Here is a 72089-nt window from a genome sequence, read left to right as displayed (position 1 = left end):
ATGGATTTCATGTTAGATTCCAAGAATCCAATAAAGTAGTCTAGTATATTGTCTCTCAAAATCCTACGACCATGTTCAGATGCAGGTTCCGAAAAGGAATTAAATTAGTAATTCATGAATTCCACATAAATTATGTTTAGTTGCAAAAATATAAAAATCAGACTTCTTTTTAGTCCAAATTATGAAATGAATGATATTTTCTAAACTTGTGAAATTTATTACAAGTTTTATTTTAATAACTTCAACAGTTTAATAACATGATATGAGACTATGGCTTTGTTTGGCAAAAAAGTTGAAGTTAAATTAGTTACTAAAAGACAAAATAAGTTGAAAAATTAATAAAATAAAATGTCACATTCAAATCATAATTATTTTATATTTTTCTCTCCCAAACATAAAAAAGTCAACTCAAACAATTTTTTTAATTCCAAACTAAAATAGTCAAAAAAAAAAAAAAAAAATTAATGAGTTAATTACCTAAAAGTCCTATTTACAAATGTTATACTAGCTCAGGCTCTATCTAAGATTTTTTTGAATCAGTAAATCCTATTTAGTAAAACTGAGAATATTATCAAATTTTTTCAATTTTTAAAACTAGGAACATTATTAATTTTGCATAATAATGTTTCAGATAATTATTTCACTAACTGATAAAAAAACAGAGTATGAGATTAAACGTTTTTGCCCTTCTACTTATTGGTTTGATTCAACTATCCAATAAAACTGATAATATTATCAGTTTTTTTTATTTTTAAAGTTTTTATTTTTTTTTCCAATTTTGAACATCAATGTTCCATCATCATACTCCTTTATAAAATCTTCAATTTTACACACAAAAAATAATTTAATTTTTCCAGTTTTTAAAAAAGTTAGTTTTTTTTTTTTTGCACATAATTTTTTTTTTAGTTTTTTCAATTTTAAATTTAACATTTCAAAATTTTAAAAATCAAAATAAATATCAAATTATCATGTGTTCTTTATAAATAATCATAAATGATGAACCAACATTGTTTGAAAGATAATTCCTATTATTAAAAATTTAATGAGATTTGAAAGTTTAAAAAATCTTACTTTAAAACTTAATAGAATATAAATTTATAAATTAAGATATACATATAAATACACAAAAATTAATTTAAAAAAAACTATTACCAAATCCACAACTTTGAATTTGTCCAAAGTGAAATTAGCATTCGTGTGCTTGTGAAATTGTGATGGGATTAGCTTTGGTACGCGACGCAGTGGAATACGCGGGGATTAGCTATCGTTCTAGTAGATAAAAGGGGTTCTCGAATCCACGAGAAAAATAGAACCTTGAATCCACAAGGAAGAGAAATATTATTGAATGAATGAATAAAAGTTGTCTTTGCCATGAGGCTTACATAGTTATTTATAATAAACTAAACCTAATACTTGTAGGAAAAATAATTCTAAAAGTAGGAAACTTAAATCATCACAAATTAGGAAACCTAAGAGAATAGGAAACTAAAATTCTAAACTATTTAAAATCCTAGTCAAAATCTAATTCTAACATAATAAAATTAAAAAACCTAATAATTCTAAAATATTTATACTAAATTACAAAAATCGTAATAATATATCAAAAATATTAAAACTTAAAAAATATAAAAATTCTTAAAATCTTGTCCTGAAAATCTTGTCCTAATATTAGATATCTACCATCTTCCTTGCCAAATAAAGAGATATTTTGAATATTTCAGTTGCTTGCCCCTTTTCCAAAAGTTGTATGTAGAAAAGCTTTCTTTCTGAAGGTTTTTTTCTATATGCTTCAACTGGTTAACAAGATTAATTTGACAAGTATTGAAAATCAAATTAACTTGCTCTACACCAAGAAAATCAACCAAATTTACTTTGGGTAGAACTTGCATGCTCTCTTGATGTTGCACCATCTCAGATTCAATTGATCCTTCAACTATCAACCTTGGAATATCAAGTGTAGCATCAACCAATTTCTTTGTTCCATGCAGCGGTTGCATTATCTCTTCTTCTATTTTCTCTTTGTTACTGGGCTCAACTAGATCTTCTTCTTCATCAATAATTTTATGATTTGTTTGTAAAACTTTCTCCCCAATATTCAAATTACCATGTGTTGACGAATTATCAACACTCGAACAAGACTTTGTATCGTCTTCAATAGTTTTACAAATAATCTCATCACAAATAATATTTGGATGCGAATTCTTTTCTTTCGCAACTACAATTTCATTGCAAATTTTTACCAACTCCATAGAAGTATCTTGATTTGTATATGACAATATATCTTCATGATCATGAAAGTAAAATTTTGATACTAAAAACTTTTTCATTGTTAACCATGAATGAATTTTGTCTTTACCTTTGCAAACTCGATAATCTTGTAATCCATTCCACCACTTCAATGCAATTTTATCAAGTTTGTAAGATGCAAATATAACCTTCTTTTCAAGAGGAATCTTCATGAATTCAAAGAAATTTTCAAGATCAAGCAACCAATCAAGAAAATCATTTTTTTGAAACTTACTTGAACCGTTAAAATATGAAATTTCTGCAAAATAACGTAAGCTAACAGGTTGGCCTCGGGTGAATCATCCGACACAATTGCTGTCAACTGTTGGTTGCCTCTGGTTGACGATTAGTCCCAAATCAGCAAGTAGATTACAAATCTCATTGTGAAGTTCGTGCACCTCTAGCCGATGCTCCTCAATCGCATCTCATATGGCTTCCACCCTATGATCAACGTCAATAGGGATTGTGTGTGCTCCATTGTCTTGTGTAATTGAGCTAGGCGAATCCATGCTCTAATACCACTTGACGCAGCGGAATACACAGGGACTAGATATCGTTCTAGTAGACAAAAGGGGCTCTCGAATCCACGAGAAAAATAGAACCTTGAATCCACAAGGAAGAGAAATATTATTGAATGAATGAATAAAAGTTGTATAAAAATTGTCTTTGCCATGAGGCTTACATAGCTATTTATAATAAACTAAACCTAATACTTGTAGGAAAAATAATTCTAAAAGTAGGAAACTTAAATCATCACAAATTAGGAAACCTAAGATAATAGGAAACTAAAATTCTAAATTATTTAAAATCCTAGTCAAAATCTAATTCTAACATAATAAAATTAAAAAACCTAATAATTCTAAAATATTTATACTAAATTACAAAAACCCTAATAATATATCAAAAATATTAAAATTTAAAAAATATAAAAATTCTGAAAATCTTGTCCGGAAAATCTTGTCCTATATCAGTACGGGTGACAGAAAAATGAGTGAGGAGGAGGGTGATCCAGAGAGTCCTCGCCTGTGGAGCCATGGCATGGTCCCATTCATTGTAACCATGCACAGCATAGCAAGGAAGGGAAACCCTCCCATCCATGTGAGAGGTTGCAGCTTTTGTCGGGCCAACCAACTACCTCTTCCCTACCCCAAACACCCCAACTCAACTGCGACCAGAGAGAAGAAAAAAAAAAAAAAAAAAAAAAAAATTAACATATGTGAATGTGGTAAAAGCCTTTTTCATTTTTCCTTTCTGTTTTTTTCTTTTTATAATAAATCAAATCGTGTGTCTTAACTCTGTCTCACCCACTTCCTAATTTTATTTTATCTATAAAAAAAATTAAAAAGAACACTTTTGATACTGAATGATTCCTTGGCTTGGCTGGCTGGCCACTAGGTACTGCCATTACTGTCTGCTCTGCTCCTCCGTTTGTGGTCTCTCTTTCTCTCATCAGTGAGTTCTCTTTTTCTGAGGAGTATTTCTGACTCAGTGCTAGTATACGGACCAAGGACTTATCATCACCGTCTCATTGGTGGAAAACTAAAATGGCAAACCACCTTGTCAATTTATAATTTATTTTAAATATATTTATATAGTAAAAATTAAATTAATAAAGTGTGAAATTTATAACTAAAATGAATTTAACTTATTGATTTTGTTTTTTTTGTTTGGATAAATTCTGAGTTCATAAGTATAAAGTTTGTTGTATTGTTGGTGGAAAATTAATTTTTAGGAGAAGTTATTTGGTCCTGAGAAACAACCGCATAAAACTGTGTTGTGATTAGTAAAGGAGTGATATTTAGGATTTTATATTAGGTGATTGAAAAAGATGAATAGATATAATGGTTTGTGTACATGGCCATGTGATGCGCAATACCAAAAAATAATTTTTCATTCATAAGGATGGCAACTGATCAAGTTTTTTAGGATTTTGTGTGAGTTTTTTATTTTAAATTTAACTATTTTAGTGGTACAATTTTGATCTCTTTTTTTTTTCTTAATTTTTTATGAAATAATTTAACAAGTACCAAGCGATAAATAACGCAGGGCATTGCTCCAAGTATACCATATAACCTCTCATTTCCAAAAATTAATTGGTAGTCTTTGGAATAAGTCTACATGATACCCCCAATTTAATATTTATTTGTTAAAATAATGAGACCCAGTTAGACTTTTTGAAAACAACTTAAAGTGTTGAGTGACAAATAATATAAAATATTACACCAAGACTACTAATGTCTTGTTTGGCATGTGTTAAAATAGCACATGTTATTTTAGCACATCATTTTATTTGGATTACATTTATCTTATTTGAGTTATATCACCTCTTATTTGAGTTATATTACATCTCTACCACATCACTTCAACACCAATTCACATTTCACATTTTTTTTTAATATAAAAAGTCAAAAAATATATTAATCTAAAACTTCTCAAACAATCCCTAAATAATCTCTCCCAACTTTCTACATGCATGCCCTTCAACCAGATTTAAAAACATTCTGATATAAAATATGATTCGTGGAATGAAATAAATAAAATGTTTATTTTAAAATTATTGAATGAATGATAATTCTGTGTTTAACACATTTTTTATTATTTATTTAGTGAATCAATTGTGAATATAGACATTATTAAAATAAAATAATTATTTCATTTCAATTTGTTCTGGTGAATTAAACAATGCCTACTGGGACGGAGGAGCAAAGTTGACATGTCTCATTCTCGTTATGTTCTTTGTCAAGAAGGAGAGGCCATGTGATTTGTCACTGTAAAAAGAAGACGATACTAATAAAAGAGATATACCCTATACGAAGGACATTTATTGATGAGTGAATGGAGTGAAAAAAAATTATGAAAAAAAATGAAGAGGTGAGAAATGAGATATATATATATATATATATATATATACATAGTATTGCTACTTTTTAGATTAAGTAATGTGTCAAGAAGATGATTGGTTCATAATTCAACTAATTATCTTCTTGACATATCATTGAATATAGAAAGTAGATCTAAATATATATATTAATATTTTATCTTATTATACTAACAATATAAATTTTTATATAAATACAAAAAAATATTTAGTTAATACAATTGAGATAGAACTGAAAAATAGGATGGAGAAAGCAAATCTCGTTTCCTCCCTGTTTTATTATCGAGATAAAAAAAATTTGTATGGAACGGGAAATATCGATCTTGTGTTGAGACTTTTTTAGTCTCGTTTGGTTTAGATTTTTTAGTTTTTTTGACTTTTGTAAGAGAAAAAATGTAATTATTATGAATTGGATGTGATATTTTGTCTTATTAACTTATTTAGCTTATTTTGTTATTTTGTGCTTTTTTAACCCCAAAATGATAGCCAAACCAGGGCTAAGAGTCGCACAAATTTCCATCCCTAAGATAGTGTTTGGTTTATTAGAATGAAGATGGTGCAAAAAAAAATTGAACCTTGTTGGTAAGTCTGTTTGTGATTTCATCAACCTTTGCTTTCATAACAAATCTGTCCCTGGCCAGATTAATGAGACTATTATCGTCCTTATTCCTAAGATTGACAATCCTGAGAATATTAAGCAATTTAGGCCCATCAGTCTCTGTAATGTCACTTATAAAATCATTTCCAAAATCATTGTGGGAAGACTTAGACCACTTCTGGATAGTTTCGTGAGCCATAATCAATGTAGTTTTATTCCTGGGAGAAATACAACTGATAACATCATCATTACTCAGGAGATTCTTCATACTCTTAGACATAAAAAAGGTAGGAGGGGAGGCATGATTTTCAAAATAGATTTGGAGAAGGCTTATGACCGCTTGTCCTGGGAGTTCATTAGGGATACACTCATTGAGTTTAATATGAATGAAAATTGGATATACCTTATCATGAGTTGTGTCACTAACACCAAATCTGTTGTCCTATGGAATGGGGAGATTCTTGAAGGGATCAAGAATGAGAGAGGGCTGCGACAAGGGGACCCTCTCTCTCCTTATCTCTTTGTGCTTTGCATGGAAAGGTTGTCTAATATGATCAATTCTAAGGTGAATAGTGGTCAGTGGCAAGGTATTAAAGCAGGTCGCAACAGCCCTCCCATCTCACACCTTTTCTTTGCTGATGATCTTATCTTATTTGCCACAGCGGACCAATCTAACTGTGAAGTTATCATGGGAGTTATCTCTGAATTTTGTGATATATCCGGACATAAAGTCAATTATCTTAAGTCTAAGCTGTTTGTTTCACCCAACCTGTCTCGTAACATAGCATCATCTCTAAGCTCCCAATGTGGAATTCCTTTAACTCATAACCTTGGGAAATACCTAGGTTCCCCAATGCTCCATGGTAGAGTCAATCGAACCTTATTTAGAGATACCATGGAGAAGTTAAAACTGAGGCTGTCAGGTTGGAAGGCTAGGAATCTCTCCCTTGCTGGGCGAACCACCCTTATCCAGTCTGTGACTTCGGCTATTCCTAGCTATAACATGCAGACCATGGAACTCCCAAGGAGGCTTTGTGACAATATAGACAGACTTAATAGGAACTTTTTATGGGGGGAGACTGAGCACCATAAGAAAGTCCATCTTGTTAGTTGGGACAGTGTCTGTAGAAGCAAGGCGGACGGGGGGCTGGGAATTAGAAAAGCTAGAGATCACAATGCTGCATTATTGACTAAACTTGGGTGGAACATGCTGTGTGATACGAACAAATTATGGTGTAAAGTGCTTCACTCCAAGTATTTGCAGAAGAATACCTTTTTTAATTGGCCTCTCCAAAAGAGATCTTCTCATGTTTGGAAGAGCATATGTAAAAATAGAGATTATTTGAAAAAGGGAGTCAAATGGAATGTGGGTAATGGTGAGCACATTTCCTTGTGGTGTGACTGGTGGTGCGGTAATCAACCTTTAGCTACCAATTACATTTCCCAACAAGGTAATGGTCTCCAAAAAGTTAGCTCTGTCCTAGATGATGAAGGCAATTGGGACATTGCTGCCTTGAATAATCTGTTAACTCCTCAAGATGTCCAAGAAATACTCACACTTCACAGGCCCAGATTCGTCACTTACACAGATGCACCTGTTTGGGTTGGCTCCAATAGTGGCAACTTCACTACCTCCTCTGCGTATAAGATCATTGTAGGACAGGATGAGGATAGCAGTGATTGGAAATGGCTCTGGAAACTCAGGGTCCCTCAGAAATTAAAATGTTTTATCTGGCTCATTCTTAAGGGGAGATTGCTTACTAACCACATGAGGCTTGTGAGGAACATGACCACATCTGCGATATGCCCTCGTTGTGGTTTAACAGATGAAAATCTGAACCACCTTCTCAGAGAGTGCAGCACGTCCAAAAATATCTGGACAGAAATTAAAAGTATCACCTGGTGGGAGGATGGCTGTGGTAGACCTCTACTTGAATGGATTACTTTTAATTTAAAAAACGCCAGTGAGTTTATTTTTGGAACAAAATGGCAAACTGTGTTTATTTCTACCCTTTGGCAAATCTGGACAGATCAAAATAAAACTATGTTTGAGAATCTAACTCCCTCCATTCAAGTCAGCCTCAAGTGCATAAGAAATTATGCTCATGAGATTGAGGAAGCTTACCAGTCCAGCCTCCACCCCAGGCCTTATCAGCCTCGACTAATACATTGGCTTCACCCCCCCGCAGGTAAGATTAAACTGAACGTTGATGGCTGCTCCAAAGGTGATCCGGGACAAGCTGGCTATGGTGGGCTGTTGCGGGACAAAACTGGCATATGGATTTGGGGCTTCTATGGAAAGTTGGGCCACTGTTCAAGTCTTGAAGCTGAGTTGTGGGCTATATATCGTGGCCTCACCATTTTATTTCAAAAAGGCACTAAAGGAGTAGAAATCGAATCCGACTCTGAACTTGCTATTGACCAAATACAGAACGGTCCCAATACCAACTCTCTATACAAAGCTCTGATTGAAGATGCAAGATTCCTGCTGAAAAGATGCGATTGCCTTCTGCGACATACACTACGGGAGGGCAACAGATGTGCTGATAAGCTTGCAAGCCTAGGTGTGGAGCAAGGTGAACATGTGGTGCTGCTGGAGGACCCTCCTGAAGAGGTGAAGAATCTAGTCATAGCAGATATGACCGGAGTTAGTGTCCTAAGAGACTAGTTCTTAGTTTAGCTGTTGTATCTGTTCTTGTATCTGTTGTTTCTGTCTTTCTGAACTTCTTCTGAATCAAAAAAAAAAAAAAAAGATGGTGCAAAATTATTATTCTATTGGAATATTAATTCTTACATTTGGTCCACTAAAAAATTATTTTAAAAAAATTACATTACAAATAGAATTATCATTATTCATTCTAAGTAAATGATTCCATAAGGAGATTAAGGCCTCGTTTGGGAACAGACTAATTTAGTAAATTTTTGGCTATTTGGTTAAAATATGAGCTAAAAAAACTAGTATGTTTAGGATGACTTTTTGACTTTTTACGAAAAAATGTGCAAATAAGTAGAAAGAAAATAGAATCTTTGACTTTTTGGTATGTGTTGTTGGCTTTTTAATTTTTTTAGTGACTTTTTAACTTTTTGACTAAAATAATCACTTGCCAAACGAGGCCTAAAAAATGAAAATTTTATTTTATTCAGCGAACCAAACAAAACATGGAAGTGTAAATTGTCTAAAATTTTACACTTAGTTCGTTTTGGTTTTCAAAATTAAATTTCTAATTTTTTTAAAAATATAAACTAATTTGATGAAATACATACCAGAAATATATTTTCACCCCCCAAAAAAGAAAAGAAAATCATATAAAATTTATAATTTTTTTATTATTTTCACCCAACTAGTTTTTAATTTTTTTTTGTAAGGTCATCAATTTTGATTTGGACTCGCATATATCTATCTATCTATCTATCTATACTATTATAAAGTGAACACCTCTTATGGTGTCCTGAAATTTTATTTCTTATGCTGTCACGTGTACACTTTTTTAATTTAAAATTTAAAAAAAAAATTAGATAGATAAGTGGAGGGGATTTGAACCTTAGACTTACATCAAATGAATAACACTCTTACCACTTGACTAACACACAATATATAATAAATTTTTTATTTTATTTTCATTTATTTGAATAGCACACGCATTACGTGTGCCAACCGCTAATGTATATATATATATAGATGCTAGTGTCTATATATGCACAGTGCATTTACATGGGTAGGTGGGTAGGAGCACCATGTTGGCTGTAGCACGCTCAAGTGAGAAATCATGGTGTTGGAAAAAATGTGGAGAGACGCTCATTGGCATGCAAAGGAGAGACATATATATGCCACCTTGCTAGCTAGTTTCTACTTATGTATGTAAAATCATTGAGCTAATGATGAACATACCTCCAATCTTCTTTTGGCACAACCACCTAGCATGCCCTATGGTCATTAATATTAATTACTACATTAGAAATTATTAACTTTCACTAACACCAATCATCAAATCATATTTTGGACCAATTGAACATGGTAAATTATACTTTACCCTTTTATGTTTTATCATTTTCTTATTTTGGTTCTTAAATTTTTTTTTTTTCACTTCAACGTTTCATGTTTTAAATTTTTCTTAATTTACTCTTCAAACTAACTTTTCTTCAAAATTAAGCAAAAAATACGATGTTGATTGTCATTTGTTATAAAACAAAATATATATATACAGGCAAAATATCAAACAAGTCTAACTTTTTTCAATAAAATTTTGATTGAGTCCTATTAATACTATGTTGAAAGAGTTACATCATGTGTTAATAGAACTTAATACAAATTTCATTGAAAAGATGTGGACATCCTATTTTGACTGATTCTAAGACTCAAGTGCCTTCTTTCGAACACCCGATAATAAAAGATAGAATGTGTTGTCGTATGAATTCTTTAGCAGGAGAGCCGGGATCAAACTTTAATCCCAACCTTACACCTATTTCAGCCAAAACATTTTAAACCTTCTTAAAACACTTTTCAAAAGTTTTTTTTGCCGTGTGGATTCAAACATCTCTATAAAGTTCTGAGGCTTGCGTTTTAAAAATTCAAGTGTTATACTTTTTCAGTAAATTAAGTGAATACAAAGTGAAGATGAGTGGAAGGAATGAGAATTATCTAGGGAAAAAAAAAATACCTATTTTTCCCTTTAAAAATTGATCTGTCTATGCAGGAAAAAAATGTATTGGCCAAATGAATTTTCATCTAGCCGTACAAAAAATGTGTTGGCCATATGATTTTTTTTGCTAGTCGAATGATTTGTCAGGAAACAGAGCAGTTTCGAGAAATTCAGATTTTTTCACAAATATCTTAAATATTTTGCCTTTAAGCTTTCTCAGCAAGTTTCTTCGATTTTTTTTTTTTTTTTTTTTGGCCAAAAAGTCTATAAATATAACCCTCTCAACTTCATTAAATTTTTTTTACAAAAATTCTCAAAGGCAAGGGACTTGATTAAGAGCACTACACACCTACTTTATCTTCAACCTTCCTCTTTCTCGATTATACTACCTAAACACCATCAAACCTTGACTTGGAGCTTCTTGCTAAGGATTCTTGAACATAATCAAAAACTTTGAAGGTGCAGAAAAGGGTTTGACAACTAAGAAGCTCACCTTCTTTACAAGGGGTAAATTTTTGCCTCTTTTTCTCAACTTGTCAAGCCTTGTGCTTCACTGTTAACTTGTTATAATCATGTGATGGGTCATCATGGATGTAAGGGAAATAGGATGCCGCCACTCATCCATGAAGTTGATTGAATTCTTTGTTTGCTTATACTGTTATCATGGTTTAATAGAGGCTGATCTTTTGATCGGGTGATCAAGGGTGCTCAATTTATGGCATTTCCCCCTCATACCTAATGTTCTAAACCAAGGCATCTTTGATTATGACGAATTGTAGTCTTTGGCACAAGTCATAAGTTTCCTAGTTTTTCCAAAAGATTAGGTGGCAACTCTAAGATCTAATGATGCAATCCATTTCTGGAAAATGTTTTGCAATAAAATGAATTTTCTATAGATGATGTCGGATCTGAACTCTCATTTTCTATCTCACACTACACTAGTGAAACTAGACCAAAAATCGGGAGTCTGAACTATCGAGCATTCTCGGGTACCCCCGAAAACATTCTACAAAAGGTAAGACATATTTAATATTTTTTCAAAAATGTATTATTATATTTGGGTTTAAGTTTGTATAGTGTAAATTAACAATAATGATATATTTTCATGAAGCGAATTTTTGGTGGCATTTTTTTTTTCTAATTTTGGATAAAAGTTAGAAAATGGTAAAGAGCCAAAGTGAGGAAAAAAATTTCAAGGGCTAAAGTGAGAAAATGGTAAAATATAAAGAGGGCAAAGTGTAATTTACCCAATTAAATATACGCCAAAAATGTTAGGGACTCGCTTGAGTTTCTAATTGTTGAGGATATAAATAATAAGACTAAATTATATTCGTTGTTTATTATGTTAATTTGGTCTTTTTTGTTTTAATTTATTAATTTTATTTTTAATTTTTTTGATATTGTGTCAATTTCGTTAAATCATATTTTGGACCTATTAAATATGATTGCTGCTATTAGCACCCCACTTATTACTTCGAACCCTCCATTTCTTTGGACTCCTACTTACAAATTTCAATACCCTTAAAGAGGGTTACTATTGTAAAGTGTTAGTTCCTATTGGGTAGATGGGTATTTCATTAAATGATGCCTTTTAATGTAATTTTATTTCAGGATATAATTGTAATTAAAAAAAAAATTAGAAATTGGGGGTCCAACGAATTCAGACATGTGCTAATAGCAGCACTTCTCTTAAAATTTGGAAAATTCTATTTCCACACACTTAATTACCTCAGTACTCATTTTTTCTTAGTGTACACACTTATTATTTGATTATTAATTAACTTTCTCAAACCATACACTAAAAGTTACGATTATACCCTTTACTCATAATCATTGTACACACACAATTCGACCCTCATTTTCACACACTTGCTGAGTGACCCACTGCTTCCAGACTTGTAAACCCACAATTTTGGCACCGTTGCCAATTGGGTTTGTAGTGTTCTTGGTGCACTTGGCCACCATCCTCATAACTAGTACAGGTATCAACCCAACAAGAAGTTTGGATGCAGCCATCGTCTACAACAAGGACTACACATGGGTTGACCACATAAGCTCAACTCACAAACCTTTCTTTCTTTCTAATAGCCTATCTGGAGGGGGTCCACATATAAAAGCAACATGCATTCTGAGACATTTGATCTTGATCGTTGTTTACTCATATAATTTGGTGGTATTGTTTTGCTTCTTTTTTTTTATTGATCTGAAATGGATTTTCTAGGTGGGACCATTTATTGGAGCAGCACTCGTAGCTTTGTACCACCAGGTTGTGATCATAGACTTGTACAAAATTGTAGAACTAATGAGCAAATGATATAAATAATAGAGTGTAAATCTAGATAGTAAAGCAATATGAGAGTTATTATGAGAGTATTACTTTGTAAGCAATAGAGGAATATAGAGTGTGTAGCAAGTAAAGCGAGAAACAATGGAAGAAGTGACAAATAATGGAAAACTAAGGTTTAGTTTTTGTTTTTTTTTTAACTCAAAAAATGTACATTGAGATTTTTTTTGTTTTTAAAAGATGTGTATAATGAATATTTTCATATAATATTATGGGTGTTGATGGATATTCATTATGGTCATTTTAGCTTAGGACATAATTGCAATTAAAATAATATTTCATTAAGTATGTGCATTGAGGTAACTAGGCGTATGGAAATAGAATTTCTGTTAAAATTTCTCTCATCTCCTCAAATAATGCCAAAATTATCCTTCTAAAAATTTCACACCCACTAAACTGCACACCCTTAAAAAACCATTCATCTCTCAAATCCTAAAAGTTCAAATTTGAATTTCACCATAAAGATCTCACCATCGATCATGTTTCTCACTCTCACAGTAGTATCTCTGTTACTCTCTCTCATGGTGATATTATGGTAGGTAAAATTCTTCTCCACAAGGAAAGCGAGATGACATGCCCCTTTCTTTACTTTTTAAAGAGAAACTAAAACGTCAGTGATCACCCCCAACCAGGGTTGGTCGGGAGGACCCTCCAACGATCAAGTCAGAATACTGTTTGGCTATGAACATTTGTATTTAAAAAAGGTTCTTGGATTACCTATGGTATGTTCTCTTTACTTCACCTGCTTCGCCTTTTATAGTTTTCCTGACTCGAGTCCTATCCATAGGATCAATATTTAATCCGAGGGTTCTGTCTGCATCTAGCTTTAGTCGGGCAAGTAGCCAAGTTAATTTTACCTTTGATCATTGGATCATTCCCTTATGAACGGCTTAGATTATATCAAATGCTAATAGCCAACTTGCCAAGCACTATATTCGCCGGATTAGGTTGATTAGACAATTTTACTGTCTAGTAAGCCTGATCTATGCTCCCGTATTTGCTGCTTTGATGTTTCCATTATTAGATGAAGATGAATCCGACATTCCACTTACGTTTTGCAGATCTCCTTCTAGAATGAGATCTTTACTCTTCATTGCTCCTTATGATCTTAACCATAAGTCACGTTACCGCCAGTTGTCTTTATCTCTAATGGGCTTCTTAGATGATTTATCTAGGTCTTCATTTTCTTTTGGGCTGTTTTGCCTACTTGCTTTAGGCTTTTTACCACTCTATAGGTATCTATGTCGCTCTCTCTCAAGGGAATCTCATAAGAAGAAAGACAAGTTTCGCAAGTGAAAAGGAGCTTCTCTGTTGATCTAAAATCTATCTTCAAAAGTTTTACGGGAATCTCTCTCTTGATCCATCAAACTTTAAGAAATTCTTTTGTTCGGACTTATGTTCCTTAACAAATAACCTATGTTTAGGCCTGTGTTGCCAAACAAATGACTGATGTTCGGCCTTGTATTCCCAAACCTTAGAAAACGTGAACTCCTGCGCAAAAGTTTGACCCATCAAACTTTAATAAATTTCCTTATTCAAACCTGTGTTTCCGAACAAATAACCTATCTTCGAGTTTATGTTACCGAACAAATGACTGATGTTCGGCCCTGTATTCTCGAACCTTAGAAAACTTAAACTTCTAGCGTTTAATCGTTTTCTCCATTTTTGTTCATGTTTTTGAAGAAACTTATCAGTACAAGGCCAACCTCCTCCGAATTGCAAATACTATCCAGGCTATGAACCTCCTTTGAGCTTACATTGTCATACTTCATTCGACTCATGGAATTGTGGTTACAAGAAAAACTTTCATTCATTGTCATTGAGGGAAAAATGTGTATAATCGAATGGTTGCCAACGTTGTTGTTGGAATATTGCCACTGTTGTCAATGTTTTGAGGTTTTGAAATCTATGGTGGTGATGGAAGTGAGTATTCGCATAAACCCTATTTTATGATTAAGTGGGTATGTGGGCTTAATTGTGTTTTAGTAATTTTATTTGAAGTTATTATTATAATAAAAAAAATAGGGAGTACAAAGTAATAAGTGTGGTGATAATAGTAGCACTCATTAAATATACACCAACGATGTATGGGACTCACTTTAGTTACCAACGGCTGAAGATATAAATAATGAAGATAAATTATATGCATAATCTTTGTAGTTTGTACCAATTTAAGTCTTGTAATTCTAATTATATCAATTTTGCTTTTAATTTTTTTACATTTGTGCCAATCTAGTCCAATTATTAACATTTATTACAAATTTGGATAGAATTTAAAGACAAAATGGTCCATTCAAAAGAAATAGGCCATTTCCATTTAAATGTCAATCCCTCAATCACTTTGAAGATAATGAATTGATGATTTTGCTCTTTAATTTCAGTCTAATTTCTAAAAAGACATCATCAAGTGGAATAAATTGGCACACACAATATAAAAAATTCAAAGGTAAATTTGGTATAATTTGAAATACAAGGGATAAATTAATACAAGAGTCAAACTATAGGGTTTACAAATGTAATTTACTTTAATAAAAAGTTCTCCCTCTCTAATAACCGAAACTTTTTGATGAGTTGTTAATTAGTAATTCAACATGATACCAAGGCAAATAATAGATTATATATTCAAACTGTTAGAAATTGATACACTTTATTAAGATCGGTAAGACACAAACCTAAACATAAATAAAATAAGAATCTAAATCAAGCATAAAGAACATAAAAATTTACACAATTCATCCCTAGAATAGAACTACATCTAATCCACTATTAGGATCCGCCATTGAGGAGTTATGTTCAATATTTTAATCCACTATTTGCCACTTCTAAATCTGAACTTTACCCTTGCCATTGCCAACTTATTAGGATCCGCCATTGAGGAGTTATGTTCAATATTTTTCAGGATTTATATTTTTTAACTAATTTTATTGTTTATGTGATAATTAAAATGTTTATATGTATTTAATTTTTTTCAAATAAAATTTTAAAATATATATATTGACTACACGTGGAGGGAGGTGACAGCACTATGAAGGCAAGAAATGACGACAAGACGTAACTAACGTTTTGTCATGCAATTGTGCTACTCACAGCAACTAAGCATCAGCAATGGCAATTCTGTGTTGTATGTCACTTTCATATAGATATTACACAACTTTTGACACCTAAGATTAAAAAAAATGCTGATTTTGTGATATTGTTTTAAGTGATCGACCCATAACAAGATTGGACTGCCTTATACTATTTTCCACTTCCAAAAGATAAAAACTTTTGCTTACAAGCACTTTAAAATAAATAAATAAATAAATGAAAGTGCCATTGATGCTCACCACATGTGAATCATCAATGACAAGTACAAGATTAGATGCCTCAATGAGATTTGTGAGTGATTCCCATGCTAGGAAAGTAAAAAAGAAAATGATATTCTTTCAAGATTTTTATACAGAATCATTTATCATCAGAATGATATGTTAATGATATTTTTATAAAGAATTAAATTATCTCTTGTTTGTGGATTATATTGGATAATTTAGGTCAAGTTTGGGAAGATCTAAAAAAGTCAAAAAGTCAAAAAGTTACTCAAAAAGCTAAAAAGTTAACACTATTCACCAAAAGTCAACAATTACGGCTGCACAACTCCCAATTCAAATTTTTCTCTACAAATCAATTTTTACAATTTTTTATTACACATTTTTCAATAAAAAGTCAAAAAGTTAACCCAAACATTCATATTTTCAACCTCAATTTTTTAGTTCAAAAAGACAAAAAGTGCACTTTTTTAGTCTTCCCAAACTTGGCCTTAGTCTAACTCATTAAGCCGGTTACAGCTCCTTTTTATAATGTATTTTTTTTTTTTTTTCTAAGTTCTACTATGTAGATCATCTATTAAAAAAATTAAATTGATTTGATTACTGTTATCACATTATTTTTATATATTTTCATATTATATTATTTGTTTTAAAATGAAAATACAAATGGAAGATTATTATTAGGGATTCACAATTGGGATACGGAAGCAAATGGAATGATTTCGTTTGGTGATCATAAACTATTGCCGTGGTAGTGGTCCACATTGCCAATTTAATGATTTCAGATTAGGTGTGTGCACATGAGTTTTACTAGAAAAGTATTTCAACAATTAAATGTATAAATTAAATTTGTTTTGAATATGATTTACATTATATTAAATTTAAATTTGTATTATATATTTTATTTTGAAATAATTTTTATATTTTTAAATTGTATTTGAATTAGGAATTTGAAAAAAAAAATATAAGTTAAATCATTTTCCATTTCCCTTTTTAAATTTCTATTTAAATTATTCATAATTCAAGCACAATCTTAAGTATTCCCATGCTCAACTGTCTAAGCAAAGAAAGCAGAAATAAAAAATAGGTACTTATTGAATAGTTTCAATATATCAAATGACATTGTCTTTATAGTACTCAAAACCAGTAAAAAAATTACGAGGACATACTTACTTCACAGGTAATTGAGAAACGAAAAATGATATATTTAATGTGTTCCAACTCTTTTTTTTTTTTTTTTTTTGGTCAAGAGTATCACGTAAGCAGTGTAAATAATGCTCCAGAAGTATTTAATTGTTTTTCATAGGGAACTCAGTAATGAAGTGCTGGTCCCTTGTAAGCTAATCATGAGATTACTCTCAGCTTAACTACCTTAAATTTCTATTGTGTCTCAATTAAGCCCCAGTGCATAATTTAAGATGTTAGGGTATCTAAAGACAATGAGAGGACATCCACATGTCTTTGGATGCATGGATCCACTCACCATTAGTTTAGACACTGAACATTGTCCCTACAGTCTTAATGTAGCATCCAAGGGACAGAGAATACAAGAGAAAGTATAACAAATTTATGTTTGCTCATTTTAAATCAAATTTCTCATTAAAATGGTTTGCTTTTATCATCACCATATCATTCTTCTAAACTTTTTTTTTTTTTTTTTTGTGTATAAAGTTTACAGTTATGTTATCACATTTAAAGTTTTATCATATCATTTGTTATTATTATGTTAGTTTAAAAAATTACATTACTTATGTTAGTTACTAATATTAAGATTTATTAAATAAATCTTCCTTAAGATGCACTCTCCTTTCAATATTTTTTTTTTAATAATCTTGGACCTATGCAGTGCAAAAAAACACGTACTCCACTCAAAGCAGAGACTCGATAACACATGAAATGATAAATACTTCATGACACATTTACATGGTTGTTATAACGTTATAATTGGACCAATTGGTTATAAGGTTAAATTATACTTGTTTACCCCATTGGTTAAGCTGACAAATGTGATAAATAGTACAACAAAAATGTTAGAGGCCCCAAAAATTCTACCAAATGTCTCACATGGGTGTGGGACCCACATGGGACCCACATTGTGTGGGACCCACATCCATATGAGACATTTGGTAAAACTTTTGGTAGAATATTTTGGGGTCTCTAGCATTATTCATAGTACAATAATTGAAGCAATATTATACTCAACTTTGTGTCATGAATCCATGGATATACATTTAACGAGAAAGTTTACACACATAGAATGTATCAAACATGTATAATAAAATGTTTATAAGTTACATTTATGTTCTACTCTGTTACAGCTGTAATAACAAACAAACGCACGAGAGAGAGGAGAGAGGATGATGTTGATAACTTGAAAGTAGAGCCAGTGAGGTCAACATCCAGGTGATTCAACAATATCTCTTAGCTAGCTGAGGAGGTTGAAAGACTCTTTGTATTATCCACAAAGGAAATGTTAGCCACAATATTTTTCGTCCCAAGTGGGGTAGCCACTTCTATTGCACCATTATAATGTAGGGTTTAATAAAGTGGGGTTGAATCAATCATCTTCCACTCTGTCCTACAACCTCTAGGATAAAGATTAGTATGAGGATGGATATATGGGATTAACATCAATCATACTCACACACAACAATTTCACAAAAATTATCGCAAACACTATAAATTTTACTGTATTTTATCTATGTTTTGACATAAGTGAAGAGTGACATAAGTGAAGAGTGGAGTTAGTTTAGGTATACATAATGTCGCAACAACTATTATAATATTATAGGATTTTTATTGACAAGTCTTATTTAGAAGTGTTCTAATTCAAAAAGTACACATGAAAGAATTTTTTAGCCTGCTTAGTCCCATATATTTATACTTTTATTCCATAAAATCTTTTTTCTTAATTTATATTATTTTCTTAGACTCTTATGCCCTTATATTTAATAATAATATTTAATGTTGGGGGAGGAGAGATAAGGGAAAGGACCAAGGTGTATGAAATTTCATACACAAATTAAATAACATTGATGTTATTATTTTATATTATTATATAATGTGAATATATATTTAATTGACAACACGTTAAAAATAATGTGAACATTCTCTATTATCTTATGTGAATATATTTTTAATTGACAACACATTAAAAATAATGTGAACATTCTCTCCCATCTGATGTGAACATTCACAACACAACACATTTTTGAAAAATTTTCTTTCATCTAATGTAGTGATGTGAACGTTCACAACTTATGAACCTTCTTATTTTTAATTGATAACACATGTTATCAATTAAAAATGACGTTCATTATATTTTTAATTAACAACACATTTTTATTCACAACATGTAGTGATGTGAATGTTCACATTCATATGTTTTAGTATGAAAATTCACATCATGTAATTGGCAATACAATGACAAAACTTTATTTCGAATTAATATGAATATAATGATGTGAATATTCATTTTAATTACATGATGTGAATATTCACATCATGTATTGACAACACAATGACAAAAATTTATTTACAATTAATATGAATATAATGACAGTCAACGTCCTTATGCATAGGAACTACCAAAATATAATAACAATCAACATTAAATATCAGCATTAATAGGGGTAGGAGAGATTGAGGGTATTTTGGTCTTCTTACCTCAAATAGGATCTAATGGAATAATAAAAAAGAATATGAGTTGGATGGAATAAAACTCTTAGAAAGATGATTTATCAAAAAAGCTCCCTAATATTATTCTTAATGTTGTGTTTGAATTATAAATTGGGATTTTTTTTTTAAGGTACCTGTTATTAAAATTTTATAAGATAAATGACATATAATATTTTCATAATAATTGGGGTCCCTCAACATTTTTATGGAGAAAATTCAACACAGAGAAATTTTGTCCCGACACAGAGAAATTTTAATTTTCACAGAGAGAAACCTTAGTTAATAAAAATATATATATATTGAACATCTCCCACTACAACATATAAAAGTTTTAGTGACCAAATGTTTTGGTCTCTAAAAGTGAAAATTTTGCTATAAAAGACATTTATAGACCAATTTCTATCGTCATGAGAATAGTTGCTAAAAGATCGTCCCGAAAGTCAAAAATAAGGCTTTTAGCAATAAAATTTTGAAAGTGTCACTAATAAATAAACTTTTAGGGAAAAAATAACTTGGTATCAAAATAGTTTATTTTTTGGGACAAAAAATTTGGTTCCAAAAAGATAATAATTCATCACTCATGTCCAATTTTTGTTACTAAAAATATAATAACAACATTTTTTGCAACAAAATAATTTTGTCCTTAAAAAATAATTTTATCCCTAAATATTGCTCTCTAAAATCTTTAATTTTTTGTAGTATCTTATTACCCAAAGTTAGAGAGGAATATTTCATTAACTTTTCCTTATAAATTTAAATAGAATTTTGAAAAAAGGAAGAAAAAAAATGTATAAAAAAATATGAATAAAATAGAGTATTCAAATCTATCATCTAAACAGAATGTACAAGCATCCTTATACTCATTGCTATACTCATTTTGTGGCTCAAAAAGTTAGCAGTTTGTCTAAAGCCCATCTAAAAATTCAAAAAAAATCTTCTCGTCGAGGTTCCAATTGTCCAAAATCTTAAGATCAAGAGCTTAGGCTGTGTTTTGTTGGGGAAATGGGGAGAAGTTTAAAAAAGAAAAAAAAAAAGTGTGTGAAACTAAATGTATGTATATTTTATTCATATTTTATTTATATTTTCCTTTCATTTCTAAATCTCTTCCCAAATCTCTCAACCAAATATAGCTTGAAACACTACAATAAAAACACATTTTAGTGACACCATACTAGTGGCATGTTCTTAAAAAAATGTCACAAAAAGAATATTTTGTGGCATTTTTTTAGAAAAATGTCATAGAGACACAAACATACAAGGCTCTAGTGGCATTTCAATTAAAAAAAGTGTCACTTCACTACAACAAAAATGTCACTACAACAAATTTACACTTTAGTGACACTACACTAGTGGCATGCTTTTAGAAAATGCCACAGAACCACAAACACATAAGACTCTAGTGCCATTTCAATAAAGAAATGTCACATCAATTTGATGGCATTTTATAAAATAATGACACAAAAAATTATGTTCGTAACATTTACCAACAGATGCCACTAAACTTTAGTTGCAATGGCATTTTTTTAAAAATGCCAGGACACTAGGTATGTGCAAATTACTTTGTATGGCACTTAGGCGAAAAGTGTCATTGTAACGCCCCAACCCTTTACACGTCATCGATATTGTCCGCTTTGGGCCACCCCCGCACGGATTTGTTCTTCCCAGTGGGTCACCCATCCTAGAACTACTCTAGCCTATGCACGCTTAACTGGGGAGTTCTAATAGGGATTTCGCCACTTGGGAAAAGGCCTCGATGCTATATAAGGGTCCAGGTTTTTACTTTTATAGCCCAAGAACTCCCCCTCCATTCCCGATGTGGGACACCAAGGCCTTACAATCCACCCCCCATAAGGCTGCACGTCCTCGTGCAGTAGCCTGCCAGCTCGCAAGCCCGCCCACATGCACCAAGAGACGCCAGGGGCCCACACTCGGTACTCTAAAGAGTCGGCTCTGATACCATTTGTAACGCCCCGACCCTTTACACGTCATCGATATTGTCCGCTTTGGGCCACGCCCGCACGGATTTGTTCTTCCCAGTGGGTCACCCATCCTAGAACTACTCCAGCCTAAGCACGCTTAATTGGGGAGTTCTAATAAGGATTTCACCACTTTGGAAAAGGCCTCGATGCTATGTAAGGGTCCAGGTTTTTACTTTTATAGCCCAGGAACTCCCCCTCGATGCTTAGGCTGGAGTAGTTCTAGGATGGGTGACCCACTGGGAAGAGCAAATCCGTGCGGGTGTGGCCCAAAGCGGACAATATCGATGACGTGTAAAGGGTCGGGGCGTTACAGTCATAAACAAATATTTTATAGCATTTTGAGAAATACCACTAAGTCAAAAACTTTCCAAGTTTATAATGGCATTTTTGAAAAAACAAAAAATGCCAATATATTTTCTAAACTTTTAAAATGCAGTAAATGATTAAAAATAAATAAATTAAACTCAATGTACACTACAGGAAAAAGCACATTCGGCGACTAAATTTCCTAATCAAAAAAAATTTGGTCGCTGAAAATATAGCTTTCAGTGACCAAAATAGCATTAGTTGCCAAAAGTAAAACTTTTTGGCGACTAAACAATTTTAGTAGCCAAAAGTCTACAATTGGCGACTAAAACCAAGTTTGGTCGCTGATTATATGGGTTTTAGTGACTATAAAATTTTTAGTAGACCAAAGTAAAGCTTTGTGGTGACTAAAAAAATTTAGTAGCCAAAAGTCTATAATTGGTGACTAAAAATAAGTTTGGTCGCTGATTATATGGGTTTTACCAACTAAAAAAATTTTATTAGCCAAAAGTAAAGCTTTTTTGGTGCCAAAAATAACTTTAGTAGTCAAAAGTTTACAATTTGCAACTAAAAAATAAGTTCAGTCGCCAAAAGTGGTCATTTTTAGTGCGGGAGAACTAAAATCCTAAGGCGGGAATTAAATTTTCTGGCGACCAAAATTTTGGTAGCTGAAAGTGCATCTTCGGCGACCAAATCCGATTTTGGTCGGTAAAAGTTAAGTTTTTTAGCAACTAAAAAATAATTAGTAGCCAAAAGTATAGAATTGGCGACTAAAAAATATTTTTAGTCGCCAAAAGTGGTCTTTTTTTATTTTGCTAGTAAGTAGTTTATTTTACATAAATTATGTTCAATAAAATAATTATGTTTATACATATACTTATTAATATGGATGTATGTACTATATAAATAATATATGCTGCATATATAATCATATGGTGCTATAGAGGTATAGTGAGAAGAATGTGGCGTATAAGGTTTATGGTGCGGGAGGTTGGCGGTTCGAGTCTCCGCAAAAGCGGATCAAATTGTTCTATAACGAATTATCGTCACGAATGGCACTTGATAGCGTCACGAATAGTGCCTACCATGACATTAAAGTGTCACTGAAAGGTTTTAGTCTTCATGGTGTAATGACACTTATAAATGTCACTAACTCTTTTTTTAATGGCGTTTGATAGTGTCACAAATAATATCTACCATGACATCAAAATATCATTGAAAGTTTTTAGCCATGATGGTGTAGTGGCACTTACAAGTATCTACCGTGATACGGATACAAATAGCACTTGTTCAAAATGCCACAAGATTAAAAAATGTCATTAAACCAATAGTTTTGTGGCGCTTTCAAATATCACTAAACTAAGAAAATGTTGTAGTGAAAGTTTTGGACATCAAAACATTTTTGAACCCTTATTGATCATATTGAGATATTATACTTTGAAAAATGCTATACAAACAAACAAATTGTATTTACAAACTTATTTAAGAAATTGATGTGACATGAATTGTTTGGCAATTCTTAAATAAGTGCACTTAATAAGTGCATTTATTTGAGTCATGTCACATTTTTATTTTTTATACATCTTTTTATAAATAGTCAAAAAATATACTTATTTAAAAACTGAATGGGAAATAGCACCAAATTTAGTTAGAGCACTCACAGCGGTGCCTTATTTGATGGTATTGAAGAACACAATACACTTTTGGAGTTTTCTTAAGTGTGCAAGTGCACACCATGTGCCACTTACACAAAAAGTGTAAGTGTAAGGTGTAAGTAGAAGTATAAGGTGTAAGTGTAAGGTGTAAGGGTAAGGTGTAAGGTGTAAGTGGGTTGCACATGGTGTGCAACCTCAAAAAAGGTGTAAGTGTAAGGTTTAATTTTTTACAAAAGGTGTAAGTGTAAGGTGTAAGTGTAAGGTATAAGGTGTAAGGTGTAAGGTGCACACCATAACCAAACCCTACACTTTTTACTTATTTCAAAACAATTTTTGCAAAACTCAAAACCTTTTTAATTTTTTTTTTATACCTATTTCAATAATACTTTTCACTATAATTCTAATATTAAACAAGCCTCAAATCTACATGTTAACATTTGTCTGGTCTAGTCTCTTATTATTATTATTATTATTATTATTATTATTATAGAGTTACCCATAGAAGTGTGCATCATTGCATGGGCAGAAAAATAGGCAACAATGATTCATCCCACTAAAAACATCACCACTAATAGCACTAATGCATTAAAAAAATAAAAAAAATAAAAAAAAATTACAACTCCAAGACCAAAACATCACATCATTCATGACGGGACCCACTGCCACCTAATTAGTGGGAGCACTAATTAGTGCTCCCAAGCATTTTTCGAAAAATAGGTGATAATAATAACATCAGCAGGACCAAATAGAAAAATGCTTGGGAGCACTAATTAGTGCTCCCACTAATTAGGTGGCAGTGGGTCCCGTCATTAATGATGTGATGTTTTGGTCTTGGAGTTGTGTTTTTTTTTTTTTTTTTTTACTTTTTTAATGCATTAGTGCTATTAGTGGTGATATTTTTAGTGAGATAAATCATTGTTGGACCAAATATCTCACCCTTAAATCTGGTTACCACCTTTCTTTACTCCTTTCTTTCTATTATTTATTATTATTATTATTTTAAACTTTATTGCATAACAATCACTGCCCAACAGTTCAATTGACAACGAAGCTTACCTCCCAATGAACAAATTAAAAATCAATATGTACATATATACAAACATAATATATATATATATATATATATATAGAGAGAGAGAGAGAGAGTCGTGGAAGGGAAACCCTAAAAGGCGAGCAGGAAACGAGATTCACGGCAGATATATGGGGGCCAGCCTGAGGGAACCTTCTCTGCAGTGGTCTTAGGCTTTGTTTGGTTGTGATTTAAAAGTTAATTTATTAATTTTATGGATAATTATAAATACATTCTCTGATATTTGCTTAAAGTATAAATTGTCGCTTGTGATTTAAAAAATTACAAATAATCCATTCTCAGAATTTTTTATTTAACAAAATTAATTAAAAAACTAAAATTTATAATTGCTCTCTTATACAATAATAAAATTACTCAAATTATTAATTAAAACATATATCTAATATCATGAAAAACTGTTAATTGACTTTATAACTTATTAATAAAACTAGAGATTATTATGAAATTAGAAATCTTAAAAAGTGGAATATAATTTTCAAAACTGGATAAATGAATTGTATTTTAATCAAATTTCAGAGATTATATTTGTAATTTATCTTAATTTTTAAAAAGATTAGTTTATTTGATAAACTTCTTTTCTTTTTTTCTTTTTTTCCTTTTTTTTTTTTTGGTTAAAAAATTCACTTTAACTACTTTAAAAGTCACTAAAAAATTTAAAAAAATGTAAAAACAAGTTAAACAAAGGGACACTTATTCATAAATTATTTTTCACCTATTTATATTCTATTTAGTTCAAATTATTTTTTTATGTTCCAATAATCAAAATACTCTAATAATAATATTCACATTGATAGTGTGAATGTTCTGTGATGTGAACATTCATTTATACCGTTAATGTGAACATTTACATGTCAATGTCAATATTCAATATTCACATTGTACAATATGAATATTCACATCACCAAGTTACTGACCGTATAAAAAATATTTATACGGGTAAAATTATCTATAAAATACCTTAAATATAATAATTAAGATTTAGTAGATAAAATGTCCAAATAATAAGACTTATTGAAAGATAAGAATATATTATAAACTAATTAAGATACAAGTATTTAAAAAAAGATTTTTTGATAAATCTCCCTTAAACAAATTAATTTTTGTAACATTAAATTTTTCAAAATTTTATTTTTAATTAATAAACTGACGTTTTAGCTAACTTAAAAAAGTCTGAACCCACTCCACTAGTAAGCCTTCGTTTGGGATGTGGGTTGAATTTTTAGCTTTTTGATTTTTTTATAATTTTAGTCTGTGGCTAAAAAGTCTAGTTTGGCATGGACTCTTTGACTTTTTTTTATTTTCGTGAGAATAAAATAAAATGCTTATGGTTTGGATTTGACATTAGTGTTTTGAGAAAATAGTTAAAAGGTGATTTTTTGACTTTTTTATATGAGAGGCGATGTGATCCAAAATGGGTTAAAAACTTACTTTTGACTTTTTTTATGATGTTCCCAAATGGCCCCTTGTCTTATTAATTTTTTAGTTTATTTTGTCTTTTTGTGACTAAAATAATCAAAAAAAAAAAAAACATGCCAAGATGTTAAAAAATGGGCATTTATTCTATTACTTATCTTCCATTTAGGTTTATTTTTTTATGTTATAATATGGGTGACATAATTATCAAAATATTTTTAATAATAATAAGGTGAAGCGCACATTAATATTCACATTGTCAGTGTAAATATTTCATGATTTGAATATTCACACTATTGAATTTATTTAATGTAAATGTTCACATCACCAAATTACTAATGGTTCAAAAAATATTTATAAAGGTAAAATTGTCCATAAAATATTCTAAATATGATAATTAAGATTTGGTAGATCAAATGTTCAAAATAATAGGATTTATTGAAATACAAGAATAATTTATGGACTAATTGGAGTAAAAATTTGAGTTAAAACTCCATTTGATATCACGTGTTCCAACGGAGAATTTTGAACTTTCATCAAAACACTAGTCGACCAAGCGAACGACCGGCCAGTGTAATTTTTTACAAATTTTTACAAGGAAGTGGTCATACGGGAGGGACAACTAGCCGGACATCCAGCTAGTTGTCCGATGGTAAAATGGCATGCAGCTCTAATGACTATAAACAGTGATTTAATGAAAAGCACAACTATACTCAATTTGATGAAAGATTTGAGAAATTCTAGATTTGATGAAACATTTAGTGCTAGGTTAGAGCAGTAAAAGGTGGGTTTTTTCATCAAATTTATATTTAATGAAACATTTGGTGTTGGGTTGGAGATGGTCTAAGGGAGTTTTATTTTTTCATCAAATTTATAGGTGATCATTGGGTCAGACATTCGCCCAGACATCCTCCTAGACAACCGATTTTGTGATGAATTTGATAAAAATTTACTCTAGACTGTATGAGCGGTCGAACGTTTAGTGAGATGACTACCTAGATTTGACGAAACATTGGAGTGCATTATATTTGATCAAATTTTTCATCAAATTTTTACTAAAAATTTTTAGTAAAACGTTAGAGATACTCTAACAGATCTCGTTTAAAAGTCCATTGAAGATTTTTACACTTGAAAAAACTTTAAAACATAAAAATTAATTACAAAATCAAACAAAATTTTATGTATTTTTATAAATATCATATAAATTTAATTTTGTTCACACACTTTACAAATCATACACATTTTTTATTGATTTAAAATAATAAAATGTAATATATTTTTTTAATATATAAGACCCATTACCCTCCAAAGTCCTGGTTTCACGCTAAGAGTCGGCTATATTATATATGTATTGGTTGTATTGTTGTATGTTTATTAATAATTAATGATTAATTAATTAGTATTATTATTCTTTGGTTGTTGCTTTTTGGGGGGATGTACGTATGATATGAGCTACCTGCATTTAACACCGACATGCAAATTACATAAAACAATAATAATAATAATAATAATAATAATAATATTACCAACTATATGAAAAATAAGATGTGTGAAGTAACACGAATTTTATTCAAATTCAATACAATAAAACCTGACTTTGTTAGAGGGAAATTTGATATCCGATCACTAAATAGATCCAATATACAAAAATATGATCTGATTTGATGTGATTCATCTTTTGCTATAATCCTTGTTAATTTATATTTTGCAAACTAGGACATATATAAAAGACAATTTAAATATATGCTTAACATAAAATGCATGAACAATTGATTAGTACAAGTTGAAAATTATACTTAGGGGTCTTTTGAGTAGTGGGCTATAATTCACTTCCAAAATTATAACCCACTTCCCTTTCTCACAAAAAGTAACTTTTAATCAGCTTCTAACCAAAAAACAGTTTTCAACCATCTTCCCAAAATAGCCCTTAACAAAGTCGATTATTTCATCAAGTTATTTGATATTCAAAATTACCAAAATGTGCCTTAATCAAGGCATATTCAAATTATGTCAAACCTGATCCATTTATAAGCTTGGTATGAACCAAATTTACTATCAACATAACATATATCTCCTTAAATTGCAATTTATATCCTACATATTTTTTTAAACTAGTTTTTGGAGGTGAGTAGCTTTTTCCATACCAAAAATAATTCAGTTGCTTTCCTCTTCCTCTGCGGATATTTATTTATTTATTGATTAAAAAATGTGGTATTATTGCCATTCACGTGGGGTGATATTATCACTGGGTAGGTACTATTGAAAAAAGTTGCACTACTTTCAGGGGTTACAGTTGAATTATAGAGCCTTTTTTTTAATTTTTTCTAACATATTATATAGGCAGAGAGGAAATCAATAGCCAAAGAACTAGGGTTTGAAAAGCAACATATCACCTCAATACTTGGAGGTTAATTAGAATGATCTAAATAAGTATATTTTTTTATTTTTTATAAAAAAATAAATAGATAATATGACTCAAAAAGATTTAAAAAAAAAAAAAAAAGTATATTATCGTAGGTCATGCCAAACAATTCTAAAAAACCTACAACATTCTACAAAAATGAAAAGGTTTCGTTTTTAACCAATGGCTTTGTGATCATAGATTTATGATTCCACAAGTGTACAACAGCAACCGGCCGGGCTAGTTCGCTAAAATGATGTTTAGAATTGTCTACGAGATAAGTCTAGCAAGTTTTTTTTGCCAAACCGAGCTTCAAACCGAGGCTTGGCCCAAGACCAAACCTCATTTGAGCCAAGCCGGTAAGATAAAATGAAATGAATAAAAACATATATTTAGACTGTGTTTTAATTTAGTTCAAATTTCACTTTCTTTTATTGTATTTTACTTCATATGCGGTTTATCCCATTGACATTTGAAAGTGCACAATTTGTACTATTTACCCCATTGACATAAATAAAATCATCTTTTACGGAAGTTATTGTGTGAACCATAGACATTTTGGTTATTTTTTATGAGAGTCAAATGCACTTTAACCATTTATATTTTATTTCATATGCGGTTTATCTCTTGATATTTGTATGATAAACATAATTTCTTTTGAATGTCCTTTTATAATGTCAACTTCATTTTTTAATATTAAAACTATCTAAATAAAAACATATTTGTATAATTATTTAAACTATTCCCATCAATAATTTAGGCAAAAATGTAAGAAAATTACATTTCAAAATCTTGTTTTGACAACACAATTTCACAAAACAAAACAACATGGGTTTAATAGAACCAACTCATGATTGGGTTTTTTTTTTTTTTTTTTTTTTGGTTAGACCAAAACAACTCATAATGGAGATTGGAATATGACAGCATACTTGAAAAGGCTGTCCCGACAGAAGTGGGCCAGGTAGCAAGAAATGGGCCTCAAAATTAAATGGACTGTGGCCCATTTTAACGATGTTATTATGTGTTGTGGGGCTCATAAGTTTGACCCAACCAGAAGATCCAGAGAACCAAGAACCAGGGAGGAGGCTATCAAAAATCAGCTGACGTGGCAGAACGAACGCCTCATGATCATCATTGTATTTATATGGCCATCAGGCCGTCAACGCGTTACGATACCCTGCGGTGCTCTGTCAACATAGTATTTGGGTCCCGTGTGAGTTGTTTGGAGTGGGTGGAGGGATTCCAAATTTCTAAATCGTTGATTTTGTAAAATTTATTAAAAAATAATAATTTATGTGAAAAAAATAATATTAATATTTTCATGATCGAATTACATTGGTATCTAATGTTTTAAAGATAAATGTGAATTCCAGTGTTCAATCATTCTGATATTTTGTATAAATAAACTATTCAACAAATTTTACAAAATAAACTATTTAAATTAACTTGATGAGTCCGGAGTGAGCCCCACAAAAAGGCAAAGCAAGCACGTTATGCATTGAAACACAATAGACATTCCAATTCCCATGTGCAAGCTATCCGTAACTATCATGTTATTAATGATATGTAACTATCATGTTATTAATGATCTCAACGAATTATAATTAATCAACTCAAGGTAAGTAGAATTTGAGATCTCCCATCTTAGTTTGATCAAAACTTACCTCAAAGAAAATGGAAAGATGGAAGTTGAACCCCCACTTTAGGAAGCATTTAATAATCCGATGGTTTGAACAATCATGTGAGTTGTAACTTTTCTTTTAAGTCTGGTGATTAAAATGACAAAAAAAACATTACTAAAAATTGTTGTTCAATTTTTTTTGATACAACTAAATTGTTGTTCAATTTAGAGGTGCTAAAACGAGTCTATTGTGAGATTGATTTTTCAACCTAAGCTTTTTGATTTCTCTTGTTTAGTAAAGATTTTGATAAATTTGACTTAATAATTTGTCATGTGACCGCTTAATATTATTAAGCTAACATGCAATGTATCATGTAATGAGTCGTGTAAGCTTGTTATTAGTGATTTGTAACTCTCACGTTATTAATGATCTTAACAAATTATGATTAATCAACTGGACATAAATAAAGTTGAAGATCTCATTCATTTGATCAAAGAGAAAGTGAGAGTTCGAACAACCACCAAAGATGGGATAAGATGGGACGTTTTTGAATTATCGTGTGAGTTGTGACTTTCCTTTTGTGAGTCTTGTGATTAAAAAGACCAAAAATACTACTAAAAAGAGTTGATTAGCTGAAAAGACGACGTCTTAACGGGAGATTGATTTTGACACCACAAGCTTTTTTTTATTTCACTTGGTAGAGAATTTGACAAGTCATGTGTCCATCTAATGTTGTTTAAATGACACACAATCTATATCATATAAGCTAGACTTTAATAGAAATCGAAGAAATTAGTCCATTAACCAAAGAAGGCCCCAAAGTTGGAGATTACAATACCAGCAATTCAGTAATCAATAATCAAATTTTGAACTACAAAATTTCAGTGTCAATTGTCAAAACTGACACAATGTTCTAGGATTTTGAAACTAAAAATAATTAAACTACTGAACCATTGCCATTCACAACACCAAGGGCAATTCAAGATGTTCCATTTTAGCTTCCATTTGCTCAACCGAAAAAAAAGATAGAACCCTGCATAACTACCCAGATATAAAACTGCCCAAAATCATATAATACAGTGTAAAAAACTCCAACATGCAATTGTATCTGTGGAACTAGTTAACTAGCCAATTGGACATGATGGTATGTAGCTCCCTTGTGGCCTGAATTCACGATTTCCAGGGGTTCTTCCTCTTTTTCGGGATTCCCTTTTGATTTAGATCCCTCTTCCTCTTCTTTGTCTGCATTTGAAACGATTTACCAACCAATGACGGCTGTTCTTTCAATGCAAAGCTTTTTGCAACATGCCCCAAATGAAGCTTTTTCACCATAAAAATCCTTTTTAGTTCGCCACGATGGGCAGTGTATGCACGGACCCAAGAACAAAATGCATCCTTTGCCAACTTCTTCATCCCCGGCTAAAACAAGATGTAGGCAAGGCATCAATTCAGAGAACATAAAAGTACTATTGTAATTATGGATTAAAATTTTGGATTTAATGAATTAACTGAAACCAAATGAAATAATGAAATATATTAATCAAATATCATCTGAAACGTGATTGAAATTTGGAGCAGCCATTTCTATTGGATTTCATATCAAGAATCCCTGCCCAGGGTCCACAACTACTGTTCTCACATCCAAGGATATACTTAAGAAGAATGCGATTAGTTCAACTATAGCAACAATGCGAGCATTTGCAAAGTACTAGTCTTTGCAAACTACTAGTCTTTTACTATACTAGCATATGTTTGTCCAAAGACTCCAATTATTTTATACTTTCCCTTCTGGGGACTCAATTAAGGAACCTTGACATTGAGCACATACACAATGTCTTAGGAGTCTCCTTTGAAAACATCGAAGACTCAGAAAACTAGTATTTGGCATCATTCTTGGACCCACATTCTGAAATTACTGTATTATAACTGTGCAACGAAAAAGTGGAATTACTTGGAATGTATCAAAAACCACTAGGAAATAAAAAATTAAAAAAAAAATTCTTAGAATATACTAGGAAGAATTAAAAATCAAAGAAGTTTACTGAATTATATTCAGAAGAATACCTAGTAGGCAAAGTGCTCTCAGTTCATTTCGACACCAGGTGGGCAAAATTCGAAATGCATGACATGATTAAAATATAATTTACTAGCCAGTAATCTCTTCTGCTGTGTTTGGATCATGGATTCAAGGAGTGATTTGCTAAAGAGAATCAGTGTAAGCTCACTTTTCCTTTTGTAAGCTATTTTTCTTTCATTTTCCCTTTAATTTTCCTTTCCCCTCTGCAAATCCCTCATCAAATCCATGATTCAAACACAACCTTAGAGGTGTCAACTCTAAACTGGTTGGCAACTTTCATCAGTCTCATATTGTTTAGTTAAATAGGTAGCAATTATAACTTCCGAATTTAAAGAAGATCAATAAAAAAGAGTCATACCACTGCCATGATGAAGGATTCAAGTGCCTTCTGCAAAGAAAGCACCCAGGGATGCATCTCTACGGAAACAAACCTTTTGGCATGGTGCTGCTGACCATATAATGGAAAACTATCCAACACTTTGAGAAGGGGATACTCCGTTAGTGACGCACCATGTTTTTCTAGGTCTTGCAAATAATCCATTTCAATTGGTTGTAGAAATAACAAAGAATGTCCCTTTTCCCCCAAGCGAGCAGTTCTTCCAACTCTACAACACAGATTAAGGTTGCAGCAAACCCTTATTCTTGACAATCACGTTCATGCCACATGGACTAGATTACTTTTGATAAACCAAGCATAAGAAAGTCGAGTTTTCTGAACAAAACTGTATATTAGATCTTAATAGATTGAACAAAGAATACATCATTTATATAGAGCACCACTAATTCCTAATCCTAATCCTACATGAATATATTACTGAGTTATAGAAATCAAATACATATAGGACACTTATTCCTAATCCTACAAGGAAAAAGGAGAACAAATTACTGAGCTATAGAAGTCAAATAGATATAGGACACTTATTCCTAATCCTACAAGAAAAAAGGAGAGCACATTAGAACACATTCTCACACCCCCGCTCAAACTCAAAATGTTTTAACAGAAAACACTGAGAGTTTGTCAATAAAAAACCGAAACCGAGCAGTGGTGTGAGTCTTGGTGAAGAAGTCAGCAAGTTGCAGAGCCGAAGGGACAAAAGGAAGCGAGATAACGCCAGACTGTAGATGCTATTGGACGAAGTGACAATCAATCTCAATATGCTTTGTTCGTTCATGGAAGACAGTGTTATGAGCAATTTGAATAGCACTTCGGTTGTCACAATAGAGAGAAGTCGGGGAAGACTGAGGGACGCCCAACTCAGATACGAGACTACGAAGCCAGACAATTTCAGCAGTAGCATGAGCCATAGCACGATACTCAGCTTCGGCAGTAGAACGGGAAACAACCGCCTGTTTCTTGCTTTTCCAAGAAATTAGGGAATCGCCAAGAAACATACAGAAACCAAAAATAGATTTACGATCATTAACATCACCAGCCCAATCAGCATCAGCATAAGCCACCAAAGTCTAAGGAAGAAGTAGAAGAGAATAGCAAGTCCTGAAAGATAGTACTGCGAAGATAGCGAAGAATCCGAAGCAAAGCAGCCCAATGTGTAGAGCGAGGGGCAAAAACAAACTGACTAATCACATGGCCAGCATAGGCAAGATCAAGGCGAGTAACTGTCAGATAGACTAAGCAACCCACAAGCTCGCGATATAACATCGGATCATCTAGAGGAACATCATCAGTAGTGTTGAGCTTTACATTAAGCTCAATGGGGGTATCAGAAAACTTAGTATCAGTATGTCCGGCACGATGGATAACCTCGTTTTCATACTTAGCCTGGGACAGAAAGTAACCCTTGGGAGAAGAAACTACCTCAATGCCAAGAAAATACCGCAGTGGTCCCAGATCCTTCATTTCGAAGGTGTGGAAGAGATGCTGCTTGACCTCAGAGATGGCAGAAGAGTCAGAGCCAGTGATGATCATATCATCTACATATAGTAAGAGAGCAACAAAACCAGCCGAGGTATGTCTTAGAAATAAAGCAGAGTCGGAAGCAGAAGGATGAAACCCAAGCTCGGTAACAGTAGTCTGAAAGCGATCATACCAAGTACGAGGAGATTGCTTCAGACCATATAGAGCACGCCGAAGACGACAAACCTGGCCAAAGGAATGGTGAAGACCAGGGGGAGGACGCATGTAAACCTCCTCAGTAAGATGGCTATTAAGAAAAACATTCTTAACATCCATCTGATAAAGAGGCCAAGAACAAACAGTAATGACAGAAATCAAAATACGGACAGTAGTCATCTTGGCAACAGGAGCAAATGTCTCCTCATAATCAATACCATACTCCTGGGAGAAACCTTTGGCCACCAAACGAGCTTTGTAGCGCTCAAGAGAACCATCAGAATGAGTCTTGACTTTGTAGACCCATTTGCAACCAACCAGATTCTTACCAGCAGGTAAAGAAACCAACTCTCAAGTACTAGTTTTCTGTAGAGCAAACAACTCATCCTCCATAGCTTGAACCCAACGAGGATCCTGACAGGCCTCCTTGTAAGATTGAGGCTCTGCAAAAGAGTGAATAGCAGACAAAAAGGTATGATAGGAAGCAGAAAAACAAGTATTAGACCAACCTAACCTTTTTGGAGAATGACGCGCTCAAGGAGGATATTGGTATACAGCAGGATCAAAGTCGTCAGAAGCAGGAGGATCAGCAACAGGGGCAGAGACAACTGGTAGAGGAGGAGCCTTGCGACGAGAATAAACTAACAACGGAGGAGGAGGAGGAGGAGGAGGAGGAGAAGGCGATGGAGGGGAAGTAGTCAAAGGTGAAGCTGAAGAAGAAGATGGAATAAGCTCAGGAGGAACTATGGAGATGTACTCATCAAACGGGATCTCAGAAGGAAATGGATCAATATGAACCAAATCCTCTTTGGAAACTAGGGCAGTGAGAAGAGGAAGCTGAAAGTGAGATAGACATTCGAGAAAGGCAACATGACGGGAGACATAAAGGCGACGAGAAACAGGGTCATAACAACAATAATCTTTCTGAGTGAGACTATAACCCAAAAAAACACATAGGACAAACTGGGCACTAAGTTTGGTCCTATCTTTACAGGGTAAAAGGACAAAACACACAGACCCAAACACACGAAGGAGGGAGTAATTAGGAAGTTGAGAAAACAAAGCCTCATAAGGAGACCGACCAGAAAGAAGGGGGTGGCATACAGCTGAGAAAAAAAGCAACAGTAAGAACTGCCTCACCCCAAAACGGAGCTGGAACGGAGGCAAAAAGAAGGAGAGACCTAGCTGTCTCAAGAAGATGACGGTGTTTACGCTCAGCTCGGCCATTTTGGGCAGATGTATCAGTACAAGAAGTTTGGTGAATAGTACCCAAGTTGGCCAAATATTCACAAAATTCAGTTTTAAAGTATTCCCCACCCAAGTCAGACCGCAACAATTTAATAGTAGATCCAAACTGTGTAGTGACCATAGACTGGAAAGTACGATATATCTGGTAGAAGTCAGACTTGTGAGTCATAAGATAAACCCACGTGTAACGGGTGCAATCATCAACAAAAGACACATTGTATACTGAACCCCCTTTAGTAAGAACAGAAAAGGGTCCCCAGACATCAGTATGTACAAGGAAGAAAGGAAAAACAGAAATAGATTTACTTTTATTAAAAGGTAAAGCTAACATTTTGGCAAGTTTACACGCCCGACATTCATCAATTTGACTAGAAGAAACATTACCCAAAAACCCTGACTTAGCTAAAGACCGTAAGCGATCAACAGACAAATGACCGAGGCGAGAATGCCATAAGTAAAACTGACTCGACTGAGAATTTAACTGAAACGAGGAAAGTGCAGCTGGAGAGGTGGATAAGGGGAGATGCAAGCTTTCAACCACGTAGAGATCTCCAACTCTACGGCCGATCCCAATCTGCTTCTTGGACACCCGATCCTGCACACAACAAACAGAAGAGAAAAAGATAACATCAAAACCAGACGCATCAAGTTGACTGATAGATAATAAACTGACAGATAACTAAGAGACATAAAGAACAGAAGGAATAGTAACAGCAGAAATGACAGATGGTAAGACAGACCCAATAGACAAAATAGACATACCAGACCCATTAGCAGTATTAATAGTAATAGGAACGGAAGGGGGGGAATACAGTTTTGAAGTAAGAAAATGTGAGGAGTCATATGATGAGAGGCACCAGAATCAAAAAGCCAGACAGAAGAAGGGATACTTGAAGAAGACCCAAGCAAACCTGAATGAAGAGAGGTAAGAGCGGAGGCAAATGGGGATGGCTGAGTGGTGGACAGGATATGCTGAAGTTGTGCAACCTAAGCACTCAAGGAAGCCAAGTCAGGATCGGGAGCTGGAGTAGAAGCAGTATAAGCGGCGGGAGGTCGGAAGTACCCGACGTAGGACCGCGGAACTGTGTCTAAGAAGACGGAGCAGGCTGACGTCCCTTCTTGGGACAGTTGTTCTTCCAATGACCCCTCTGATGGTAGAAAGCACACTCATCTGGCCCTAATGGTCCTTTCTTGGGTTTCGTAGTGGCCTGAAGCTGATGAGGAGGTGGGATCGATAACAAAGGAGGCTTCGCGGGGGCCAAGAAGACAGAAGGAGGCAGAGGCTGACTAGCCGTCTTAAGACGAGTTTTCTCGGAGAGGTACTCACGAACAATAGCATCCACAGATGGAAGAGGAGATCGGTGAAGGATGCCACCTCGGATAGCCTCGTACTGAGGAGAGAGAGCCGTTAAGAATTGCACTAAACGACCTTGTTCACAAAACTCAATATAAGCGTCCAGTATCTTGAGACTAGGTGGTTCCATAAGAGCCAACTGATCCCAGAGACCGGTCATCTCAATATAGAAGTCCTGAATAGTTTGATCCCGCTGACGAGCATTCTGAATAGTTGTTTCCAACTCATACCACTTGGCAAAATTGGACTGCTGATAAACACCGAGTAAATAATCCCACACTTCCTTGGCAGTATTGTACTTGGAAAACATCATTCCAATACGGTCATCCACAGAATTATGAAACCAGGTTAAAACTTGGGCATTATTACAATCCCAATTGTCACAGGAAAGCAGATGCCCTTCCGCCTTCGGGTCCGACGGACGAGGAACAGAACCAGAAACATAACCTCATTTTTTTTTTGACCAAGAAGAAAATTCTTCATGACACTGGCCCAATAGGCATAATTGCCACCAGTGAGTTTACATTTGATGGCTTAGATTTTAGTATCCGACATTATAATAAAACAAAATTTGTAATAAACAGACAAGTATGGGGCTTTAGTGCAATAATCCTGAAATAGGGTTTTTTTTTTTTAAAAGAAATACCCAAGTTTAAAGCGCACACACACAGAGAGAGAGAGAGAGACTGAGGCTGAGAAACGAATCAGAGAAAGGCAGACGAACCAGAGAGCCGAACCAGAGAGAGGCCTTTGCAAGACGAACCAGAGAGCCGAAGTAGATAGCTGCGAATCGAATAAGACAGAGATCACGAGGAAGAGAGAGGCCTTCGCGAGACGAATCAGAGAGGGCTAGGGTTTCAAACCTTCGCGAGTCTGGAGAGAGAAAGGTCGCGACTCCGATGGTGACAAACCAGTCGAACCAGAGAGGGCTGATGGTGATGACCCAGACAAACCAGAATATCACCACTTAGGGCTGATCATGAACCAGAAGAACCACGATGGCGACAAGCGAAACAGCTAGGGTTTCAAACCTAGCGTTGATACCATGTAAGTTTTCTGAACGAAACTATATATTAGATCTTAATAGATTGAACAAAGAATACATCATTTATATAGAGCACCACTAATTCCTAATCCTAATCCTAATCCTACATGAATACATTACTGAGATATAGAAGTCAAATAGATATAGGACACTTATTCCTAATCCTACAAGGAAAAAGGAGAACACATTAGAACACATTCTCACAGATAAATCATACAATTACTGTTAATCATCTGGCGTGCAAGATATTGTTAAATGAATAAATTTAGGGAAGCAAAAAAATCTCTTTGGCTGTGTTTGGATCATAGAGTTGAGAAGGAATTTGCAGAGGGAAAGGAAAAATGAAGGGAAAAGTGAAAACAAATAGCTTTTATTTCATTCACTTTTCTCTTCCCTTAGCAAATTCGTCCCCGAATCCATGATCCAAACATAGCTTTACTGATTATTCCTGATGGTCAGAATACTCAGATGAGATTGATTAGTCGAGACTGCTCTGATGTATGGAGCTTCTGAAACACATAATAGCAAGTGGAAGAGACATGCATATGGAGGGTTGAGGCGTAATGAATACTGCTATTTGCAAATCATATTCAACATGCGCACCGGCACTCAACACACAGTTGCACAGAATATAAAAATAAAAAATAAAAAAAACAGGTGGGGGGGGTAGTCACCAGAATAAAAGATAGAAATTCCAAAAAAAAATAAGTACCTGTGCACATATTCAGTAGCCTCCCCTGGAGAATCATACTGTATAATACATTTAACTTTCGGAAAATCCAAGCCTCTAGCACAAATATCTGTGGACAAGAGAAGAGCTGATTTCTCTGTTTTGAAGGCCTGGAACGTAGTTCTGCGGTCCTCATGTTTCATGTTTCCATGTAATCTGAAAGTTTTGCATTTCAAATATTGCTTCTGGCGTTCTGCTTCTGGTTGTTGGTTGGACAACTGGAAGTCACTGAGCAGTGAATAATGAAAATCGACTGCATCGCATGTTGAAAAGAATACCACAATCTGTAAAGTGAATGCATGAGAGAACTTGACAATAAGAACAAGTTATTATGCACTGAAGTAATACAACTTTTCATAACAAATTAGTTCGAATGAGAAATAATGACATTTCTTCCTATATTTAACAATTAAAAATAATAAACAAATGAATAAAGGAGATAAAAACAAAGTCTTGATCTTCTCCTGACTAAAGGAAAGTACTCAGTGTGAAATAATATTTGGAAGTGTATAAAGATACAGCGACCATTCTAGAGAATGAATCATGAGAGACTCCTACAAACCAAACTCATAATGATGCCACCCTACTGATTAGTGAGTGGCATTGTGCTACCAGAGCAGCACTCTTTCATTAACTTTCAAATGTGAAAGAAGTTTAAAAACCGGAAAGGTAAATGCAGGGCTGTAGTTCAACTAGTTATCTAACCATGAATTTACCAATTCAAACGCACATGTAGATCTTGCACTGATTGACCAGCACAATTCTTACGATACTTGAATGTGCATGCATTACATAAAGGAACAACATTACAGCATGTGTAGGAACAATCAGCAGTTTGGAAATAGAAGGGTGGCCTTACCTTATAGGAAATTTCTGAGTCAAAAAGAGTCTTCAGAATGGATAGGAGGACCACAAGCCGTGAACCACAGGGCACTATACAGAAAATTCAATCAGAATTCGCATATGAAATCGAAATCCATGAAAGTCACCAAATCAGAGTCTCCGTCACATTACCTTTAACGTATCTCTGAACTAATTGAGCTGGAAGCTTATATTCTTCATTGGAAGAACTTATTAGCTTTCCTGAGTACTTTAATTCATTATCCACATCAGATCCTAAAGATTCCAAATGTTCAAGAGATGGACTAGTTTGCAACTTACTGTCATCGAGACCAATCATAACTGGATTTTCTAAACTCATTTTAGCAAGATTATTTACTTTTTCATTTAAGGTAGCTGACAAAAGCAAATTCTGTCTCTGAAATTCAGAAATCCTTGAAATGGCATTCCCCTCGCTAAGAGACTTCTGTTTCCGGGAACCCAAGAGATCAAGTATCTCCTCTATGTCTTTACCAAATCCTAATTCAAGAATCCTGTTAAGGTGCACAACAAAGCCACTGATAAATGAAAGAACTCAGAAAGAAGAAGAAACAAGAACCAATTGCAACTTTAGATTGTAGATATTACCTATCTGCTTCATCAAAGATTATCCATCGCAAATTTGTGTACACAAAGGATGATGTATTTTTTAGATGATCCAAAAGGCGTCCAGGAGTTGCAACAAGAATAGATATGCCTGGAAATGACCATAAGTTACCCATGCTAAACAGTTGTGTTACAGAATAAATAACAGAGAATAGAATGTTTTATGAGATGTCTATCAGGCTAACGAACTATGCCTTTATTTCACAAGATGCTGAAAATTCTAAAACCTGTTAATAAAATGAGCATAATTGAAATAAGTGGCAAGACAAAAATGATAAATAAGAATTGAAGGCACATACAAGGAGGTAGAGAGAGATAGCACCAATTCTAGACAAGATAATAAAAAAAAAAAAGAAGAGGTCAAGTCATGTTAATGGGAAATTAATTATGTAGCAGCTAGAAAAATTAATTAAGCTAAGAGTGAGGTGACTAAAAGACAAGTAGAAGACCAAAAATAACTAGGCGTCATATTGCAGGACAAGATAATAAATAAAACATACTCATGCAGGATTTGACTCAAGCTCAAGCTAAATGGCCAAAAAGGAATCTACTTATCAATCAAAGTTGAAAGTTGAAAGCTTAAAGAATGAAAAACCTATTAACAACTAGACCAACCAAAACCACATTGCACCAACGAAAATCATTTAGTAGTAAAAACAAGGGTTAAAAACCAATTTGATAAAAGAAAAACGAAGGGAAGAACAAATGAATGGGAAATGAAGAAGTAGCAATTATGTATTATCACAACAGATATGCTGTCAATGCAAAATCTAGCTGGAAGATGCAGGAATAAATCCACTAATAATAGCTCTAAAATGTGAAAAGTAAAGAACCCTTCAGTTCAATGAGTAAAATGAACATAAAAAATTCAGTGAATAATATTTTTATACCCAAATCTTGGTTACGTAACACAAAATATGGCAATAGTTTAGTTATTGGTTAATGGGTCAAACAACTGAATATAACTGAAAAAAACTGCACCACAAAATTCCTGCTTGACAACCAAGTGGGTTTTACAACATTTGAACTTAACAATCTGGCCCATCAAATTGCTAGAGAATTCAGTATACTATAGTACTTAACAAACCTTAACCTGCAAGTTCAAATTCCAAAATGTAAGTTAGGACACTGTAATTATGCATGATGTCTTACCTTTGCGCAACCTGGCCTTTTCTTTTGACCTGTTTTCACCACCCATTATATAGCCTGGGACAATCCAATGAAAACGGTGCAATAACTTTCGCAAGATTTCATATACCTGCATGCATAACTCATGCGTTGGTACAAGAACCAACGCTACCATAAATATATCAGCTCATCAATTTTTTATTGGTCAAAGTACACAAAGTAATGCAGCAATAGTGTCACGTTTCTCATGACTAACAAAAGAGTGATGATCTAAAAGCCCAAGCTTCATCAAAGCAGACATTCACCCCTAGAAAAAAAAAAAAAAAAAAAACAAGCTTAAAACCACTTGGAAGTTTGTGCTTAAAATCACATGGCCACATAAGCTTACCCATTAACAAACAAATGAACAACTCATGGTAATGTTTCCCCTCCAAACTCACAAATAAAGATGCTATTCTTGACATTAAATAACAGTTCGAGCAACACAAACTAAAAAAGCAGATCATAATGATTTCAAAATATATATATAATTACTATATACATGAAAGCAAAATCTGAAGACCAAATGCAATTACTTCTGTAGAATACATATCAAATTTAAGCCCTCCATTGGACTTCAAAACCACTTTTACTCTTTCTTTTTTGTCAGGGACAATAATTTTGAAACTTTTCTATTGATCATTGTTGGTTGTGTTATTAACCACCACTGAGGCCCCAAAAAAGAAAAAGATTTTCCACATTTGCATTGAAAAATATACAAACTGCTGCTAAAATTCCATTTTTTATATTCAAAATTTTAAATTTAGTAGTCATTAATTTCATCATCTTTAAGCATGAAACATTATGAGAAATTGTTCATAAATTTTTTTCGATTGTATCATTTTTCCTCACAATAACCCGCAAATAGAAGTGCATTTCCAAAGATCTTTTCTTGCTTTCATAGCAATAAATAGAAAATTGCATCTCCTTGAGAAGTCTACGGTATAACTTGAAATAATCAGTCACAAGTAGAATTAATCAAGAAACTATTGTTCTTACTAACAAGCACATACCAAAAGTTCCATGGGACCGCTGAATTCGGGGATCATACTTCTGCAAGTGATGGATAATTGGAGCCAGATATACTACAGTCTTGCCCGTTCCAGTAGCCGCATTAACAAGACTAAATTTTTCATTCAGAAACAAAAACAAACGCACCAAATATTAGAAACAACTGAAAAATAAAGAAAAGTACAGAGGGGGAGATTGAGGGAGAGTACACATGTCGCCCGGAGAGAATAACAGGTATTGCCTGAGCCTGGATAAGGGTCGGAAATTCAAAGCCCATTCTATCTGTGGAGACATACAGAGGAACACATGATACAATCGAAAATAAGCAAATAAATTGATCAATCACTTTAGCACTTTTCCACACTCACGAACACAAATTGACTCCACATTCAGCTCATGTAAGAAATAAAATTAAGAGTGCATACGCATAATAAACAAAATGTACCAGCAACTTTCACAATTGAGAGCACGTTCAAAAGATGTATCATTTTACAAGAATTTTTAGCTTTGCTAATATGTATTTCATATCATATACATATACATAGCAAATTCACTGATTGCTTTAGCACCTTTGAAAGCACTTAGAAAGCAAAAATTACTTAGAATTGAGCTCAGTTAAGCAAACAAACTAAGAGTACATATGCATAATAAACAAAATGTACCAGCAATTTTCACATTTTGAGAGCAAGTTCAAAAGATGTATCCTTGTACAATAATTTTTTGCTTAGCTAAGATGTATTTTATATCATATACATATCATGCATATATATACATAGCAAATTCACTGATTGCGTTAGCACCTTCAAAAGAACTTTTCCACGCTTTCCAAAACAAAATTACTTTGAATTAAGTAATAAAACTAGGCGTACATATGCATAAAATAACAAAATGTAGCAGCAACTTTCACAATTTGAGAGCAAGTTCCACAGATGTATCCTTCTACAATTTCATATCATATACATATACATAGCAAATTCACTGATCGCTTTAGCACCTTCGAAAGCACTTCTCCACACTTTAGAAAGCAAAAATTGCTTTGAACTGACTGAGCTCAGTTAAGCAATAAAACTAAGATTACATATGCATAATAAACAAAATGTAGCAGAAAATTTCACAATTTGAGAGCCAGTTGGAAAGATGTATCCTTTTACAATAATTTTTAGCTTGGATAATTTGTATTTATATCATATGCATATACACATAACAAATTCATCAATCGCTTTAGCACATTCCATTAGCATTTTTTCCACGCTTTTGAAAGCTAAATTACTTTGAATTGAGCTCAACGAATAATACACAGTGAGAGACAGAGACAGAGACAGAGACCTCTGAGTTGGTCGCACAAGGAAGATTGAAGGCCAAGACTGGAGAAAGAACAAGAAGAGAAGACATCGTTGTTTTGTGTCTTCGTCGTCGTCGTAGTAGTATTGTTAGACTTGTTCTTCTTCTTTTGATTTTGATCTATAGCTTCTTCTGCGATTCTTTTCCTTTTGTCCATCTCTGTGTTTAGCTGCTGCTGCTTCTTCTTCTTCTTCCTTCCAACTTTGAATGGATTGTTGTACATGTCTACCCATGTTTAGGGTTTACTAACCGACGTCGTCTTGCCATCCCAATTTTTTGTGTTTTTTTTTTTTTTTTTTTTAATGTATAAGCCTATGTTTGGCAAGAAGGTTTGGGTGGGTTTGGGGCTAAAATAGCCACAAAAAACAAAATAGGCTATTTTAGCCACAAAAAACAAAACATCAAATCCAACCCCTAATCATTACAATTCTCTCTCACAAAAAAAACCAAAAAAGCCAAAAAGCCAAAAAGCCCTTCCCAAACTAGGCTAAAATAGCCCAGGCTAAAATAGCCAAAAAGCTAAAAAGTCAAAAAGCCAACCCACTTCCCAAACGGAGGCTAAATATGTTATGAAAAATTGACAAATTTTTATGGAGAATGATAACGTTCTTCTTCCCGGGTGGATGGGTCGGACTGGTCCAGGCTCTTCAAGTTCCGGTTCAGGGTGATGATTCCGTCAAATGACCTGCATGCAAGCCCAAAGGGGAACGGGGCAGTCCCCCAGTGAACCCCCCGACGTGAGAATTAGTAGAGGAAGTAGTAGGGAATATGGAGAGAGGGATCAAGAGAGAGATAACTTAACCTTATTCTTGTCTTTCTATCCTTGCTTATATCCTTTGGTCATCATTTCCTTGTCTCTTGTGACGTGCTTCCTTTCGCCGAAAGCCTGTGCCGTAGCTTACCTTGTTCAGGGTGATGGGGCTCTGTTCCGACGGGGGGTGTTGTCGTAATAAATGCTGCGATGGGATACATTAATGGTGATGTGTTGTGATAATAACTCTGCAGATCTTTGTCTGCTGATGTGGCCCGTGTCCTACCTGCCATGTGCCCAAATGTCATTGGCCCTCCATGTCTAGATGGCCTCCAGCTATCCTGGGCTTCGCCAACCGGGTTATGCCATTGGTCCCAAGCGATGGGTTTGGGGTGGTTTGCTGTGGGTCGTATGCCTTGTGGGCCTATCCGTGTCAGTAGTCCCCCATTTCCGAGTGCAGCTTTAGCCCAACGAAGGGAATAGTAATAAGGAAGAGAAGTGTGAACCGAGTGGAGAGGTCGACTGGAAGCCATGCCGACCGCAAGGGTGACTGAGCGGGAGAAGCTGACCGTGAGGCGTGCCGACCGCGAGGGTGGCCGGGCTGGAGGGGTCGACCATGAGGCGTGCCGACCGCGAGGGTGGCCGGGCTGGAGGGGTCGACCGTGAGGCGTGCCGACCGCGACGGCGCGGGGCTAAAAAATGTGATGATGTGAAATGGAAATGACAGGGTAAGGGGAGGGGACATTGCATCGTGGCCATACACGTGGTGATATCGTGGGGGGAATGAAACGTTGGAGCGGAAATGAAACGATAGGTCACGAGGGGGGTTTTGAAAATGCGGTTTTGGCGGTTGATTTGAAAGGTTTTGAAACGGGCGAAAATTAATGTGGATCCATGGGATATGGGTAAAATCGTGGGTTTTTTGTATAATGCGTTTCACCTACCTTTTTACAAAAACTCAAAATATCCAAGTGTTAATTCCTTCACTGCGTACGACATATCTGTGTAGCATCCTCTCAACTTCCTTGCGTCTGCGTCAGAAGTGTTTTGTGAGCAAACCCTAGAAATAGCGCAAGAAGAAGTAGACAATGTGAGGGTGGACCCGCTGGGGGATGATGATGCGGAGGAGTTAGCAGCGCGATACAGGACGGAGGTGCGAATGGTGGGGGAAACGGTGGGAGAATCGCAGGCGTCGGTCCTGGTATTGGCGCCACAGCCACTAAGCCAGGTAGAGCCAGATCAGTGGCACACTAAGGCGGATAGATCCACACTCACGGCGGCGGATTTGGAGGTGATTAGGGGACGGTACCAGATTCCGGCGGAGGTAGAGTTACGGCTGCCAACATCAGGGGAAAGGCCGTCTACTGTGAGGCCAGGGGAGTTTTCCCTGTACGAGGAGGCGCTAAAAGGGGGGCTGAGGCTGCCACTGCCTCAAGTGGTGGTTGATGTGCTAAATCGCTTGGAGGTAGCGCCGGGGCAATTGATGCCCAATGCGTGGAAGATTCTGCTGGCCTGTGCGAGTGCGTGGCCTAAGGCGAATGGGGGGGAGGCCATGACGATAGACGAGTTCTTCTCATGTTACAAGGCGTCGGGACAGCAAGAAACTTGGGTCACCCTACAGCCGGTGATGGGGAGGGGATTGGTGGCAGGGCTGCCTACGTCGATCAAGGGGTGGTGGCCACGGTGGTTCTTCGTGGCAGTTGATGGGGGGATGGGGGTACGCACCATCTGGAAGGTGCCAACCCGGTCGATGGAGTCGAGACTGGGGGCGGTGGCGGAAGAGAGGGTGAAGAGAGTGAAGGAGTGGAAAAAGAGAGAGAAGGCCAAATGGGACAATCTTGTCCAGCCGTCTGCACTGTTTGAGGCGGGGCTGGGACCACAGCCGAAAGGTGGAGACCTCGGCGGGGCGGAGTTGGAGGAGAGGAGAAGAGCGCAAGAGGTAGAGAATCGAGCCGTTATGGCCAAGGCCGCAAAGTTGATGGAGGCGCAGAGAGACCGACCGCCTCAACCGATCGCGCGGGAGAGGATCCGACCGCGCCCCAGGCCGTTGGGGGAAAAAGACTTAAGCAGCTTTGAGCCGCGGCCGCCGCCTGTAGACCATGTAAAAGAAAAGGCCAGAAAGGAGGTGGAGCCTCTGAAAAAGAAGAAGAATAATAAGAGGAGTGCCCTAGAGGAAGCTGCGGAGGAGTCTGGGGCCAAGAGGGCGAAGGTGGCCCCAACGGAGGTGGAGGTCCTTGTGGCAAAGGACGCCCCAGAGGTGGTGGAGATCATCCCAACGGTGGAGGTTGTGGAGATTGCTCCACCAGTGCAAGTGGAGGCTGGGGTGAGTGAGGCGGCGCCGAGCGGAGGGAAACAGGTCCAGAAGAGGCCTGACCCCCAGGAAGGAGGGGTTCGTCTGGCTACGGCGATTTATCATGCGCGCGCGGTGGCTGGAAGGTTAGAGGGAGAAGAAGGCCCAGCCAGGGCGGGGGCAGACCGCCTGGTGAAGATTGTGGAGGAGGGAGCTCTGCGCGCGTCATCTGGGTATAATGAGGCCGACCTGCTGAGGGGGTTATGCTCCGCCCAAATGGAGGTAACTACCTTGGCGGGGGCCCTTCTTAGGAAGGCTGGGGCTGCCAAGTTGAAGGCTGAGGAGGCCAGGGCCCAGTTGGCCAAATTAAGGAAGGACAGTGCCGACTGGAAGATTGCCCATGCCGATCTGCCAGCAGTCAAGTTGGAACTAGAGGACACACGCCGTAAGGTTGTGTCGCTTGAGTTCTAACTGGCTGATGAACAGAAAAAGTTGGAAGAGTCTGAGAGGGCCTGCGCCGTGGCTATCGAGCGGCATGAAGAGGCCATGACCAGCAATGAAAAGTTGGTCAGGCAAAAGGATGAAGTGGACTTCAGAATTGGAGATCTGTTGAAGGAGTTGAGGGAGGAGCGTGCCAGAGCAGATGAGGAGAAGGGGAGGCTTCTGAGGGAGTGGGAGAAGGAGAAGGCGAAGGCGGCGGCAGAGCTGGAGAGTCTGAGGAAGGGGGTGGAAGAGGAGAGGGCGACGGCGGCTGCTGAAAGGGGGGCCCTGCAAAGGGAGCTGGACAAGGAGAGGGCGAAGGCGGCGTCTGAAAAGGCGGCCTACCCTGATCTATGCGTCGCAGCAGTGGAGCAATATAAAGGGTCCCCCGAATTTCAGATGGTGGTGGATGCTGCTGTCGCCAGGAGTCTGGCTGGTCAAGAGTCTGGGGGGGTGGGCCCATCAAGGAAGACTGTTGGAGGTAGGACAGAGGCAGAGGTGATTGAAAGCTTCCAGCAGTCAGACTTCTATAAGCACGAAATGGCCGAGTTCTGGGACAGCGGTTGGAAAATGTTCAAGCGCAGGGCTGAAGAGCTGTTCACACACTTGGACCTTAGTAGTGTGACAATAGGCGAAGATGATGTGGCCCAGACCCCCCTGGACGAAGGCGTTGAAGAAGAGAATCTGGCATCTAGCGAAGAGGAGTAGCCAAGGAGAAGAAAAACTGGGCGTGCTCTGTGTTTGTTTGTTTTTTTTTTTTTTTTTTTTTAAACTTGTAAACACATTGTAAAGGAATGAGTGAATGAATGAAGGTATGGAGAATTTAACTGTAATGAAGTTGTGTACAAAGATTATTTAATTGTAATGGATGAATGTATAGCCAGTTGAATTTTGTGTATTTTGCTTATGTTGCCAGCATGAATGAAATGTTGTGATTAAAACTGGTCATAAAGATTGGGTCAATAAAAATATCGTGCAACGTGAAAGTTAAAAGTTCCTCCCTGCGGAGTGCGATTGGAGTTGTATGAAAATTGAAAAGATAATGGAAAAATTGGAGTAAGAGGCAGGTTGTAAATTGTAACGAAATAGTTGGCAAATAATCTGATCAGTGAATGTAATACGTGAGAGTATATGGAGAATTTAACTAGGTAAAGACGTGGTCCTGGAACTGTGAAGAAGCTTCAGAATGTGACTAAGTGTTGAAAATGTGGTTCTGCTTGGCGTTGAAATGCTCAGTCAGGCTGAGACTGTTGAAATGCTCGGTCTGGCTGAGGCCTTTGAAGTGCTCAGTCTGCCGAGGCTTTGAAGTGCTCAGTCTGCCGAGGCTTTGAAGTGCTCAGTCTGGCTGAGGCCTTTGAAGTCCTCGGTCTTCCGAGGCTTTGAAGTGCTCAGTCTGGCCGAGGCTTTTGAAGTGCTCAGTCTGGCTGAGGATCTGAAGTGCTCGGTCTGGCCGAGGCTTTTGAAGTGTTCCGTCTGGCTGAGGCTTTGAAGTGCTCGGTCTGGCCGAGGCTTTTGAAGTGCTCCGTCTGGCTGAGGCTTTGAAGTGCTCGGTCTGGCCGAGGCTTTTGAAGTGCTCCGTCTGGCTGAGGCTTTGAAGTGCTCGGTCTGGCCGAGGCTTTTGAAGTGCTCCGTCTGGCTGAGGCTTTGAAATGCTCGGTCTGGCCGAGGCTTTTGAAGTGCTCCGTCTGGCCGAGGCTTTTGAAGTGCTCAGTCTGGCTGAGGCTTTGAAGTGCTCGGTCTGGCCGAGGCTTTTAAAGTGCTCGGTCTGGCCGAGGCTTTGAAGTGCTCGGTCTGGCCGAGGCTTTGAAGTGCTCGGTCTGGCCGAGGCTTTGAAGTGCTCGGTCTGGCCGAGGCTTTTGAAGTGCTCGGTCTGGCCGAGGCTTTTGAAGTGCTCGGTCTGGCCGAGGCTTTGAAGTGCTCGGTCTTCCGAGGCTTTTGAAGTGCTCGGTCTTGCCGAGGCTTTTGAAGTGCTCGGTCTGGCCGAGGCTTTTGAAGTGCTCAGTCTGGCTGAGGCTTTAAAGTGCTCGGTCTGGCCGAGGCTTTTGAAGTGCTCGGTCTGGCCGAGGCTTTTGAAATGCTGCAAGTGAAAAAGTTATGGGAGCGACATAGAGACAGTTGAATTATGAAAACTGAAATCACCAGGCGGAGTTTGCATTATGTATAAAAAGGGAAATACAACGATATTGTCAATACAAAAGTACGAATTATTGATAGTAACGATTCAAATGTTCCGCATTCCAGGGATGGGGCAGGTCTCGGCCTTCCTTGTCTTGAAGTCGGTAAGTGCCTGGTCGTGGTCGGGTTTTCACAACGTAGGGCCCCTCCCATTTGGCTGCCAGTTTGCACTCGGTTGGATTCTTTGTGGCAGGAGTCACTTCTCGTAAGACAAGATCCCCTATGGAGAACTCTCGTGGTCGGACTCGGCGGTTGTAGTGTGTTCTCATTTTCTGCTAGTATGAAGCCAATCTGACAGCAGCGGTCTCTCTGAGCTCTTCGACGAGGTCCAAGTCTGTCCAATGGAGTTCTTCGGCTGCGACCAGGTCCGGATGTAAAACCCTGGGGGTAGGCAAACCGACTTCTACCGGAATAACTGCCTCAGCGCCATATGTTAAGCGAAAAGGGGTTTCTCCAGTGGGAGTGCGAACAGTGGTTCGGTAAGCCCAGAGTACGTTTGGTAGTTCCTCGGGCCAAAGGCCTTTAGCAGCTTCGAGCTTGGTTTTGATGATTTTCAGGAGGGAACGGTTGGTGACCTCAACTTGGCCGTTTGCTTGAGGGTGACCGGGAGAGGAGAAACATGGTTGAATCTGGAGGTCGGCACAAAATTTTCTGTACTTTGCGTTATCGAATTGTTTGCCATTGTCCGAGATGATGGCCTGAGGGATGCCAAATCGACAAATGATCGATTGCCAGATAAACCTGGTGGTGTTCCGCTCGGTGATTGTGGCAAGGGGTTCAGCCTCGACCCACTTGGTAAAGTAAGTCAATGGCAACAATCGCGAACTTGGTCTGGCCTCGACCGGTGGGAAGTGGACTAACCAGGTCGATCCCCCACTTGGCAAACGGATAGGGGCTGTAGAGTGTGATTAGCTTTGTAGGGGGGGCATGGGGGATGTTGGCGAAGCGTTGACATTTGTCGCATTTGAGTACGAAGTCGGTCGCATCCTGATTAAGAGTTGGCAAAAAATACCCCGTACGGAGTATCTTCTGGGCAAGGGACTTGCTACCTGAGTGATTACCACAAATTCCTTCATGGATCTCCTGCATTACATAAGTTGCTTGGGCGGGGTTGAGGCACCGTAGATACAGCCGGGAGAAACCGCGCTTGTACAATATACCGTCCAGAATGACGTAATTGGACGCTCGGAATCGGACTTTGGCAGCCTGCTGCTGGTCATCTGGGAGGGCTCCTGTGGTCAAGAATAGGAGAATGTCGGATGCCCAAGGGATGGGTTCATTTTGGATGTATTGTACGGCTTGCAGAGCTAGTGAGATGGCTGGGTGGTGTAGATATTCGACGCGGACATCATGGCTGAGAGTAGGGTGGTCAGCAGAGGCCAACTGAGCCATCTCATCTGCTTTGGAGTTTTCCCCCCGAGGAATGTGCCTGATGTGGAAAGTATTGAAGAGGCGAGCAAGGGGGAGTGCCAGATCTCTGTAAGCTCGCATCGTGTCGTCCTTGGCGTCAAAGTCCCCCGTCATCTGTCCGACGACGAGTTGGGAGTCGCTGGATACTCGGAGGTGGCTGACCCCTATGTCCTTGGCAAGGTGGAGTCCTGCTATTAATGCCTCGTACTCAGCTTCATTGTTGCTTGCTTCAAACAAGAAACGGAGGGCACATTTGAAGTAGCCGCCCTTAGGGGAGGTGAGGATGAGGCCAGCACTGTTTCCTTCTCTTCGGGATGAACCGTCGACGTTAAGAGTCCAAGAATGGGGATCTTCTGGCTCTGTTGGAGTTGGTAGGAGTAGGGGTGCAGTGGTCGGGGTCGGCTTGGTGAACTCCATGATGAAATCAGCTACAGCTTGCCCTTAGATTGCTGTCCGAGGGCGGTAAGAGATGTCGAACTGGCTGAGTTCTACGGACCACTGCATCAATCTACCTGAGAGTTCTGGTTGCTGCATGACCTTCTTCAGGGGTTGGTCGGTGAGGACCACTATGGAGTGGGCTTGGAAGTATGAGCGGAGTCGTCTGGAGGCAATGACCAAGGCCAGGGACAATTTTTCCAGCAGGGGGTAGTTCTGCTCCGCGCCCCTGAGAGCCCGACTGATGTAATAGACCGGGCGTTGGATTGAGCCATCTTCTCTGAGGAGAACTGCGCTGACTGCGGTTCCCGATACTGCTAGGTAGAGGAAGAGGGGTTCGCCCGTGATAGCTTGGGAGAGAAGGGAGGGTTGGCCATGCATTGATTTAATTGTTGGAAGGCCTCTTCGGATTCAGTTGTCCATTCAAAAGTCTGCCGAAGAACTTTGAAGAAGGGCAAACACTTATCTGTCGCACGGGAGATGAAGCGGTTGAGGGCTGCCACTAGGCCGGTGAGTCTCTGAACCTCTTTGACCGTCTTAGGCGACTGCATCTCAACCAAGGCCTTGATCTTCTCAGGGTTAGCTTCGATGCCGCGCTGGCTGACCATAAAGCCCAAAAATTTGCCAGACCCTACGCCGAAGGCGCACTTCTCTGGGTTGAGCTTCATCTGGTACTTGCGCAAGGTGGCGAAGGTCTCACGTAAATCAGTAAGGTGATCGGAGGAGTATTTGCTTTTGACTAGCATGTCGTCGACGTAGACTTCCATATTCCGGCCTATTTGGTGATGAAAAACGGTGTTAACCAGCCGCTGATAAGTGGCCCCAGCATTCTTCAGTCCGAATGGCATTACACAGTAGTGGTAGGTACCTCGGTCGGTAATAAATGATGTGTGCTCCTGGTCAGATGTGTGCATCAGGATTTGGTTGTACCCAGAGAAGGCATCCATGAAGCTGAGCATTTGATGACCAGCTGTGGCGTCGACCAGCAGATCTATGCGAGGAAGGGGGTAGCTGTCTTTGGGACAAGCTCGGTTCAGATCAGAGTAGTCGACACAGAGCCGCCATTTGCCATTGTGTTTGCGGACGAGGACCACATTGGACAACCACCTAGGATAGTCCACATTTTTGATGAATTGGGCCTCGAGGAGTTTGTCAACTTTGGCGGCTATAAGGGTGTTGCGCTCCGGATGGAAAATGCGTTGCTTCTGGCGGTGGGGTCGAAAGTGGGGTTCGATGCTGAGGCGATGGGTTATGAAGGAGGGATCGATGCCTGGCATGTCAGAATGGGTCGAGGCGAATACATCTCTGTGCTCGGTTAAGAGAGCAGTAAGGTCGGCCTTGGCTTGGGCGGGTAATTGACTGTCGATCTTGGCGGTTCTGATTGGGTTGGTGGGATCGATGTTGACTTCAACAAGTTCCTCTACAGGTTCACCTCTGACCAGCTCGTCCTCGTCTCGGACGTCAAGCCCTTCGATGATCATGGCCTTTTTTAGCTTGACTTCCTTGAGTGAGGCGACATAACACTCCCTGGCCACGGTTTGTTCTCCTTTGACAGTTTCGACACCGAGATCGGTAGGAAATTTCATGGCCAGATGATATGTGGATGTGATGGCTTGGAAGGCATTTAGGGCTGTGCGGCCAAGGATAATGTTGTAAGCGGAGGGGCAGTCGACCACAAGGAAGGTGAGCAACTTAGTGGTCTGCCGCGGGTGCTCGCCGATGGTGATAGGCAGATCGATGGAGCCGATGGAGGTCACTCGGTCGCCGGTGAAGCCGACCAGAGGGGTTTGGAGAGGGGGCAAGCTCTCCTCCCCGATCTTTAGTTGGCGGAAGCAATTGAGGAAGATGATGTCTGAAGAGCTGCCGTTGTCTATGAGGACTCGTCTGACCTTGTAGTTGGAGAGGATGGCGGAAATGACAAGGGGGTCATCATGTGGGTAACGGACTCCTGCACAGTCGGTGTCGGTGAAGGTGATGGGTTCGATCCATTGTTTTGACTGTTTGGGAGGTCGGTCCACCGTCGCCACTGCTTTGTCTGAGCCTTGCCTGATTTTTCTGAGTTCTGCCTTCTGAGCCGAGCGGGATGGCCCCTCGCAAGCAAGGCCCCCCGAAATGACTCTGATTTCTCCGACTGGTGGAGGGGGATTGCCCGGAGGCCGAGGCTGTGGTGGCGGGCGATCGTGGCCTTCGTTTGGTGGGGCTTGATTGCGAGGTGGTGTGCGTCGGCTATTGTTCTTGGGAAGGTCAGTTCTTTGCCTCTGTGCGGGGCGGGGGTCTGTGAATCGGCTGAGGCGGCCCTGGCGGATGAAGGTCTCGACCTGGTCTTTGAGGTTGATGCACTCGTCGGTGGTATGGCCATGGTCTTGGTGGAAGCGGCAGTATTTGGACTGATCTTTCCGGGTGGAAGGGTTTCGGGACGGTAGGGGCCACTTGAGGGGGTAGTCCCGCTGGATTTGATTGAGGACGTGCTCCATGGGGGAGTTGAGAGGTGTGTACTGCTCAAACCGACCGGGCGGTCTGGTCGGAGTCGACCGGTCGGTTCGGGGGGGTCGGTCATTATAGTGGGGTGTTTGGCTATTATACTGGGCGGTTCTGGGCTCGGAGTCTTTCCTCTTTTCTCTGGGGGTCGGATTTTTAGGGGTCGGCTCTTGCCGAGCGGCCAGGGAATCTTCAACATTCATGTATTTCTGGGCTTTGGATAGCAGAGCTACCATGGTGGTTGGAGGGTTTTTGGAGAGGGAGAAAAGGAAATCAGACGACCGCAGGCCGGCCATGAAAGCGGTGAGGATGACCTTGTCGTCATTCTCCGCTACTTGAAGGGCTTCGGTGTTGAACCGGGTGACAAAGCTGCGGAGCGACTCCCCCTCGGTTTGACGAATGTTAAGGAGCTGGGTGGCTGGGCGTCTCTAACGCTGGGCTCCAATAAAGTGGCTCAGGAAGGAGTCACTGAGGTGTTGAAAGGTGGAGACGGAGTCCGCCGGTAGTTGGCTAAACCACAGCCGAGCTGATCCCTTCAGTGTCACTGGAAAAGCTCGGCACATGATCTCGTCAGGGAAGGCATGGAGGATCATGAGGGTGCAGTAGGTTTCCAGATGGTCGACTGGGTCCGTCGTGCCATCGAAGGAGTCAACGGTAGGCATCTTGAACTTGGCAGGCAATGGTTTGTCGCGGATGGAGGCAACAAAAGGCGAGTTGGTGGTGACTGAGGGCTTGTGCTGAATGTTCTGCATGACCCCTTGTAGTTGCAGTTTCATAGCTCGGATTTCAGCGTCCCAGAGGGGAATGTTGTCGCCATGGTCGGTCAATGGAGGCTGGACACTGCTAGCTTCCCCCTCAGGAGCCAGTGCTGCGACTGGCGGGCGTGGAGGTGGGGGTGGTAGGTTTTCATGTTGGGGAGGAAGGGGCTGCGAACCTTCTGGGTTAGGCGGAGGGGGTTGTGGAGCAGTATGGCCTGGGGTTGTTCCTTGGTTGGGTGGGATATTTGGAGGTGGAACGGGGGGGGTTTCTTTGGAGTAACGCATTGATCAGGGCCTGGTTTTGCTCGGCCATGCGGTTAATGCTGTTGGTGAGCTCGATGATGTATTGTGGTGGGTTGGTTGGGTGGGAAGGATCTGTTTGGTGATCGGCGGCGTTGTGGTGAGAAGCCATGGACCTAGCCGTGACCATACACCTGGACAGGCAAGAGAGAAAGGTGATGGTGAGAAGGGAGGGCTCCGGCGGTAGTGAACACAACTAGCGCACGGATAAACCACTAAGTTCCCACAGACGGCGCCAACTGATAACGTTCTTCTTCCCGGGTGGATGGGTCGGACTGGTCCAGGCTCTTCAGGTTCCGGTTCGGGGTGATGATTCCGTCAAATGACCTGCATGCAAGCCCAAAGGGGAACGGGGCAGTCCCCCAGTGAACCCTCCGGCGTGAGAATTAGTAGAGGAAATAGTAGGGAATATGGAGAGAGGGATCAAGAGAGAGATAACTTAACCTTATTCTTGTCTTTCTATCCTTGCTTATATCTTTTGGTCATCATTTCCCTGTCTCTTGTGACGTGCTTCCTTTCGCCGAAAGCCTGTGCCGTAGCTTACCTTGTTCAGGGTGATGGGGCTCTATTCCGACGGGGGGGTGTTGTCGTAATAAATGCTGTGATGGGATGCATTAATGGTGATGTGTTGTGATAATAACTCTGCAGATCTTTGTCTGTTGATGTGGCCCGTGTCCCACCTGCCATGTGCCCAAATGCCATTGGCCCTCCATGTCTAGATGGCCTCCAACTGTCCTGGGCTTCGCCAACCGGGTTATGCCATTGGTCCCAAGCGATGGGTTTGGGGTGGTTTGCTGTGGGCCGTATGCCTTGTGGGCCTATCCGTGTCAGAGAATAAAACTAAATAATTTTTGAAATTTTTCCAATAAACAACTTGACAAAACTATATAATTTTATGGAGAATAAAAAAAAAATTATATTATAAACAAAAATTTGAAAAATAATTATAAATATATAAAAATATTTTTTAAATGATAAATTTATTCATTCACTTCCTCCTTATCCTCTCTCATTTCTTCAATCTTCCATCTACAATAATCTATCAGCTAATTCCTCCCAACATTGGTAACACGTCACCTACATCCTTATCACTGTCAATCTTTCTTCCACCTTCGTTTGACCCCTTCCTTGTTCTCCAAACTAGGATGCAATGAAGTTTGGGTTTTGCGGTAAGGGTGGAATTTGTAGTCCTTTCCTGAGTTCAGATCCTCTGTCATAATTTCCTATGATAGTTCCTATAGTGTCGCCAAAATGACATCGTTTTGAAGAAAACAGCATCATTTTGTTTAGTGTTTTTTTTTAATTCAAAATTTTTGTGTTCCCTCTCTTTTCTCTTATGTATCATTTGTTTTATATCATCTATTTCACTCAATCAACCCTAACAGAGAGATAGAGACACGACTTTGCACGTGAGAGACGGAGTGATGAACTGAGAGAGAGACGGAGAGAAGAACACGAACGGAGAGAGAAACGAATTGAGAGGCGAAAGAAATGATGGTGCGACATGACAGTGAAAGAGAAACGCAAAAGATGGTGGGTAACGGTGAGTCCAATAGCGATGCAACGACAACAAGGTGAGATTGCGGCGACAACAAGGTCCATTTCATCATCATTGTCATTTGTTGTTGTTTTATATATATGTGTATATATATATATATATATATATATATATATGATTCTTGGGTTTGATTTGTTATTAATTTTTGAAGTGGGTTTGATGAAATGGGTATTTTTGAAATGGGTTTGATGATAAATGAAAGAAAATATAAATGAAATTTGTTGTTGTTTATATATATACATATGATTTAGATTTCTGTTCAATTTGGTTCTTTAATCTTATGTTCGATTTTCTGTTAGATTTTCTATTAGATAAATGAAAGAAAATATAGATTTATTAATGATAAATGGGTTTCATGAAATGGGTTATATATATATTGTTAGGCTTATTTATTTTGATGATTTATTTAATTATGTTTTAATTTATTTGGAAGAGTAAAATAGAATTCAAAATTTATTTTGATAATTTATTTAATTATATTTTAATTTATTTGAAAAAGAAAAATAGAATCTAAAATTTATTTTGATGATTTATTTAATTATGTTTTAATGTATTTGAAAGAGAAAAATAGAATCAAAATTTATTTTGTCCCATTATTTCTGACATAAACTTTTATCCTAAATATTGTTTGAATGAATTTAATATTTGCTTAAATCAGGAGTTCATTTCAACCCAAAAATAATGTCCAAACCAAAAGTTCAAACAGCCCAAAACAAAGGTTCAAACAGCCCAGCACATCAGCAGGCCAAAAGGTTCAAACAGCCCAGCACAGCAGCAGGCCAAAAGGTTCGAGTAAAAAATATTCAAATTAGTAATGATGGAGTAAAAGATATTCAAATGAGTACAATGGCTATAAGCGGTTATAAATTCAAATGAATACAATGGTTATAACGGGTATAAATTCAAATGAATACAACGGCTATAAACAGCTAAGTTTCATTATATATACCAAAACTTCTAATGTAAACAAGTTACAAAAAAAAAAAACCAAAAAATATTCTTTGATCTATAATCACTCACATCTATTCTCTGAAAAATTCTCTAAGAAGTATTCTTCAATTTTTGTTTACATCCTCTTTCAAAAATTATACACTGAGACGTATAGCTTTAAGCCTATCTTTCCTGTGTGAAGTTTACAAAAAAACCAAAGCTTCATTTTTATATCTATTTTTTAGAGATAATTCTTATAACTTTCTGTAAAAGCAAAAACACCTTCTTTTTAATTTTGTAAGAGTGTAGTACACTCAGTATTCTTAACTTAGAAAGTCTGTGTAAAATCCGTGGAAGATTGCTCCATCTGTGAAAAGGTTGTTACCACCCTGTGAAGCTAGAGAATAGTGGAAAATCTCAAGTGAAGCTTGAGGAGTGGACGTAGGCCGAGTTGAAGGCGAACCACTATAAATTTGTTTACCTTTCTCTCCCTTATCTTTTTATTTTATTTAAATTGCCATAGTTATATTTCATATTTTTATTGCGCTAAAATCATTAATTGACATAGTTGTTAGAACACTTGTTTCAATTATTTTTATTTCATCAACTATATTTATTTATCGTGCTAGTCATAATTTTTAGTAGGGTATTATTATTTTTATTTGTAAAAACCTAATTCACCCCCCTCTTAGGTTGTCTTTTGGGTAACATATATATATGATTCAGATTTCTGTTCGATTTGGTTCTTCGATTTTATGTTAGATAAATAAAAGAAAATATAGATTTGTTGATGATAAATGGGTTTCATGAAATGGGTTGTTTTCATAATGTCTTGTTTTGATTTGAGATGAAATGAGATGCCAATATTGTTTAAGATTTCTCTCTATTTTTTTTTGAATGCTTTGAATTGGAGAACTTATTTGTTTGCATAATTTGGATCACTGGAGTGAATGTGTTTTTGCAACATTTGTTAATTTGTGTAATAAATTTAAAAGGCTAAATTCTCTCAATTGACCCAACATTAGATGTAGGATTGTGCACAATACCGCCAATATCGCACCAAACCAAGTCGAATGTGTCTTTCTTTGGTTTTTGGCGAGCGGGCCGGCGAGTTGGGTGTCCAGAACATGCGGGTCGGCACGGGTGGCGGTTAGAAGAACGCAACCCGCATACTTTAACCAACCCAACTAGCCTATTTTTTAATATTTTTTTAGTTTTTTTAATTTTTTTATTTATGTGTATACACACACAAACAGCACAGGTTCCAACATTTACTTATCTACACTCTCTCACACATACAATCAATCCTCAAATTAAACCCTAACACCCCTCATTTCATCTTATTCAAGCGTCTCTCCATCTCGGGCCATTTCCCTAAATAAGCTAAAATAATAAATCAATTCTCAAACTAAGCCTAGTTTTGAAAGAATTTCCAAAATAAGTTAACTCGCGATTCACAATCACAATTTCAACATATTTGCACCTATCTCACGTGAAACTTGGTAAATCTTAAATTCGTGGTTACAAAAAGCGTTTTTCATTAAGAAATCGCGGTTACAAAACGCGATTTTAATTAATTTTTTTTTCTTATGAACTCGCTGTTCTGAACCACGATTTTATCCAAAAAAAATTTTCTTCTGAACTCGCTATTTCGAATCACGCTTTTAGACCAAAATTTTTTTTTGCTGAAATCGTGGTTGTGAACCACGATTTCAATACTGATCTCCCAACCACGCTTGGACCAACTGATGCCTAAAGTAAAGTAAACATAGTTGGTCTAATAAAGTTATTTCATAAAAAAAAAAAAAAAAAATCTAACAAATAAATTTCTAAAAATAAAAATAAAAATAAAATTCTAAAAATTTATGCTACCTTAGTGTTTAGGGATAAAATTTATTTTTTTTATTTTACTAAAATAAAAATAAATAAATTTTAAGAATTAAACCCTAAACCCTAAAATAAAAAAAATAAAATTTATCCGTAAACACTAAGGTAGCGTTTGGTAACATTTACGTTTTTTGTTTATATTTATGAAAATTTTATAAACTAGTTTTTATTTATTTTTAGAAAAACATAAATTACAAACGAGTTTGGTTTGAACAAAATGTTTAAAAAAATTTATAAAATAATTATTGAAAGAAAATAATTATTTGAAAATTTTATCCCTAAACAAATAATTGAAAGAAAATTTTATAAAATAATTATTGTTTAAAAAAAATTTATAAAATTTAATTGAAAAAAATAATTATTTGAAAAAAAAAATTAATTGGGAAAAAAAATATTTGAAAAAAAAATTTATAGAAAAAAATAATTAATTGAAAAAAATAATTAAAAAAAAATTATTTGGTCTTAATTTCAAATAATTGAAAAAAAATAAGACCAAGTAATTGAAATTAAGACCAAATAATTTTTTTCAATTAATTTTTGTTTCTATTAGTTTTTTTTTTCAATTAATCTTTTTTTTCAATTAAATTTTTTTGAAATATTTTTTTTCCCAATTAAATTTTTTTTCAAATAATTATTTTTTCAATATTTTAGGCTTGAACAAACATATTTTTTATTTTACGTTTTTAAAATTTTTTAAACATTTTAAAACTAAACGCATTTAAATTTTATAAATTTTTTTAAATATTTTGTTTAAACCAAACTCGTTTGTAATTTATGTTTTTCTAAAAATAAATAAAAACTAGTTTATAAAATTTTTATAAATAAAAACAAAAAACGTAAACGTTACCAAATGCTACCTTAGTATTTACGGAGAAATTTTATTTTTTTTATTTTAAGGTTTAGGGTTTAATTCTTAAAATTTATTTATTTTTATTTTAGTAAAACAAAAAAAAAATTTATCCCTAAACACTAAGGTAGCATAAATTTTTAGAATTTTATTTTTATTTTTATTTTTAGAAATTTATTTGTTCGACTTTTTTTTTTTTTTTTTATGAAATAACTTTATTAGACCAACTGTGTTTACTTTACTTTAGGCATCAGTTGGTCCAAGCGTGGTTGGGAAATCAGTATTGAAATCGTGGTTCACAACCACGATTTCAGCAGAAAAAATTTTTGGTCTAAAAGCGTGATTCGAAATAGCGAGTTCAGAAGAATTTTTTTTTTCATAAAATCGTGGTTAATAACAGCGAGTTCAGAAGAAAATTTTTTTTGGATAAAATCGTGGTTCAGAACAGCGAGTTCATAAGAAAAAAAAAAATTAATTAAAATCGCGTTTTGTAACCGCGATTTCTTAATGGAAAGCGCTTTTTGTAACCACGAATTTAAGATTTACCAAGTTTCACGTGAGATAGGTGCAAATATGTTGAAATCGCGATTGTGAATCGCGAGTTAGCTTATTTTGAGAATTCTTTTAAAACTAGACTTAGTTTGGGAATTGATTTATTATTTTAGCTTATTTAGGGAAATGGCCCCTCCATCTCGCATCTGCAAACGATGGCCACCGATCGACTCGCCTCTGCAGCCAATCACCACCGATCATCTCAACTCTATCGTCGTTCACCTTGTCTCTTACATATCCGTGGTTGTACTCTTGCTAGTCGCCGCCATTGGCCTCTCTTCCGCTGGCCACTACTGTTTTTCCCCGATTTGGTATGTGGCTCTCTCTATGCTCTCTCTCTGGTTTATGTTTTCTCTTTTCTCTCTGTAGTTTGTGTTTTGCCTTTGCTCTCTCTTTGGTGTATATTTTCTCTTTGCTCTCTCTTTTTCTCTCTCTCTTTGGTGTGCAATAACTCTATGTTTCAACTCTGCAGTAAAGCCACGAAAAATGGTAGGAGCAAGTTTCTTGAAGTTTCTTTCAGGTAAGGCCATGCCTTGAGACCCCAATCATATCTTTATTGATTAACGTTCAAACATTTTTATTAATATGGAGTTGCTCATCAATGATAAAATAAATTTGTGGCCTCTGATTTTTTTTGGTGTTGAATGGATTTTATTATAGGAGCCAACTATTTGTATGATCTTGGTTCTTGAGACAACATATTAACCTAATATATTAATGCTATTAAATTACTAAAAAATATCATTCATAGTCAAAAGAATAGATTTTTTTCATTTATGTTGCCTTTACTGTTCCATGAAACCTTCTAATTAAAGAATCTAAGTTTGTAGTGTTGTTGAATTGTAAAATAATAATAATACAAAACAAAATTGTGTTTAGAGAGAAATAGATTTGTAAAATACTAATTATTTTGTATTGATAAGAATTGTATTTAGATATTAGATTTGTGGAAAAAGAAAAGGAAATGTATAAAAGCAGTATTTTTTTTTCTTTCTAAACAAGGATAAAAGCAGTATGAGTAAGGGTTTTTCCTAACTAGATTTGTTGAACATAACAATTTGTTTGAAGATAGATGTAGTGATGTATATAGAACATCAAAGAAACAATCCATTAAACTTATTCCATTTTGACTATTTTACTTAAATTAGATTTTTTTTACTCTTTGATTCAAGTTTGTAATTTGAATTATGTTTTCTTTTTTATAACCGCCATTTTTTACGAACCAAATTGTCAGTTTTTTATAAGAACAATGGCAATTTCTAATGACAACTTTGTTAATCCGCCACCTGCTATGCAATTTCTATTTTATCCCTAAACCACACCGAACCGAACCACACCGCGCACACCCTTAATTAGATAATTGGCCCAGCTTTGGTTTGACCTGTTTTGACTTGTGTTTCTGGAATTGGCATCCAAAAAACAAATTAGAATTTTTCTTTAAGTTTTTATTTTATTTTATATTATTTGTATGATATTGAATTGCAGGTAATGGAAGAAAATAATATTGTTGATGAGTTGGCCAATTGTGGTTGAAAGTCAAAATTGGAGATGTCATTTAACTCTAAACAAGCTGCGTATGACTTTTACAACACCTATGGAGAAAGGTGAGCTTCAATAATAGGAAGGCCTATGCAAACATGAACAAACATACCAAGGAAATAACTTCACGGACGTTTGTATGTTACAAAGAGGGAAGTCGGGGTATTGACAAGCGAGATCCACTAGTCAAAAATCCGAGACAAGAGGTAAGATGTGGTTATGGTGCCCGATTTAGTATCAAGTTAGATAAAATTTCAGGAAAATATGTTGCTTATGATTTTGTTGAGCATCATAACCATGACCTTGTGCCTCAGTGCATTCATATGTTCCCATCCCAAAGAAAAATATCTACCACCCAAGCAATTGAAGTACAATTGGCTTTAGAATATGAAATTCTTCTTAGGTTTGCTTATGAGCTATTTGGTAGGGAATCTGGTGGAAGAGCATCATTTAGCTTCACGAAATTGGACCCAAAAATTTATTTGAGAACGAAGAGACAAAAAGATTTGGAATATGGAGAAGCGGATAGTGTGTTGCATTACTTCTGTAAGAAAACTGTGGAAAATCCATCATTTTATTATGCAATCCAATTAGATTGTGTAGAGTAAATAAATAATATATTTTGGGTCGATGCTCAAATGATCATGGACTATGGTCAATTTGGTGATGTACTAACCTTTGACACTACTTACAAATTAAATAACGAGCATAGACCTTTTGGAACATTTGTTGGATTTAATCATTATCGAGAAACAGTTATATTCGGTGCAGCGTTGATGTATGATGAGACTGTCAAATCTTTTACATGGTTGTTTCAGATTTTTCTTGAGGCAATGTCAAACAAAGCTCCGAAAACTATTTTCACATATCAAGATACTACGATAGCTAAGGCCATTCTAATTGTCATGCCTGATACAAACCACCGACTTTGCACGTGGCATTTGATACAAAATGTTGTCAAGCATTCTGTTTTTGAAAATGTAAGGGTCAAGCTTGTGTTTTCAAAATTTATGCATGACATTGAAGACAAAGAAGAATTCAAAATACAATGGGACCAAATGCTTGATAAGTATGATACACGCAACAATCATTGGTTGGAGCAAACTTTTTGTGGGAAGGACAAATGAAATGGCCATATATTACGAATTCTTAGACAGCTGGAATGAGTACTACTCAACTTAGTGAATCTTTCAATGCATTTTTGAAGGATTATCTCAATTGTAATCATAACTTGATGGAATTCTTCATGCATTTTAAGAGGGTACTCTATGAGAAGAGGTATAAGAAAATTGGAAGCCGAGTATAATTTGTCCCAAAATTTGCCGAGGGTTTCAATTCCAACTTTGATGTTAAAGTAAGTGGCAGAGATTTACACCAAAACAATCTTTTAGAAATTTCAAATTGAGTACGTGTAGTCCATTGAAGCGTCCATTATAGGCACTATTAATGATGGTGAGAGTACCATATTCACAATCAAAACGGTGGTAGATGGAAAAAAAGATAAGAATATGACAATGGATAGAGATGGTTCTTTGAGTTGTAGTTGTAGGAAGTTTGAAGTGAAGAACATATTGTGTCGACATTATGTGAAGGTGCTTAGAGATATATTCAATGCAATGGAACTTCCTGCACAATATATACTCAAGCAATGAACTAAAAAAGCAAGGGCTGAAAGTGTAAAAGATAAACGTGGGTATGATGTCAAGGCTAATGTGAAATTACATCAAAGCAAGCGATATAGGTCATTAATGACTATGTTTAGAGCAATAGCAAGTAGAGCTATTGAAAGTGAAGAAATTTATCATTTGTTAGTTTCAAATGGTGAAGAATTGAGTGTAATGGTTGAAGACAAATTAAGTGTGCACATTTGTGGTCAAGTGGAGGTCACTGAATTGAGAAATTCCTCAACTAATACATGCCCACAGAGTGATGAAGTAAATCGTCTAATCCAAGCTAAGGGACTCAAGAAAAGAGAATCAGCTAGTAAGGGAAGAAGGAGGATCAAAGGCGGGATGGAAAAATCTATTACAAAGAAGAAAACTATGTAATCTAGTCAAGTAATTACATGAAAATTAACATATGATTAAATGATATTTTTTTATATGAAAAATGCACTAGATTAATAGACTAAGACAATGATTTTTTTTTTTTAATATATTTATTTATGTATGACCCACTTTTAGCTATCAGTTGTCATTAGTATAAATGTCATTTTCAAAGCTCTTTGATTTCTTTACATTTATCTGTAATGGCACCTAGCAATTTTGTGTTATGGATTATGGTTTTTGGTTGTACGTAGGGTGTTGTTGTTTATACTCCCCAAGGTCAATCTTAGCTTCTTTTTGCCATAGGTAATAATTCTATTAAGGTAATATTTAGGACAAGTTTGGCATCCTCAAAAAAATTCAAAAAGTTACACGAAAAGCAAAAAAGACATTACTATTCACAAATAAAAAATATTAAAAAAATATTTTATATATATTTACTTTTCAAATGCACAACAGCTGTTCGGAGCTGTCTGACAAGCATTTGCCCCAAAGTTTGGGGCCCAAAAAAAATATTATATGTAAAGTCACAAAAATGTTGGGCCCATGGGGGCTCACTAAGGACTCCCTTTTGATAATTCGAACCATGCAACATGTAAAAATCGTCGATTAATATATTCTTATAAAAAATCACATTGATCGGATATCGTTAACTATATGATCAAATCAGTTTTGTATAAAGAAAACGGATGGTGTGATAGTTAACTGTTGAAAAAAAACTAAAATGATCATATAGCTATTGATATCCAATCAACGTGATTTTTTACAGGCATATAATACTCGACGAATTGTACATATTTAACGGTTCAGATTATTAAAATGGGACCCATGATGGCCCCCACGGACCGACCATCACTATCCAAAAGTTATTTGCCTCGAAGGAGGTGATTATTTTTTTTGTATACACATGCTGGGCAGCCAAGGCAACCGTACAATCAATAATTAATCTTCACTACACACTTTATTTATACAATTTTTTATTACACATTTTTTCATAAAAGACAAAAAGTTAACCCAAACATCCATCTTTTTATACTTATCTTTTTAATCCAAAAAGACAAAAAGTGCACTTATTTAGGACACTCCAAACAACCCCTTAATATTGTGTGCAACCTTTTCACAAAATGCATTATAATTTTTGTTTTTATTTCATATTTTATATTGTTTATATTGGTTGTATTTAGAGTCATGGTGTTTAGATCATAGCTTAGTGAAATTGAATCTCATTCGGAACCACTGTTTTAGTTTATTAATTTTGTTGGATGACTAAGTTTCTCACATATCTTTAATTGGTTCTTCTTGCAATCTAGTCGGGTGATGTTTTTTATTTTGTCTATATTACCTGTATGTAGGGTACTGCTGTACTCCCTAAGGTCAATCTCAACATTCTTTCGACATGGATAGTAATTCTATTTAGGTAATATTTAATATTATGTGTAACCTTTTATGAAAATGCATTATAATTTTTGTTTTTATTTCTATTTCATATGTTATTTTGTTTATATTGATTGTATTTAGGGCTATGGTCATGGTGTTTATATTTCTCAATCTCAACATCAACCTCCCTTTGTCATGGGTGATACAAGTGGTCCTCCTCTTACGTGTTCTACATATGATGTGAGAGATAATTGATTGCATACTTTACATTGAAAGGGTACCATACATTGTAATAAAATTTTAATAAATTTAGCACTATTGCAGAGAAATAACACGCCTCAGTCAATGCCTTTTGTCTATCCTAGTCACACATCCTTTCAGGAGTTGCTTCAAGGTACAAGTATTCAACACTTTGTAGTCCAAGTCTCGCAAGTCTCACATAGTCCTATTGACAGTCATGTAGATGGACATCCCTGAAGTCCATTTTATCTAAGTTGGAGCCCTTGTGCCCTAATATTTGTTTGGAGAGATCTATTCTAATTAATATGCAATGTAATTATTTTTCTTATGTGGATGTCAATTGTTTTTTATGTGGAGATCATATTGATAATGTTTTAAGATTTTTATGTAATGGCACTTACCAATTTTGTGTTATGGATTAAGATTTTTATCTTTGAAGTTCTTGTTTATCATAAAAGTTATTCATTAGGTGGATTTAGTTTATGGAAATGACAGTGTAAGCACTAGAATTATATTAAAAGATGTGTTTGATTGTGTGGATTTGGAATTTGATTTTGGAATTTCAATTTGAGCCAACTCAATTAATTGAATGATATGGTATCTTAGTTTGGTTTTGATTGCATTTGGAAGTTTAATGGCATCAGGTTGTTCGGTTTATATACCTTAGCAAGTCCTCTCAGGATGGCACATCTTGTTGCCTCATATCCCTTTGAATATTAATTCAAGACTTATATTAGAAGTGATAGGGGTGGTGAATATGATGCACCATTAAATGAATTTTGTGCACAACATGGCATTATTCACCAAACTACAGCCCCTTATTCTCCACAGCAAAATGGAATTGCTGAAAGGAAGAATAGAACCCTAAAAGAAATGATGAATGCCATGTTACTAAGTTCAGGCTTACCACAGAACTTGTGGGGGGAAGCAATATTGTATGCAAATTATGTTCTTAATAGAATACCCCACAAGAAAACTAATAGCATTCCTTATGAATTGTGGAAAGGTCGACCACCTTCCTATAAATACTTAAAAGTGTGGGGGTGTTTGGCAAGAGTTGAAGTTCCTGTTCTTAAAAAGACTAAGATTGAACCAAAAACAGTAGATTGTGTGTTTATTGGTTATGCTCAGAATAGTAGTGCATATCGGTTTCTGACTTATAAATCAGAAATACATGTATGTGTGTTTGTGTGCAGAGAATGAGGGAGAGATGATAGGACACCTTTTGAATTATTATGCAATTGAAACCCATGAATAAACTGGCAGTCGGTATTGATTCTTTGGGATGAATGTCTCTTGTCTGATTTTGTTTGTTACTTTGCAAAGGTATGGTGTTCTCTATATATAAGGTGGTCATGGTTATTGTAATTGGAGATCATACATTAGAAAAGAATAAATCAGAAAATAAATTCAAAGCTGTAGAACTTTCAGAAACAGAAACAAAAAAGAAGCACATCACTATTGTCCAAGGGAAGAGAAAGAAATTTAGATGGATGTATATACAGGGCAGCATGCCAAAAACATGAGAGGGAGAATTACAATTCTCAAATAACTGAGTTATAGAATCAACACAATAGACATAGCATAGGTAATTTCATTAATTATGCATAGTACGAAATTACATGTACATAACAAAACTCATAGTTTAAGCTTTACTAATTCACAACCCAAATACAATACAGAAGTAGTGGTTGTATTCAGTTGAGTAACACCATTAGCATGGTAAAACCAACCAAAACTATGGCTGTAAATATAATCAATTTCATAGCTCCTTGGTTTGCCTCAAGTTGTTCCAATCTATTCATAACTTCACTGTTTCTCTCAAAATCATAATCATACTCTCTCTTATCTTCATTCTTCGTATGAATAACTTCACTTCTCCTTTGGATATTTGATGCATTTCCAGTAGGAGCTGCTTCCTACGCAAAGTACTCACACATCTTATCTACACACTTGAAATACAGCCCTCCCTGAATTTTTCTCTGATTTTGATATGTATACTACTATTTTTTTTTTCCACATTTGCATCTTTTATTTTGAAAATATCCAACAGCATTGTTTGAATACATTGACATATTAATCCTAATAAGAGCATTTTATGACACAATCAGTTTATTACAAGTTGTTAGGTTTTTATTCTTGGCAACCCCGTTTGACAAAACTCCTTTAAGTTGCATTTGTTTTCGCACTTTTTATTTCAGTGAGGCTATGAGTGTTTAGATGCGAATCCAACCCGAATTATGCCTTGCAGAGAAGTTTGTGATGTTAATACTTTCAAGATTGCCACTTCGCTGATTATGACGGGGATCGAGCTGCCTGGTCAGCTCGCGGGGGTCCAAGGAGCAGCGCTCCTTGGCGGGTCCAGGGCAGTGCCACGGCGGGGTCTAGGGGCAGCGCCCCCGAAGCAAAATGCAAAATTACATTCAAAGTTGCATGTCCGCCCTTGCTTGCTCGAGCGAAGACTGTGTCTGGCAAAAAACCTGAAAGAGATGAATGTGCGCTCGAGCGAAGGGTGCGTGGCTCAAGCGAAGCCACTTATGGAAACCACGCGTTTTTGGTTCCTCGCTTAAGCGAGAGAGTCTTCGCTCGAGCAAGTATCGCGATTCGAATTTCTATAAGTACGTATTTCTATCAGATTTTAGGATTACTTCTCCAGATCTTCTTCTTGGGTTCTAGGGTTTATATCTGGGGATATTTTACTGGTTTTCTTTGATGTTTTGATTGAGTATTCAACTCCTGGTTTAAAGAGTATATATCAAAGGGTTAGTTGTTTGTTCTATACACAAGTGAGAGTTGTTCTTCGGTGGATTCTAAAGAATTCGAGCCTTAAGTTTTGGTGGATTCCGGAGTGACTTATCGTCAAGACAATTCCGAGGTGAAGACGGGGTTGGAAGAGGCACATAGAGGTTGGTGCAATTCGAGCGTGGATTCGCTAGGTAATTGAGAGTATACCTGTGTAATTCCTTTATATCTTCTTAGTGGATTGTTTTGTGGCTGTTGTCCGTGGTTTTTTTTTATCACAATTGGAGATGTCCAATTGTGGTTTTTCCACGTAAAATCGTTTTATCGATTTGTCTTGATTGTTTGATTGGGATTGTTATATACTGCTTAAAATTGATACATAATCACAAATCAACATCTAGGGGATTTCTAGATTTTTCATAAGTAAACACAAAATTCAAACAAAGATGTAATTTTGTTTCTAAATTTGCCCCAAAGAAGATTTTAAATTTTCATTTCTATCAAATTTTTGAATCATTAATTGAAAACAAAGCAAGCACAAGTCAAATTATTTTCAAGATACTCTATATTATTAACAAACAAAATATGCACAAAATGTAGTTATGCAAATTAACAAGAGTTGTTCTGAATCAAACCATGGCAATTTTGTTCAATAGTTTTATACTTCACACAATCATGAAACTTATCATTTGCTCTATTTGCCTTTGTGCATTTCACTTAACTAATTGTCCCTGGTTTCCAAGCTATCAAGAACCATATGATCAGATATTACATTAAAAAGCTCGTATTTTTCAATTGAATGGTATTATTCTAAAAGATCTGCAATCTTTTTTAATATTCAAGGCATCAAAAGCAAGTTGCAATGGTGATTATGTGAATATAGATAATGAAGATTGTTAATCAAATATGGAAGCCATCGATGAGGTTAGAGGGACTATCATTTTTTTTATTTATTTTTCTTCTCAATCTTTAGTTTGAAGACACGAAGAACAAGGATTATATTTTGAATTTGGTACATGTTTTGGAACCTTATTGTAGGGATGCATCCCTAAGACCACATGAGCGAAAATGGCGTCAAAGAGCTCTCAAAGAGCACTCTAAAGATCCCCTTCGCTTATAACCTATTGGTCCTGCATATTTTTGCCGAGTAAGGGGTTGTTTGGGGTGTCTTAAATAAGTCCACTTTTTGTCTTTTTGGACTAAAATGTTGAGAAAAAAAAAATATAAATTTGGGTTAACTTTTTAACTTTTTATGAAAAAATGTGCATTAAAAAATTGTATAAAGAAGTGTGTAGGAGAAGATTGGAGAGGTGTGGCCACAGCCGTACAATTTGCAGAAGTGAAATGGGAGTAAGAAATTATTGGCTACTTTTCTGGCATTGCACTGGACGGTTTTGTTCGGCCCGTAGGGGTCATCACGGGTCCCATTTTGATAATATGAACCGTTAATGTGTAGAACTCGTTGAGCACTATGTGTCTATAAAAAATCACGTTGATCGGATATTGATAGCTATCTGATCATATTTGTTATTTTTCAATCGTTAATTATAACACCATCCATTTGTTGTACATAACTGATTTGATCATGCAGTTATCGATATCCGATCAATGTGATTTTTTACAGACATATAGTACTCGACGATTTCTACACATTGAACGGTTTAGGTTATCAAAACGGGACCCGTGATGACCCCCACGGGCCAAACAACAACCATCTAAAATTACACCCAATCATTTCATTTTTGTCAACAAACACAGCACAGCAGCTGCACAAAACTCAAACCAAAGTTGTACTTTTGTTTAGAAAATTAATTTTTTAATTTTTTTTTTGGTGAATAGTGATAACTTTCTAACTTTCTGAATAACTTTTTGACTTTTTGTCTTTTTTAGGCTTTGCCAAACCAACCCTAAACCTACCTTGTAACACAAATTCTTGTTCAATTTTTCTTTTGGTATGCAATTTCATTTCTTATTTAGTTGAATAATTGAGAATCTGAACATACACTATAATCTGAACAGACACTATAAATTAAAGACACTATAATTTTTTTTACACAAAAAATTGAGAATCCTTTGTTGTGGATTTCAAGCATACATGTACCCCTCTTCTAGTCTGAACTAAAGTAAAAAAACCTACATATGTTTCCCTCCATTTGTTGAGGATTTCAAACAAAATCTCAGGATCAACAAAGGGATATAAAATGTAAGCAAGCTTAATCTACAACAAGAAATCAAATGCTAATAAATGTAAGATAGAGACTAGAGAGAGAATGTAAGCAAGCTCAATCTCAATCTCAAAGAAAAAAAAAAAATCAATTGCTGATGAAAAAAAAAATCAAATCCACAACAAATATGTTTCCACAACAAACCCTAAATCATCAAACCCATCAAACTCAATAAATCAAACCACTTATCAAACGCATTTAACAAATGAATAACAAATCATATATATATATATATATTAGTAACGAAAATGAGAATGAAGATGAAAGGGATGAAACAGACCTCGCCGCTGCCTCCTCTAGCCTCGTCGCCACCTCCCCTCCGCTTCCCGCCCCTCACCGCCGTCTCTCCTCGCTTTGACTCCGTTGCCTCGCTGTAGGAGTCATGTCGCCCACCCGCGTTGCCCTCTCTGTTCATGGCCTCTCTGTTCGTCTCTTTGAGAGGGGTTAGGGTTAAAACAAGTGACAAACGAAAAAGAGGCTGAATAGCAAAATAAGAGCAGGGAAAAAAAAAAAGGTTCAAAACAACCTCATTTTGAACCACTGTAGGAAATCACAGTAGAGGATCTGGACTCATCCTTTCCTTGCCTTGTATCATATTGAGGTTGACAAGTTAGGAAGGTGGTGGAGTACGAATGATTTAAAAGAAAAATTAAAGGAGAACAATAGAAAAAGAATGTCAATTTAATAAGAGAAAGCCATGAGTCTATTGTGCTTTGAGGAAGCAAATGATGTGTTTTGGGACCATATATAGTTACCTCAAGAACAATAGATAGTGAAGATTTCTATAACAATGTAAAACCTCACGAGATGTCAGTATAATTTATCTTTAAATTTTGCATTGCTAGAAATAGATAATCAAAGCTAATTTTGACATTTTAAACTACACTTCATTACATATTATATGTAAAAATTGGAAGGAAAAAAGAGAAAAAAAAAAAGAAAAAAAAAAGGAGTTCTAATACATCTAGACAAGAAAAAAATGAAACTAAGAATAATAAATTTTTATGAACATAATCAAGAATTGTTATTATTTCATACAAGAAAGTAGTGTGGAAAATTCATTTTCTTATGTTGAAGACAAATTGCTTTTCCTTGTGTCACCCATTACGCGTTTTAACATTTAGCATAGATGATGGTATCAAGAACTGAGACACCTTGAGAAGGGGAGTCAAATGGAGTTTCGGAGACGGGACAAAACTATCATTGTGGAATGATTGGTGGTATGGGAAACAACCAATGGCTAATGTTTATTATGAACATCAAATTAATAGTCTGGATATTGTTAACAAAATTCTAGATGATGAAGGAAATTGGAATAATGAATACTTGGATGGCATCGTAAAGCC

The 72089-nt window shown here is 36.1% G+C and overlaps 3 protein-coding genes across 4 annotated transcripts; 1 reads left to right on the top strand and 2 right to left on the bottom strand.

Annotated features, from left to right (window-relative positions):
* Positions 1–31017: 31017 nt before the first annotated feature.
* LOC114260389 (P-loop containing nucleoside triphosphate hydrolases superfamily protein) lies at positions 31018–43962 on the bottom strand. 2 transcript variants are annotated; one of them, XR_014366005.1, is made up of 10 exons: positions 43710–43962; positions 42593–42665; positions 42386–42495; positions 41358–41501; positions 40188–40296; positions 39735–40093; positions 39580–39653; positions 38703–39004; positions 32631–36186; positions 31018–31614 (listed from the first exon to the last, which is right to left on the bottom strand). XR_014366005.1 is itself a non-coding variant. In XM_028200470.2 (10 exons), exons 1-10 carry the CDS (start codon positions 43945–43947, stop codon positions 31366–31368), a joined length of 1905 nt encoding a protein of 634 aa, XP_028056271.2. In that variant the 5' UTR covers positions 43948–43962; the 3' UTR covers positions 31018–31365. The 2 variants fall into 2 exon arrangements, 1 of the variants encoding a protein (XP_028056271.2); XM_028200470.2 differs by having other exon boundaries at positions 32631–32877.
* A 6235-nt stretch (positions 43963–50197) lies between these two features.
* Positions 50198–50944, bottom strand: LOC145823393 (uncharacterized). Its single transcript, XM_082922937.1, has one exon. It carries the CDS (start codon positions 50942–50944, stop codon positions 50198–50200), a length of 747 nt encoding a protein of 248 aa, XP_082779063.1.
* Positions 50945–62212: 11268 nt separating this feature from the next.
* LOC145823390 (protein FAR1-RELATED SEQUENCE 5-like) lies at positions 62213–62722 on the top strand. The gene has a single exon (XM_082922934.1). It carries the CDS (start codon positions 62213–62215, stop codon positions 62720–62722), a length of 510 nt encoding a protein of 169 aa, XP_082779060.1.
* Positions 62723–72089: the final 9367 nt, after the last annotated feature.

This window comes from Camellia sinensis, chromosome 4, assembly GCF_055761805.1.
Source record: "Camellia sinensis isolate YWXY chromosome 4, ASM5576180v1, whole genome shotgun sequence".
In the NCBI taxonomy this organism is placed as follows: domain Eukaryota; kingdom Viridiplantae; phylum Streptophyta; class Magnoliopsida; order Ericales; family Theaceae; genus Camellia; species Camellia sinensis.
Note: the sequence above shows the minus strand (reverse complement) of the source record. Positions and strands in the feature narration are given on the sequence as shown.

Excerpts from the sequence above, each read along its gene's own strand:
- LOC114260389 (XM_028200470.2), bottom strand. The coding sequence starts at position 43,947 with ATGTACAACAATCCATTCAAAGTTGGAAGGAAGAAGAAGAAGAAGCAG. Across the intron at positions 41,502-42,385 it reads GCGGTCCCATGGAACTTTTG|CGTTGGTTCTTGTACCAACG; the intron begins GTATGTGCTTGT and ends TATTTATGGTAG. Across the intron at positions 40,094-40,187 it reads ATCTTTGATGAAGCAGATAG|GATTCTTGAATTAGGATTTG; the intron begins GTAATATCTACA and ends GCACCTTAACAG.
- LOC145823393 (XM_082922937.1), bottom strand. The coding sequence starts at position 50,944 with ATGACGGGGGACTTTGACGCCAAGGACGACACGATGCGAGCTTACAGA.
- LOC145823390 (XM_082922934.1), top strand. The coding sequence starts at position 62,213 with ATGAACAAACATACCAAGGAAATAACTTCACGGACGTTTGTATGTTAC.